Raw genomic sequence first — 70770 nt, forward strand, 5'->3', positions numbered from 1 at the left:
AGTGCACTTAAAAAAAAATGTCCTGCTTGAAACTGACTATGCCTTTGGTTCAGATTTCTTTCAAAGCACTTCATCTGTGACACTTCTTTCCCTAATTTGAGGTATTGCCTGAGATTCAGTTATAAATCATGTTTATATTTCCTCAGGTCTCATCCACTACTGTGGTGTTAAGTTAGAGAAATACTTAGGGAGTATTTAGTACACAGAGTGGGCGGGTACAGACAATTGTCTTCTGTTTTGACCTGGACCGTTCACTTGAAAGGAAGGCGAGGGTTGTGTCAGGACGACTTGGGGGCTGTCCTAAGGTAGTTGGTGAGCCCTGCCCCGTGAGGCCCAGTTGGTTGGGCGTCATCCTGTGAAGTGAGAGGTTGACAGTTTGATAGCCCATTGGGGCATGTGCCTGGGTGTTTCTGCCCCTGTTGTGTTGGGGGCACGTGGGAGGCAACCAATCGATCTTCCCTTTCCCTTCCCCTCTCTCTAGAAAGCTTAAAAAAAATAAGTAACTAGCTCACCATCTTTGGAGGATATCAGGCAGAAATACGATAGAATTCATGCATTAAATGGAAGTTTTGAATTAACTTAGACGTAAGATCTTCAGCTGCCTACAGGACGTTTTATTTGGAAATGCCCTCAATCAACATGAGAAATATATACAACCTCTTCACATCCCCGTCCAACCACTTTATCAGTCACAAGCCTGTCCAATTTTCCTTTATAAACACTGCCACTATATTAATCCAGGCTTTCATCACCTGATACCTATTAGTCTCCTAATTTGAGTCCTCTGTTCTCTCCCAGAGTGGATCCGTACTACTAGTCTCAAAATACAATCTATATCTTATTGCATCCGTACCCATAATTTTCAATAACTCCCAATTGTCTGAGTTGAATTGGTATTTCACAATCTGTAACCAGCCCACTCCCCCAACTATAGCTTCATTCATTCCTGGAATGGGAAATAACGGGGTGACTATTAGCAGGTTGGGCCCCTTCTTCCTTGCTGAGACATTACCTGTCTTGCAACTCCAAGGTATAACACCTGTCTCATGTCTCCGAGACCTTCCAGGAAGCCTCTGGACTACAGTACCGTGCCCTCCGCACATCTATAGCCCTTAGTTCAATCACTAGTTTAGGGCAGCAGTTGCTGGGGCTAGTGCGGCACAGCTATTTTGGCCTCAATTGCTTTTTTCAATTAGGGTTCTATTGAGAGCGCCTGGAGATAGGGTCGGCTCTTCTCCGCTTCAATAAGTAGATAATGAGTTAGTATATTCCCTTTTCAGAGGCTGGCTCTGGGCCCTAGCTCAAACTGAATAAACCAGAATTTACTGATGGTAGGATCTAACCCACAGCGGCAGAACTGCGCAATTATAGGACAGTTGAGGAAGGCCTATTAAAAGCTAGAGTCCTATTACACCCTCTCCGTGGGACGGCCCGGCCCGGCCCGGTTCTCTGCTCCCAGCTCGCGGCGCGTGTGGGCTGCGATGCCCTGCGGGCCAGGACTACTTTTGGCCCTCCACAGCCGCCGTCCGCAACGCCCAGCAGCTCCCCGAAGCCCCTTGAGAAGACCTGCTCGAGCGCGCCGCGCCTGACCCCTGACCTGAGCTCTCCCGGCAGGTTGGTTTTCCCTCGGGGCCTGCGGGCCCCTGAGAGCAGAGACTGAGCTGGGGACCCGCAGCGCCGCTCCTCCTCCGGGACAGCGCCGGGGGAGGAGGCCCTCTGCGGAGACCCGGGCCCGCGCCGGCCCCGGCCGGTGTGCCTCTCGCGGCCCCCACTGCACGCTCCCTCGCGCGATCCGGCTCCACCTGCCGCGCCCGGTCCCTCTTCAGCGCCGCCCTCGCGCCTTCCCGTCCGCCCTGGGCCCGGGGCCCGATTCGAGTCTGCATCCTCCCTGGGAGGGAAGGCCGGTCATTATTGATGGCCCGCGCGCCGCGCTTCGGGGAGGGCGGGAGAGAAGCTCTCCTGACCTCCCCGCATCACTGCAACAGTCTGTTCAGCTTTTGGTTAAAAGGTCATACATAGCTCTCCCACCTTCAGTGCCCCGTTCCTCCTCCCCCGGCCAGTCTGACCCCAGCGGAGGCCTTTTTTTGTGAGCAGATGTCTCTGGGCAAAGTAGATTAAAAGCCCATTTTCTCAGTTTTTAGACTGTCAGGATTTAAACACTTTATGGAGTTTAATTTAGTTTAGACTGGTATAATGATTAAAAGCACTGGGCTCCGGGGGCTCATAAAGGTTCACATCTTGACCTACCCAGTTGCTTTTTTTTGTTTTTGCTTTTGTAGAATGGGGATAACAAGAGTACGTACCGCATAAAACCATAGTGAGAATTTAATGAGTATTGCATGTCAAGTGCACAGTGCTAAGCAACTGCTACTTTTCTTAAGGGATCTTCCCCCAGAAACGTGAAAATGGTTTTGACCAGCAGGTGGCACTGGTAACTGTATGATGTGTAGGGAGCGTGTCTGAAGGTTCGTGATGTAGCCTCGAGGGCTCAGAGGTGTCCTGGAAATCTTGGCTACTTTGACAATCTTAAACTTTCTTTAAGTGGAAAGTACATTGGAGATTAAGTAAACCACGTACTTCCTGTTTTTGTACGTTAAAAGTCATGTGACTGTGGCTTGCTAAAGCAGGTTGCCATAGGTCCCAAGTTTCTTCCCACAAGTTGTGTTACTTTTCCCCCTCCTTCTGCTTTATGAGCTCATTGGGATGGTACCTTGAATGTGCATTAGAATTGGATTGTAAACCACAGAGTTGAAATGGATGTCTGCATTCATTCAGCAAATTTTCAAGCACTTACTTTGTGTCAGACGTTGTTCTGACACTAGTTATAATGCGATGAACACAGCAGACACAGTGCTGGCTCTCATGGAGTTTATTTAGTGGAGGAGACTACCAATGTAAATGTAAATAAATATATGATTATAAATTGCTAAGAAGAAAAAAATTGGGGGTTTTTTTTGATCGGGTGGCTCACCTCTCTCAGGAAATGAGAAGCTGAGCCCAGAAAGATGTGATAAGGAGCCAGTCATGCAGACAATGAAAGGAAGAACATTCAAAGTATAAAGAACAATTTGCAAAATCTCTAAGGTGGGAAAAAGCCAGGAAATGCACAAAAGCGAATGCAGTTGGAGCAGAATGAATAAGGGGGAAATTTTTATTCTGAGTGTGATAGAAGCCATTGAAAGATTTTAAGCATGGAATGCCAAAATCCTATTTTTGATTTTAAAAGTTCACTCCTGCTGCTATGTAGAGAAGGGAGTGAGTGATGGTTTGAGCAGCAGGGACATGACCAGTGGGAAGATTATTGACGTAACCTGGGTGAGAGGTGATGGTATCATCAAATAGAGTGGTGGTGGTGGAGAGGGAGAAAAGTAGATTAAGATACATTTTGGAGGTAAAATCAGGAGGACTTAATGATGGATTAGAAGGGAATAAGGGAAAGGGAGGGAATGAAGGGTGATTTTCAGGTTTCTGGGTTTAGCAATAGGGTAGCTAGTGGTACCATTTATGAGATGAAGAATACTAGAGAACAGATTTTGGGGGAGATGATGTGGAATAGAGAATTCCATTTTAGACAGACTGACTTTTAGGTATCAGCTATATCCAAGTGGAAACACTTGATTATCAGTTGTATATAAAAACTTGAGCTCGGAGGAGAGATTTGTATTGGTGATATAAACTTCAGAGTCATCGGCATGTGGATAATATTTGAAGCCAAGGGAATTGATAAGGTCACTGAGAGGTTATCTGGTTCGATGGTTATCATCGCCATGGGGCCTGTGGCAACCAGTGTCGTTGATTATCCTTTTGGATTTAAAGCATTATATTTCAGGAATTGGGTAATTGAACTGGCCTTACAGATATGCAAATGGTCAAGTGTTTGTCATCCTGTGTTGCCCTGAGATGCCCCATCCCGTGATGGAGAGAAAGTAACAAGATCTCGTGTCCACAGGTGCTCCCTGGATCTGGTCCTTAAGCATGCTGGTTTCTATTTTCAGTGAGCTGAGGGCCATGTCAGTTTTCTGCCACCTACAGGTCAGACCATGAAGCTGAAGGAACTTGAAAGGCCAGCTGTCCAAGTGTGGAGCCCGGCCAGCCAGTACCCTGTATATCTGGCTACAGGTATGGTGATACCGTGGACTAGGAGCCATGGGGAAACTTAGTATGCAGAATTCTTCATTGCGCATCAGAGAGTGCTTTAGAGTTGTGGGGTTGGCTCACAGCATAAGCAGAGGGACATTAGGTTTTTTTGGTACCTGAGGGCAGCCTTGGACTGTGGCTCAAGGCTAGGCACCTCATGCTTTCTTCGAAGTTACCATTTGAAAGAAGGTATACTCAGTCTTTTCCTCTCTCCTTCACTCCACTCCCTACCACTTATACTTCAAATCCATGCATATTTTGTTGCTCATTCACTGCCTTTTCCTAACTTTTCTTATGCCTAGGAACATCTGCCCAGCAGCTAGATGCCTCCTTTAGCACAAATGGCACATTGGAAATCTTTGAGGTTGATTTCAGGGACCCTTCTTTGGACTTGAAGCGCCAGGGAGTCCTTTCTGCCTCGAGCAGGTACAATATCTCATGGGTATGAAGTGCTCATGGGTATGCAGGGTAGACCCTGATGGGGAACCCCGGGGATTCTTCTGAGAAGTGTGTGCTTCTCAGGGCTCCTGAGGAGACAAGTGAGGGGGGAAGGACCTCCACCAAGTTAGAGAGAAGTTAACTCTGGGTTTATTTTGCAAAATGATTTTAAAAGCACCTACTCCTTCTGGTCAGCAGCAGCAGTGTTAGGCAGAATCATGTGATAGAGATGCCTGGACCCAAGAGTACCTGATCTCTCTCTGAATCCAGAGATGTCGATTCCTCCCTCCCTTGGCTCTTGTGAAGATAAAAGCCTTACACAGTATCCCCCTCTTCTGCCAAAGGGAGGAGGACGAATGACCCTCTCCTCACTGCTTTCAGGGGCTGATTGGGTACTAATGGATTTCATGGCTCTGGCAGGCTTGGAGGGCCGGCATTCACTTCCTTGCATTCACTGAGCACACGTATGCATGCCAGGCACTATGCTAAGGGCTCTGTGTGTCTTACTCGCTCCTCAAAAGGAGCTTAAGCCATAAATAACATTATTTTCATTTCACATAGGCAGGAACCAAAACTCTGAGAAGCTTGGAGTTAAGTCTCCACCTGTCTAACTCCAGAGCCTACCTTCTTTCCATTACTCAGCTGCTCTTTTATAGGTTTGGTAAAGATGAAGCTTACAGGCTAAGGCAATGGACTTGAAATTTGTGTACCATTGGAAGTATGTGAATATTCACTATACTCAAGTTCTATATTCAATGTAAATAATGTACATTTATGATTGTACTGTTAATAAAGTGCAACTTCCATCATTTTTTGGATTAAAAATGTCTTTGCCTTGTAGCCCAGAGAATTATCTTGCCGACCCCAGTTTCAAATGCACGTTCCATTCTCTTGGGAATTTGGGGGCGAATCTGAGAGATTAGTTAAGATTTTTAGAAAGAAGTACCCTCTTCTTTATTTTCATGGTTTAATCTAATAACGAAGGTTAATTATTGCTCTCTTTTTCTTGAGCCCCTGTGCCACTTTATGACAGAACCTGTATTTTGCAGTGTTTTACGTATCTTTGTATTTCTGGTACTTGCACCTTTTGAAGAGCAGGCACCAGAGGGTTTACCAATAGTAATGAGATCTTCGTAGCCTCTACGTAAGCATTTCAGAAAGAGCCTCTTACAGGGGTGAGCTGACTCAGTAGTGTTTATACTCTTTGAGGTAGGAAAAGGCACAGAGGGCAGGGGTCTTATTCTTGGCTAACCAAGCAGTTTTAGCACAGTAGTGGCTCCCTAGACCTAGAGCCCCTTAAAAGGAGGCTCTATAATTGCTTAGAAAACCATGAAATTGAATCCTAAGATCCACGTGGGCAGAGATTTTCTGGTTTTATTCTTTAGCACCTAGAACAATGCTTGGTATTAGGTGTTTAATAAATATTTGTTGAATGAATAATTGATATAAGAAACTTTTGGGTTACCAAATTGAGCATTCTGTCCACCACTTCAGTTAGTTATTGTAAGTCTTTAGTTAGTCTAAGAGCTTTTCAAGGGTGATGATCTGTTTGCTTTTCAGCCAACTGGGTTGCAGGGACCCTTTTTGAAATGTTGGTACTAAAGGTGGGAGTCATGAACTTCACCTCAAACCCTGCTCCACCCTGAAGGGATCTGTGGGCTGTAACCAAAATAAATAGTATAGGTAATAATATTGATGGTATTTCATCTTTACTTTTCCCCCCCACCTTTGTAATTGTTTGTAAAGATTGGGTCTCATTTCCAAAGACCTAAGGGATTACCTTTGAACCATCCTGTTGAGCCCTTTCGGAAGAAATCCTTTTGGAAGAAATCTGTTTGGACACCCTAGGGTCTAAGACACCTGCTTCTTTCTGTTCAACCTACGTTAATTCACTTCTTCAAAGTCAGTATCTCAAGCTATTGACCAAGATGATCAGCGTAGGTAGAGGGCTACACATCCTTTGCTCGATGCTTTCTTCCGTCTTTCCTTTTGTGCCATCCTCTGTGTGAGTTAGGTGGAAAGCAGAGCTGTGTCGGGTGGCGGCCTTGAGGAAAGCTCTGTGACTTTGGCCAAATTGAGTTCTGTCAGTGGCCTCAGGTTTCCTCACTTGTGTATGAAGAAGAGGCTTTACAAGATGACTTGTAAGAACATGCTGAGCTCGAAATTTAGGTCTTAGTTTCTTTTTCTTTCTTTTTCTAGGTTAGTCTCCTTTCTTTTACCCTTTATTTATTGTTTTAAAACTGCTCCTTGTGTCTCTTCATTATTAACTAAACATATACTTTTCAAAATCTTCCCCTTCCCTTTGCTTGCCTTTTCCACCAGACCCACACCCCAGACACATTTGAATCCTGGCAATCCCTCCTCCTCCATCCATGATGCATCAGAGAAATACCCATTTAGAAATACCTGCCTGGAGGGAGGTGTTCTGAAATGCCTGCATGGATGTGGGTAAGGGACAGCCGCAAGCTATAAACAGATGGAAGAGAGTGCGTGGATAATGTTACTGGATGCGGTCAGAATCCACATGGGTTAGCATGTGCACTGAAGCAAGCGGTGTTTGACTTGTTAGATGAATCTCACTCACGAAGACAGGTTTCTGGGAGCATAATACACAGCTGCTGTGGCCAAATGATGTCAGAGGCCACTGTGTGATCTACTCTCCCCCTTCATCTACACTGAGGTTCTAGATCTCTGAGTGGCGGCTGTGTGACCCATCCTATAGTAACGTGGGGAAAGTAGGTGATCTGTCCTCCAGTACCTTTATCTCAGTTCTGTCTTCTTTGGGAGCACTTTCATCTGTCTTGGTCCCTGTGTGAGCGACAACACCAAGCAGAAAAAGATCACTTTGTATATTTCTCTTGGTTTTCCTGTTTCTAAGACTTGCCTTCTCTCTAGAAGACACCAAGATCACCGAATCAAGAGAGCACGTGCTTTGCTATTGGACAGACCTGGGTTCAAATCCCAGTTTTTCCATCTACTGTCCTCTTAGGCATGTTATTTAACTTCTGTGGCCCTGTTTTCTTTGTAAATTCAGGATGTACAAAGTGGGAGATGCCCCATAAAAACTCCAGAATTATCTTTTGGAGGACAGGCCCTTGTAGTACAGGCTTCCCCCGCTGGGTGAGAGTTCTAAGAACCCATCTGTATCAGTGTCCCAGCTGGTGGTGGTGTGAGAGGCTGCATTTGGCTTCAATGAATTTTTTTTTAAGACTTTTTCAACAAGTTTGCTCATTTCATGATGGGTGATATACGAGCACACATGCCCACACCCCACTGAGTGTTAAGCAGTGTTTGACCAAAAATGGCATGACCCCCATGCCCCACCCTCCCTGTTCACCCAGTCTTGCCCCAGTGCCTTTTTTTGTTGTTTCCCTGTATGAAAAAATTCCTCAAAGGGAAACATTTTGCTGATGTGGAAGACGTGAAACAAAAAATGGCAGAAGCACTAAAAGGCATCAAAATCGATGAGTTCAAGAACTGTTTTGAGTGGTGGAAAAAAAGCCTTGATAGGTGCATCGCATCAAATGGAGAGTACTTTGAAGGTGACTGAAGTTTAAACATGTGAGAATAAATACACAATTTTTTATAAATAAATTCCAGGGTTTTTTGGATCCCCCTTGTGTAGTAGGCACACAGTAGCCTGGCACGTACTCTACATTCAGAAAAGCAGTTCTTCTCTCAACCAGCCATTGCTGCACCCCACTGTCTTCATTCGCTAGCTCGGAGCGCTGCCTTCACTGCTCCCTGTGACTTTTAAGGAAACTTGGAGTTCCTCAGCTATTATGGACTAGAGGTGGACAAACTCATTTTCACTTTAGTTCACTAACACAAGGCTGGGGTTTTTCAAAAGGAATCTTTCTAAGCAAATAAAAGTAAAATCCAAAACAAAGAAATCCATAAATTATGGAAGTATTTATACAGTGCATATTCCTAATTATAAGGTAACTAAAGCTTGGCCGCAGATGAGTTTAGCTGGTATGAAGTTCTGATCTCACAGGCTTTAATTTATTCTCTTCAGCCTTGTTTTTTTTTTAAATCATTTTTAAATTTTTCAGTTAGAGTTGACATATGTTATTATACAAGGTCTATCCAAAAATGTTCCAGTCATTGTTAATATGATGAAAATGGTTTGCGTGACATCTGTGTAACCTGGCAATCAAGGAGAGTGAACTGGAATGTGCATGCGTGAACGACGACAGCTTCCACTGGTCGAAACTACACTGTATGGTCAGTGGGGGCAATAGACACCATTGAGTGAGCGTGCGTACTGTGTGGCCGTCACATTCAAAGTGACTGAGTGAGCAGAGCAATGGATCTGCATCAAATTTTGTGTTAAGCTTGAACATCCCTCCAGAGAAACTATTTGGATGATTCACAAGGCTTTTGGAGACAATACAATGAGTGCAGCACAAATAAAAGTGTGGCACAAACCCTTCAAAGATGGTTGAGAATCTTTTGAAATTGATCCGTGTTCTGGAAGGCCTGCAACAAGCAGAGCACCTGAGAACGTTGAACATGTACGGGCTGCAATCAGCAAAGATTGGCAACTGACAGTGCGAGAACTAGAAGCTGGTCTGGGGATTCCAAAAGCTACCGTGTCTGACATTTTGAAGCAGGATCTTGGCATGAAACGTATAGTGGCAAAATTCTTTTTGTGACTTGCTGCCAGAGCAGAAGGAACATCGTACTGCAATTGCTGATGACTTGATTCAAACCACTACCAATGAACCGGATTTCCTCCAGGTCATAACTGGAGATGTATCGTGGGTCTACGGCTGTGATCTGGAGATGAAGGCCCAGTGGTCCCCATGGAAGTTGCCTGGTTCTCCATGCACGCAGAAGGCGCAGCAAAGTAGCAGCAAGATCAAGGTTATGTTAACTGTGTTTTTTGATTGGGAGGGTGTTGTCCATCACAAGCACACCCCTTCAGGCCAAACAATTAATAAGGAGTACTACCTCGATGTTTTCATTGGTTAAGAGAGATAATACAATGAAAATGGCCGTAGCTATGGGCAACTGGTGATTGGCAGCCTCATCATGACAACATGCCTGCTCATGCATCACGTCTTGTGCAGAGTTTTTTTGTGAAACACCAAACCATCCAGGTGGCTCAGGCCCCCTACAGCCTGGATTTGGCACCCTGCAACTTCTGTCTTTTCCCAAAACTAAAATCACCTTTGAAAGGGAAGAGATTTCACACTGTCAGTGAGATTCAGGAAACATGATAAGGAAGCTGATGGCAATTCTAACAAAGGATTTTGCAGAATATGTTGAACAGTAGAAGAGATGCTGGGAGAACTGTGTGAGGTCCCACGGTGCCCTACTTTGCAGGGAACCAAGGTGTCGTTGTCCTGTGTACAGTGTTTCTTGGATCTTGGATCTTCAATAAATGTTGCTGTTTTTCATATTGCATGGCTGGATACTTCCTGGACAGGCCTTGACTAGTTTCTAGTCTTGTCTTTTGCCTTTCACCAGAAGCCATGAGCTGGTTGTTAGGGCTCATTCTATTTTTATGAAGTTCAATGTCGGCCCCCATTGTTGCAGACTGGTATGCAGCCTGATGTATCCAGTACAGTGGTTCTCAACCCTGCCTGCTTATTAGAATCACCTGGAGGGTCATGCTAGAAATTTAGGTTCTGAGGTTCTGTGTCTGGAAATTTGCTTCACAAGAATCAAAGAACCTGTATTTAGGTGCTGCCCATCCCTCTGTGATGTCCTATGGTCTCCATTGTTGCCATCATTATCCTGAAAACCTCTTTAACAGAATTCCACCTGTATTCTTTTGTTTGAAAATTCCCAGCTTCTGTAGAAACTCTTCTTCTTATGCCTTCCCCTTCAGTCTCTTAGTTTGTTTGTTCAGGCCAAGGCCATCTTTTTTTTTTTTTTTTTTTTTTTTGAAACTTTTTAAAGTATTCAAACATAGACAAGTTGAAGACTGGTACAATGAACAATCATATACCTCACTTAGAGTCATCAGTTGTTAACATTTTGTCACATTTGCTCACGAGCTCTTGCGCGCTGTCTCCACACACATAACTATCTCTCGTCCGCTGTCTATTTGTGGAGCAGGGATGATTAACAGTCCTGAGCCCACTGCATGACCAAGTCCCTGCCTTGCTTGACTCATCCGAGGTCGTCCCACTCTCCCAGGTGTTTCCTATCACGTCCTATTCGGGCTCCCGCGTCACCTCACTAGTGAAGTGGCCAATCGTGAGACTACTCTGTCTACATGCTTACAGAAATAAAATCATTTTGTCACACTCCGCGTTCTGCATTCCAGCCACTCTAGAGTGACTGGGCGCTCTTCTCAAACTTGTCGGACAACTCCCCCCCTTGAGGTCTCAAGTACCTTTTACTCTGGCTTGTATGTTGTGACGTCACTGCCATTTCCATTCCCATGTGGGTTTTCCACTGGCCACACCCCCCTCTGGTTCTTGTGTGACCTGCTATGGACTTCTGTAGTTACTCTGTTTACTTGTCCTCTGCCAGCACCACCCTCTAGCCCCAAGATGCCCCGGCAGCCTCTTGAACCAGGGTGGACATTCCTCTGCCCTCTTAAGATCGGACAACCTTAGAAAACATGGCCTTTCTGACAGTAGCTTTAGCACCACCATTTGTGTTGGTTCTGCTGCTTTTTGCTTTGTTTTTAAAACACTATTGAGATGACATTCATTAATAATGTAAAAATTTCAAGTGTAATTGTATTGTGTGCTCACCGCCCAAAGTCTAGTCTCCTTCCGTTACCATATATTTGACCCGGTTACTCTCCTTATCCTGTCCTCTGGCAAACACAATATGTTGTCATAGCTCTGCTGTTTTGCTTCAGATGCTAACCTAGTCTGAACCGATGCTCAGCTCTTCTCTTCTGGCAGGTGGGCTCTGCTCTTGTGACTGGCCAAACAGATTCCTGCCTGGTCACCGCACTCAGTTTTCTTTTGTTGACTGCTCCTAGTGTGTGGGAACTTTTTATTTCAATTAGGGGCCTTAGGACATCATTTGATGTGAAATCTGACTTCTCTGAAGGACTGTGGAAATACTCTTGGCTAGCAGCTGAGAAATGGAGGACAGACCCCCTAGGGGGTTTTGGGGATTTCACATGCCTTCTTGAAGACCTTTGCAGAGGACCCGTATTTGTTTGCAGGGGGTCCAGGGTCCACGTTCTTCTTATGTGTAAGATAACTGGCAGCATCTTGTTAGAAGCATCCTCAGAAAGCCAGAAAGTGTTTCCCAAGAAGTGTATTCTTCAATGCTTCCTATCTCTAAGGCTGGCCCATTACAGCCACGTAACAGCTTCAGTGGCCTAGCCATGTGGGAAAGGCGTGGGGTGAGAAGGTCCTTGGGTCTTTTTTCCCAGTTTGAGAGGGAAGAGGGGACAACAATTCTTGGTCTAGGGAATGTGCTTCTAGTCAGGTACAGAAAAGTTTGGATCTTCCTTTAAACAGAAGACAGTAGGGATCTCAGGCATAAAATGAAATGGGTCTGACTTTGAACTTTGACTCTGCCACTTCCTAGCTGTAAAATGGAGATACAGTTACTAGCTGTATAGGCAAATTTTCATAACTTCTCTGTCCCTCAGTTTCCTCAGTTGAAAGTGGAATTAATAATAACACCTTAAGGGGTTGTTGAATATTAAATCAGTTAATACATGTAAAGCACTTGAGATAGTGCCTGGTACATAGGAAGTATTCAATAAATGTTAGTTGATGTGAGTTGTGAGGGTTAGGTGAAGTAATCTATTTGAAGTATTTATCATGAAGCCCATATAATATTAACCCTTAAAAAAATCTCCACACAACTCTGAGGCAATGGTTTCCCAGCTTCTAGTGTACCATAGAGGGAATCTTTTTTTCAGAGAGAGGGCAGGACCAGGCAGAGGAGACCTCCATTCCGTATCTGGGAAATGAGACAGGCAGGCCCCCGCCAGGAGTGGGGTTATGCCTGCATACGTAGAGGCTTACTGATGTGGACCTGAATTGGTGCTGATGCTAGTTCCTCCTCTTTGTAGGTTTCACAAGCTGATCTGGGGGAGCTTTGGCAGTGGGCTTCTGGAAGGCTCCGGGGTTATTGCAGGCGGCGGGGACAATGGCATGCTTACTCTATACAATGTGACCCACATCCTGTCTTCGGGGAAGGAGCCTGTGATTGCCCAGAGACAGAAGCACACAGGGGCTGTCAGAGCCCTTGACTTTAATCCTTTCCAGGTACTACATTTCATTTGGTCAGGCATGGCCAAGCACTGGAGCAAGAGCTCTGAACAGAAGCATTCACTTGTGACCTTCAGTCTCTAAGGCTGAGCCCTGCCCAGGCTGTTACGGGGGAGGCTTTGGAAGCCTCATTTATGGGTCTCTTGCCCCTTCTCCTGCTCTCATCTCTTCCTGGGATGGTGGTCTCCAAAAGCCTGTTCTTCATACAGGGCAACCTCCTGGCCTCAGGGGCCAATAATTCTGAAATCTTCATTTGGGATTTGAATAACCTGAGTGTGCCAATGACCCCAGGATCCAAGTCACAGGTGAGACTCCTGGGGCTGCTGCTTGAATTCTGGAGGTAAATAGAGCATAGGAGATGTTAAGCTTTACCACTGGAGGGCAATAAAGCTCCACAGACTATGTGCCACCAGCCGGATGGTTACGGGACAGAGGGGAGGGGAGGGTGCATGTGGGGGGGTGGGGATGGGTGGGGGGGTGGCTTGTGGTCATTAACTGTCTTTGGAGTTTCTGGAAGGAAAATGAAGGAGAGCAGGGGCAGTAAAAGACATTGAGAGAAGGGAGGAGGGTGCTATTTAAGGTGAAGCGGCGTGGCGCAGAGGGCACCAGCGTAGGACTCCCAGATGTAGCCTCGCCCTTTCTGTGGGGAGGGTCAGCCTTGTCTCTGTCTGGCTCTCCCATGCAGTCGGGGGTCTCGTGAATCCCTGTCTCTGAGTGTACCTGTCAGTCTATAACTGGGCCTCCTTTTGCTTCCTGGCTTTTCTCTGGCTTGTGCTTACAGTATCGTGAGGTAAGTTAAGAATGCATTTGATAGCACCCGTGCCCTAAAGGTAGCAATGGCTTTTCTTTCTGCCTCACTCTTTGGGGATTTCTTTTATGATTTTTTTATTGTCATTCTATTACAGTTGTCCCTCGATTCCCTCCCTTTCTCACCTTCCTCCTCCTCTCCCTGAGGGCTGTTTTCAAATCTTGACTTGCTCCTCTCAGGGGCACCTGGGGCAGCAGTAAAACCACGTGTGCCTGCCGCTGTCTCAGCTGCTATACCAGGACCCTAAAGGGTCCTTTCTGGGAAACTCAGCTTCCAGCTCCCGGAGACTGTCTTGGTTTGGGTAGCCCCATGTCTGCTCTTAGGCTTTCTGTGGGTGATTGGGAGCAGTGGAATGCGGATGTCTTTTGGTCTGGGGGGTGATGAGTTGTCCTCCACCCCCTACCCCCATCCTGCCTCAGCAGCCCCCAGAAGACATCAAGGCGCTCTCTTGGAACCGGCAAGTTCAACATATTTTGTCTTCTGCTCACCCCAGCGGCAAGGCAGTTGTGTGGGATCTCAGGAAGAATGAACCTATCATCAAAGTCAGTGATCACAGCAACAGGGTGAGTCATGGAGCAAACTACAGGCTTAGACTGTGGCTTTCCTCTCGTGCCTAGTTGTGGCAGCTGCTCCCCCCCAGGCCAGGGCTCTTTGCAGCTGTTACGCTTGTGGATTCAGCCCCTAGCGGATTTCCTATTGAGGGCGAAAGCCTAGGGGCTAAACAGAGTTGAGACCGGGGCTTCTAATGCTCCTTACTTATCCGTGGCTGTCACTTATTTTCTGATGGCTGTGGTGTTCCCAGTCACCACAAAGCCCGCCCTCAGAGTGGGCCCATTCCAACTGGGCACAAAAGGTTCATAACTAGGAGGAGAAGAGCACGTTACCCATGGTGTCTGCTTTGTTCACAGATGCACTGCTCAGGCCTGGCCTGGCACCCAGACATAGCCACTCAGTTGGTGCTGTGTTCAGAAGATGACCGCCTCCCCGTGATTCAGCTGTGGGACTTGCGCTTTGCCTCCTCGCCCCTGAAGGTGCTGGAGAGCCATAGCAGGTAGCATCTCAAACGTCATCTATATCCTTGGTGGAGGGCGGGGGCATAATGACCTGGGTAGGAGGCAGTAAATGCCTCACTTTAGTTACCAAACACCCTCCCTGTCTTCAGAGCCATCCCAATGAACGCACAGTCACCCAGCCCTAGCTCCAGCCCCAACCAACAGGAGTTCCGTTAGACCTGGAAGTCATGGTGAAGAGCCTGAGATTCCATCTAATTTCTAGGGATGGGAGTGGAGGTGGGGTCGAGAGAAATACTGGAGCCAGTGTTTAGCCCCCTAGAGAGTCTCTAGGCTCCCATCTGAGGATAATGCTCATTTGTGTAGGTGATGAGGTTGCCTTCTCCAAGACTTCTCCACATGAAGGAGCCTTGGCTCCTGTCTGTCCTGCACGCAGGCCTGCCTCTGAGCTGAGCTCGTGGGCTTGCAGCAGAGAAAGCAGCCCCACAGTCGGTTTTTCTGATGAAAAGGCCATGTTGCCTTTATACCTTCTTGGGGATTTTGAGAGTTAGGTCCTCACTTCCCTCCTGAGCTAAAAGCACCTGTAGCAATGGGTGCTTCTCTGGTCCATGCTGATTCATAGTCCCTACTCTACAACCAGGGTGAAAAAGCAGGCCATCCTGCAGTGACCCATGGGAGGCACAGTGACATGTACACAGTGTATAGGCTCTGGGAATGAACTTAGATCCTGGCTGCTTGACTGCTGAAAGTTCCTTAATTTGTCAAAGCCTCATTTTCCTCATTCGTAAAATAAAATCAGATTGCTCATTTTGTAGAGATGAGATTTATCGGAGATATATAAAGTACCCTACTCGTAGTAGGCATTCAGCAAATGCTAGTTCCTCCTTCCTTTTCAGGGGTATCTTGTCAGTGTCATGGAGCCAGGCTGATGCTGAGTTGCTGCTCAGTAGTGCCAAGGACAACCAGGTGTTGTGCTGGAACCTGGGGAGCAGCGAGGTAGGCTGGCGCTCGTGTGGGCATGCTGGATGGGAGATGAGGTGGGGGGGAAATCCAGTGACGCCTGTGTGTTCTGGGATGGTTTACCTACGTCAGGGCTTCCCTAACGGTGTGTTCCCCCGTATTAGGTGGTGTATAAGCTACCCACACAGAGCAGCTGGTGCTCTGATGTGCAGTGGTGCCCTCGGGACCCTCCAGTATTCTCTGCTGCCTCCTTTGATGGCTGGATCAGTTTGTACTCTGTGATGGGTAGGAGCTGGGAAGTCCAGCAGATGAGACAGGCTGACAAGGTTTGAAGGGCTGAGTGGCAAATGCTGGAGGGGAGGGGCTCTCTCTGTTTGCGGGGAGAGAGCAGAACATATGGCCTGGGAAGAAGTGGGGACTATTGAAGAGTGGGAGGGCAGGGCCCTAGGTTTGGGAGAGCGGTACTTTTGCTCCAGTGCCCATCTTCCTGGGAGGTTGTCAGTTCCTGCCACAGTGCAAAGGAGGCCTTCACCTTGACTTTTGCTCTCAGATGTTCCCTGTGGCATTTCAGGGACATTGGACCTCCATACTGGGGCCATGATTTTGGAAGTCTGAGCTATCCTACTTCCCTCTCTCCTATAGATCCATTTTACGTCACACACCTCCGTAGACCTTAGGAGCAGTAGGCTTTCCTAGAGCCTGCTTTGTGGGACTCCCACCATCGCTATCAGTCCCTTGGAATATGGGAGTCTGGACTTTGTAGACCAGATTGGGTATCTCAAAGATTCCTCCCAAAATGGAGTTTGTAGGTGGAGTTCCTGGCTAGGAACCATTTCAGGCTAGTGATGCAGGTCTCCTTTTGCCCCCAGATCTCTTCTTCCTTCAGCAGAGGCCAGCCTCTCCCGCCATTGCAGGTGCCCGAGCAGGTGGCCCAAGCATCACTGATACCTCCTCTGAAAAAAGCCCCCAAATGGATGAGAAGGCCAGCAGGCGTTTCATTTGCTGTAAGTGCAGTGTGTGTATGTGCGTGGTTGTACGTGTGAGTGCTTGTGAAGCCTACCATGTTCCCAGCATGGAGCTATGTTCTGTAGGAGCTATTTTTTCATCCACCCATATCTCAGATCAGATCCCACTTTACTGCTCAAGCAGCGTGTTACTACTATAGCTTCCCTCTCTCCCCCTTCACCTGCTTGGGGTGCCAGTCCCACATCAAAGGAACTGATTGCTTCAGACCTCCCAGTTATGCAGAACTGCCTGAGATTCCACCTGATTTTTCTGTAACCTTTACAGGTCTGGACTGGCAGTGAGTCCAGCTATGTAAGGGTTAGAATACAAAGCAGGAAAGATTTAAAAAAAATGTAGATTTCATCCTGTCACTCCTCTGCTCAAAACCTTTGACCCAAAATGTACAGAGAGCCCCATCTATGAGTACCTTTCCAGCTTTTATTCCTACCCTATTCTCACATGGTTTCTATGATCCAAATAAATCTGACTCCCTTCTGTTCCATGAATAACTCCCTGACTCTGCTGCCTCCATCCGTACCCCACCCTTCAGCTTTGCTCTCAAGCCACTGAACCCTGCTACAGCCTTTCAAGGTCCCTTGTGAGGCCTGTCTTTACCCCTAGTCAAACTCACCCTCACTTCTGTAATCTCAGAAGAATGTATCATTACAGGGGTGTGAATTACAGATTCACACCCCTGTAATGATACATTCTAACTGTATTAACATTACTTATATGCATGTCTCAACACCCTACTAAGTAATAGATTCCTTGAGGGTAGGGACCACATCTTGTTCATTTTATCTGAGAAAGCAGTGCTTCTCAAACTTTAATCTGAATGCAAATTATCTAGGGATCTTATTAAAATTCAAATTCTAGTTCATTTGTTTTGGGATAGGGCTCAAGGTCTGCTTTTCCAACAAGTTCCCAGGTGATGCCCTTGTTGCTGGTCTGAGGAGTAGCAGGGCCCTAACATATTAATACCTAGCCCAATACTTTAAATTTAGGTTTGAATTAAAAGCAGGTGCATAAAAGTTGAGGCTGTTGTTTTTAGAGCCAACAGTTTTATTGGGGAGGTAAGACCGACACAGTCAGGAGGCAGTGAGGTGAAGGATTCCGAGGTCAGGAGGCTTGAATTCTTAATATTGATCTGTCGCTTGTCAGCTGGGTAACCTTGGGCAAGTCACTTAACCCAGGACTTGAGTGGTCTTATCTGTAAAACGGAGTTAGTTGTATCTGCCCAGCTTACTGATGTAAACGTCGAATGAGAATATATGTAAACACCTTGTCAAACTATCCAGTACTACACCAATCCAAATTATGCTGGTTGTGTTTAGCACTAATTGAAGTGTAGACTTTGTGCTGTAGGACTCAATAGAAGAATTCTGCCTGGGAAAGTTCATTAAGGAGGGGACCTTAGGAAGGGAAATAGTGAATGGAGGGGGAATACAACAGGAGTTCAACCTTGGCTGCAGTTGGAATGACCTGAAGAATTTTAAAAATACTGATGCCTAGTCCCACCCCCAGAGATTCTGATTTTATTGTTTGGGGTACAGCCTGGCAACTCTGAACAGATCCCTAGGTGATTTTAATGTGGAGCCAAGGTAGAGAACTGCTGGAGTGAAGGATCTTTTCTAAGCTCCGTGTTTGTGCTGAGTGCTTTATGCGAAGTACCTAACTTGGCGAGAAGGGTGCTCACGTTGAGGTGTTGTGGTGGGGGAGGGCACGGGAGCAGGAATGAAGCGGGCCCTTGGGGGATGCAGAACGATCTCATAAATGAGCAGGGAGAGAGGTCCTGCAGAGGCAGGTCTGGCCATGAGTTTGGAGGATTTTGTGCACAAAAGGCAGAGGAACTTCAGCTCTCTCCCGTGGCCTTGTGGAATCATTTCAAGCTCCTGAGGAGCAACAAGCACGGGTGTCAGTGTAATGCTTGGATTGGAGGAGGAAAAAGCCTAGAGGCTAGCAACCTATTCCAGCAATCTAGGTGTGCTGACACTGGGAATGAGACAGAGGGGCCTGCATGAGAGACATTGAACGAGAAGAGGTGAGACTTTGTTGCTGCTTGGCTGTGGTGGCTATAGAGACTGATGGTGCCCAGGTGTTTGGTCCTGGTGACTGGGAGAAGCACCAGGACAGGTGAGGAGAAAATGAGTACCATGTGCTGAAATTTTAAGCTGATGGCGCTAAAAATGCAGAGGTGGTTTTGGTATGGGACACATTTGCTACTCATTTCCTGATCCTATCCCACCCCCAGTTGGTCTCTTATTCATTTCCTGTCCTCAGATTGACCAGTACGTAGCCTTCCCTGTGATCCTGGCTTGCTGTTCATTTTTAACTTGAAGGCGTGACCTGTGCCCTTCTTGTTTTTCCTCACCAGTTTGGGGGGAAGCTGGTTACCTTTGGCCTTCCCAGCACCTCTGCCCATCAGGTGCCACAGCCTTGCCTCCACCTCGTCTTCATCAGTCAAGTCACCACAGAATCTGAATTCCTGACGCGGTCAGCTGAGTTGCAGGAAGCCCTGGGATCAGGAAGTCTCCTCAATTATTGTCAGAACAAGATCCAGCGAGCGTCACAGCAAAGCGAAAAGATGCTTTGGCAGTTCCTGACGGTAGGAAGCCTGAAGGCTGGATGCTCAGAAGTGTTTCCCCAAAGCTGGGTACTCCAGCCTCTGTCAACTCCGGAAGATGCATAACCACACTCTGACCCAGATTTCAGAGGCCCCAACCCGTTAGGTTTTTTTCCTACACAACCCTCACCCACTGGGCACAAAATCTTCATCCTTTACCGGAAGTTCAAAGGCTATTTGCAGTTAGGAAAGCTGATGAGTACAAATGACATTTGCCTTTTTTGCTACTTTTGCTTATGTCCTGGATACTTTACCAGAGCCAAGGTGAAGGCTTCCACAGGCATGCCAAAGGGCAAATAAGGTGATGTGAAGGGAGAAGTAAAGAAGGGAAAGGAAGGGAAGAAGATTGGCTGAAAGAGTATATCATCATCAGAAGGCTTTGCGTTTGTTTCAAGCAACCCAAAGCAAGCCATTGTGGTGGGGCTCCAGGCTCAAGCTTCGCTCTGTTCTGGAGGCGTGGCTTCTGTTCCAGTGCTAATTTAATTTCACGTTGCTTATGACACCAGGAGGAGTGGTATAGCTGTCAAAGGAAATGGGCAGATGAGAGGAGAGTGATGCAGAAGAAAGAGAAATAACTGACCGGACAGGCAGTAAGAGGGTTATTCAAATCTTTGGGACTGTAGAGAAGAATGCAGAAAGAACACGGCCTTGTCCAGGAGTTGTGAGAAGGACTTGGGGTCTGTGCTTCAGACAGAGTAGAAGTTAATGAAGGTAGACACCAGGATTCCGGGCAGGAGAAAAGGATTTGAAAAAGATCAACTATAGAGTGAAGCTAGAAAAAGATATGGGAAAAAAAGAGAAAAGATGCTTTTGTTATAAGCAGGATACAGGTAATAGCTTCAGGAATGATGGGGTGGGAAAGAGAATAGAAGGAGTAATCATGAGAGAGGAAGTAATCAGGAATTCAGCCTTTTTACTCAGGCAAAGGGGAGTCTGGCTGAAAATGCTCCCCAAGAGCTGTCCATCAGGGTGGTCCTGAAGCTGAGTGTGGCCGAACATTTCCAAGGGAAGAGCATGGAAGGAGAGGCCCTCTGAGGCTATGGAGAAGATGGCAGTCGGAATTCATGGTTCAGTGTAGGTAAAAGAAGGGCCCAGACCAGCAAACCCATGTTAGGGTAGGGCTTCAGGAAGCCCTGGCCCTGTGTCTGGGACACTGAGTAGATGAGCTGACCTTGTTTACTGTATCCATGCACCTTCCAGCAGGAGTCTTCTCAACGGGACGTTTAGACTCAGAAGGCGCACTTGGTATCATCTCCTCAGAAAGACATGGGACAGGAACTGCAGCCTGCCGGCAGGGCAGCAGCAGGCGTGCCCTTCTGGGGCGGTCCCGCAGCAGCCCACGCAGCAGTGCGGCGTTCTCTTCTTCAGCTCCCAGAAGTCAGCTCTGGTTCAAGGAGTTAAGGTGTATGCGTACACCAGGCAGGTGTGAAAGTTGCCCTGGCTTAGAAGCCTCAGGCCCAGAAGAGCCAATATCTCCTGTACCAACTCCAAAAGTGTAGCTTCTAGAATCTCTGCAAGGGATCGCTCAGTTACAAGAATCCTTACAATCAGGGAAGCCCAGAGCTTGGTGTCCACGTCAGTTATTTATAGTTTATATAGGTCAAGCCCAAATACAATTTACCGGTCACAAGCAATGTTGCCTAGAAGGATAACTAACGTTTTACTCTTGTCAGGTTACCAGGGTAACAGATCTAGGAAGTCAACTGAAGGTTCAGTTCTCATGCAGAAGGGAGGAAGGGTTTTGTTAACACTAAGCCCACAGCCCAGCAGGATTCAAATCTGAGGAAAAAAAAGGGAGAGAGAGGTGGTATTGGCCTTAGTAAGGCACTTCTGGTAGTACAGAGAACTATATTTGAGGGTACACTGGCACAGATGTCCAGCTTTAGCACGAGAGACTTAATCAAATTCATTTAATGGAGCCCTCTATGTTTTGTGGTTCCTTAGGTGACCTTGGAGCGAGACTCCAGAATGAAATTCTTAAAGCTCTTAGGATACAGTAAAGATGAGCTTCAGAAGAAGGTAAGCTGCTTTGACATCAGAATCACGTACTTAATATACAGAGAAGAAGAGAATCCCGTCAGTGGAAACTGTCTCGGAATACCTCTTCCTGGGCTTCATTAATGCATATACAAACAATGGACCTCCTGGAGTTAGACTCTTTCCCAAGAAAACAGCTCAAGGACCTTGATAGTTGATAGGGTTTGGAGGTGGGAAGAAAGCATACTGCTTATTTGTTTGACCTTGTTCTGGAGGGAGGGGTACTCATAGGTCTCTCCCTGCAGGTGGCCACTTGGTTGAAGAGCAACTCCGGGCTGGGAGAGAGCCCTCAGCCCAAGCGGGATGACCTCAACAGTCACAGACAACAGGTCTTCTGCAGCCAGGTGTGGTAGGGGCCCAGCCAGCCAGACCTATGGTAGCGCAAGAGACCTGCTTTTAGGGCATTTTCCCTTTCCTGGCCCCTTGCTTTGCTCTCATGAAGTGCTCCGCTTCTGTGGAAGTCTTGAGACTCCGCCCTCTCGTAGAACCATGGTGAGACACAGAGTCCATAAACTTCTGGTCTGGAAGTGGAGCTGTGTTTTCACCATGAGCGATAGCCCTTCCCAACCTTACCTGTTTATTCTTCTAGCTTTACCCATTAAGGGCCAAATATAGTAGAGCTTCCAGAGAGCACTACTAAGCCAGTTCTCAGTCTTCACGGTTCATTGCCTAAGTAGCCACCTCTGTCCTTCCTGTACAGGCCTCCCAACACACCTCAGAGGAAGTCTCTGCCTCCTCAACCTTCTTTGATGAGCTGGTCCCTCAGAACGTGACTCCATGGGAGATCTCCATCACAGAAGGTACCCTGACCCTGAGGGAGAGAACCCTCTGCATGGGAGTAGGTGGGCTCCGAGTTCTCAGACTTCAGGACATTTCCTTCTCGTCCCCTGCCTCCTGCCTGCCTCCCACCATCACAAATACTGGGTGGTTCTGTCACTGGTTAGAGCACTGTTTGACTTCCATGGATATGTTGTTCCTGTGGAAGGCCATCTACTAAGATATTTTTCTTTCCTTTTGTGTTCTTGCTTTAAGGAACCCTTTTCTTACTGAGCAATCACACATCACACCTGTGATGCTGCCACATGAGTCTCTCCCTCACCTTGGGTTCTCTCCTTAGAGATTTACCATTGGACCTGGGCACCTCAGGACACCCCCCTACATTTGGTTGTTGAGGAGTAAAACTTGGGAATTTGTTTGGGGCAAGGGAAGCTGAGTGACACAGATCCAGGAGCTGTGCTGTGGGCTGGCTCTGCAGGGGACAGGCAGCTGCGGTCTGAGGGCAGGCAGGCTGATGTGGAGGGGATGCCTCTGCCTGCAGATGCAGATGGACTGCTGAGCCAGGCTCTCCTGCTCGGCGAACTGGGCCCTGCTGTGGAGCTGTGTCTGAAGGAAGAGCGCTTTGCTGATGCCATTATCTTGGCCCAGGCTGGGGGTGCAGATCTGCTGAAGAAAACACAGGAACGCTACTTGGCCAAGAAGAAAACCAGAATCTCCTTGGTAACTGCCCACCATGCAGGAGGAGAGGAGGGGCTTACTTGGACCTTGTCAGGTGGATGCCCACACCTTGGGACTTGTGTATTGAGGATCCGCCAAAGCCTTTCTCTTCCCACTTCAACCACCCTGACCTCACCCTGAGCCCCCAGTCAGTGGTCTAACAAGAAGGCAGCTCATGAGTGGCTTTTCTAGCCTGTTCCTGTGCATGACTCCTGCTGCCTGTGCTGGCGGGTGGTTGATGGCCTCCTTTCCTCTCTGCCCATTCCAGCTGCTGGCCTGTGTTATACGGAAGAATTGGAAGGATATGGTGTGCTCCTGTAGCCTGCAGAACTGGAGAGAGGCACTGGCCTTGCTTCTGACATACTCAGGGCCAGAGAAATTTCCTGAGCTCTGTGGTAGGTGGCCCTAGGCTTTAGGATGGAGTGGTGTGACTCCAGGGTGGAGTCAGTGGACATGCTGGTGAAGGCAGCAGAAGAGAAGCCCAAGCTCTGGGAGGTCAGGCCATGTTATCAGAGCTGAGCTCTGGTTCAGCTGGGGGGCAAGGACTATAGTGCATGCCCCTACTTTCATTTGTTGTCCTATTTTATTTTTTCTTGTCATGTCTTGAAGCAAGAGCTTTGTCCTTCACTGTAGAGAAGGGTGAGCCTCAGTATTGTCCAAAGCCACTGTGGCTACTTGTCCCATAGCTCATGATCCTCCACCCATTTCCAAACAGGAACAGGAGGAGGAGCAAGGGGAAGCTGTGACATTAAAGAAGTTTCCATCTCTCTGCAGACATGCTGGGTGCTCGCATGGAGCAGGAGGGCAGCAGGGCACTCACCTCCGAAGCCAGACTCTGTTACGTGTGCTCGGGTAACGTGGAGCGGCTGGTGGAGTGCTGGGCAAAACCCCGCCAGGCTTCATCCCCCATGGCCCTACAGGTACCCCTTCTCTGCCGGTCCTTAGGAGAGGCCAGTGGTGGGTATGTTCAGGGACATCAGAGTGAGTCTTCTGGGTACCCAGGCTGGGGTCAGGGTGTTAGGGAAGAGAGATGGGCCCTTAAGGTCTGAGGCCTTCTCCCAAGAATGAGCTACATCACCTCCTTCCTTCCTTCTCAGTCAGGGAGACTTAGCAGCAGCTACTTAGGTATTAAGCTTCATAATGCTTTCCTACTTCAGATTTGGTTATACAGGTTTATTCTATATTTGAGTAGTTGTGAGCCTGAGCCTTCTATTAGCTGCTATAAAAATTTCTCTGGATCTAAATTGTACCAGACATTCTGCAGGTGACTGGAGAAGATGAGGGTCACAGACTCATGGGGAGACAAGGTCACACATAAAATAATAGTATGACTGAGCCTGAAATTGCTGATGTACTACCAGTAGAAAGGGTAAAGAAAGCAAACAAACAAAAAAAAAAAGGTAGAGATGTACGAGAACTGAGACCCCAATGGCCCCAGTCGAGCCTGATGCTAACAGCTTGAGAGGTGAGGCCTTTCTTTACCTGTTGTGTCTCCAGTATATCATCACCTCTGTCTTTCCTGGCTGTGGCCATGTGCCCTCCTACTCACCCTGGGATGTCCCTGGGTGAGCTGCCTGGGCTTAGAGAGCAGGATGTCCTTTGAAGAAGGCTGACTCATCCCTGTTCCTCTAGGACTTGATGGAGAAGGTAATGGTCCTAAACAAGAGCTTGGAGCTACTGCAGGGTCCTGGTGGGGTGAGCCCAGGCCCTGCCACAACCTACCGGGTCACTCAGTATGCCAACCTCCTGGCAGCCCAGGGCAACCTGGCAACCGCCATGAGCTACTTACCCAGTGGCTGTGCTCAGGTGAGTGCGGCCATGTGGGAAGAGCAAACTGTTTCATTCAGTCATCTAACACTGGCTGAGCACCCCATGTTAAGTGCTGAAGTTCCCAGGATAAATAAGATCTAGTCCCTCAGGAAGCTCACAGGCTCTTAGGGGGAAATCAGATGTCGCCAACTCATAGTGCCATAACAGGAGCTTATACTAAGCACAGTGGGACTCCAGGGAAGGGGCTGGTTTTGCCCACAGAAGTCAAGGAAGGCTTCTGATGGTTAAAACTGTTGAGCTGGACATTCAAAGCGAAGTAGCTTACCAGCAGATGTAGAGTGATCCAGACAAAGAGAACAGCAAAGGGAGGCTTGGCGGGGATTAGGGATCTTTGAGTCATCTAAGGTGGCTAGAGTGTAGAGGGTCAGCTGAAGTTTGAATGCTCTATGAGGCCAGGCTTGTAAGAGAAGATGTTTGCTTGTTTTAATTTTACTTAGTTCTTCATTATTATGACTCTTATAGCCACAAATTCAGCAGCTGAGAGATCGGCTTTTTCATGCCCAGGGTGCTGATGTCTTGGGCCAACAGTCTCCTCCTTTCCCCTTTCCCCGAGTCATTGTGGGAGCTACCCCCCACTCTAAAGAGACATCATCTTGCAAATTGGGATTCCAGCCTTCTCACCAGGTAACACCTTGTTTGTTCACTCATTCAGAAATACTCATTAATATCTACCGAGTGTCAGGCATGGTTCTAGGCACTTGGAATATGTTAGTAAACAGAAGTGATGGAAACTCCTGACTTCATAAAGCACAGATTCAGTTATTTTTCTAATAACTTTATTGAACAACTGGTAGGCTCTTAGGCACACAAACCCTTCATGAGCTCAGTCTAGTGGAAAGATACGTAAAAAATCCAATAAAATTCATAAAGGCCGTAATTGCTGTATGACAAGGTGCTGTGGGGTCACACACAAGAAAGCAATTTTCTCTGGCAGGTAGGAAGTTTGGGGAATATTTCAGAGTGAGTGTGATGTGTGATCTCAGTCTTGAAGATTGAAAGTTAACTTAGGCAAAGGAAGGGGTAGGTGAAGGCTGTTTTGTGCAGAAGGAATAGCATGTGCCAAAGCATTGAAGGGACAGTAAGCGAAGCCCATTTGAGGAACTACTGACATTTGAATGGGGCTGCAAAACAGGCCTTGTGGCGGTGGAGTGTGCTTAGGTGAAGCTGCGGTAACAGGAGTTAGATCCGGAAGGACCTGACAGTCTCAGCTAAAGAGCTTAGACTTGACCCTGAAATTGAGAGCAGTCAGGAGCTGTGGAATAGTCTTATGCAGGGGAATGACTAGCTCTGTGTTAAGAAAGGGTAACACTGGAGGCAGTTAGGAGGCTGTGCAGTAAGACATGGTGAGAATGTGAAATAACCTGAAGCTGGAGAGTGAGGTTGCATTTGAGATACTCAGTAGGGAGAGTTGACAGAAATTGGCGATAGTTTAGGGGAGTGTGTGAAGTCGGGGGACTGGTCCCTAGGTTCCTGGCCCCTCGGTCTGTTCAGATGGATAGGGTGCTGTCAATTTACGATACCTGGAGCCTACTGGAGAGGCTGGGGAACAAAATCCAATGAGACTGTAAATAGAGATATCAGGCAGAATCTCTGATGATCGATTCATCCTGTCCCACCATCAATTCCAAGACCCTTTCTTCCCTCCCCCTTCTTCTCACTTCCTCCTCTCCCTTATTTTCTTCTTTCTCCATCAATTTTTTCTATTTTGAAATAATCATAGAGTCATAGGAAGTCTTAAACAAATGTACTGGTAAGTCTCATGCATCCCAGCTCAACCCCACCCCACGCCACCATCCCGCAGCAACCACAGTGCAATGACAAAACCAAGAAATTGACGTTAGTATAACCCCTAGATTCATGGTTTAGGTTCGGATTTCACCAGTTTTACATGTACTTGTGTGTGTGTGATTATGTAAGAATTTGTCTTTTCATCTGTTTATCAGGGTCCTTCACAAAGCAAAGATTTTTCATTTTATAGGGTTCAATTTATCGTTTTCCTTCTATGGGTCTTGTTTTTTGTGTCAAGTCCAAGAACTTTGCCTAGTCCAAGGTCCCCAAATTTTCTCCTATGTTCTTTTTAGAAATTTTATAGTTTTACATTTAAGTTCATGTTACTTTGAGTTAATTTCCATGTAAAGAATGAAGTTTAAGTTAAGCTTAATTTCTTGCCAATGGATTTCCATTCATGGAAAAAGTTGTTCCTCCTCCATTGAATTGACTTTGCGCCCTTGTAAAAAATTAATCGGGCAGATTCACGTGGATTTATTTCTCAGTTCTCTGTTCCGTTCCATTGATCTATGAGTTTGTCCCTCTGCCAGTCCCACTCTGTCTTGATTACTACCTCTGTATAGCACACTGTGACGTGAGGAAGGGTAATTCCTGTACTTTAGTTTCCTTTTGCAAAATTTCTTTGTGTATTCTAGCACCTTGCCCTTCCCACATATATTGTCCAGTAAGCTTGTCTATGTCTACAAAGAAACTTGCTAAAATTTTGACGGGAATTGTATCAAAACTATAAAATAATGTAAGGAGAATTGACATCCTCACCATGCTGAGTCTTCTCATCTCATCCGTGGACATGGTATGACTCTCCAGTGCTGTCTCCATCAGCATTTTGTAATCTTCATCTTATAGATCCTGACGTGTTTTATTCATTTCAAACCTAAGTACAGTCATACCTTAGTACTCATAGCTTCAGACCTTGTCACACCTGGTATGCATCATATTTTGATGAGAAAAAAATGTTTCAGCACTCGGTGCTTGCTTGGGACTTGTCACACTTGCTGGAACTTGTATGAGTCACTATGCGGCCCCGCAAGAGAAAGTTTCTTATGGGAAAAATTCGTTTGGTACTCATCAGTTTTGGCACTCGCCATGAGTTCTGGGACTAATTAATGACCAGTACTGAGGCGCCACTGCATTTAATTTTTTCTTGAGTAATTTAAAATCCCATGATACTGCACTTTTAATTTTGGTTTCTACTGTTCATTTTACAAATGCATTTGATGTGTGTGTGTGTGTGTGTTGTGTGTGTGTCTTGTATCCTGTGACTTTTTAATGTTCAGTAATGAGTTTCCTGAACTCACTTAATAATTCTAGTTTTTTGTGTGGATTCCTTGGGATTTTCTATGTAGACAGTCATGTTATCTGCAAATAGTTTTCTTTCTTTTTCTTATTCTCCCTAACCTGTATGCCTTCAATTTCTTTCTCTTGCCTTATTGTAGTACTAAAATAAGAATGGTAGGAGTGAACATCCTTGCCTTGTTTCCAACCTTGAAAGGAAAATATTCAGTCTTCCACCATGAAGTATGATGTTAGCTGTAGAGTTTTTGAACACATTCTTGTTTTCATTTGTGAATATATTTTATTTAACCAAATATATTGAATTGTTATCTTCTCAACAAGTAATCAAAAACGTATTTGTGAGATCTTTTGCATCTTTTTCTCTGCTAATCTTCCATGTCAATTGTAATTTTATACATATGCAGTCTTTATGAGGCTGAGGAGATTCCCATCTATTCCTGGTGTGCTGAGTCATGAATCGGCACTGAATTTTGTCAGGTGTTTTTTCTGCATCATTTTATATAATCAAATGATTGTTCTTCTTTAGCCTGTTATTAGGGTGAATTACACTGATTGATTTTTAAATACATTGAACTAGCCTTGCATGACTGGGAATAAATCCCACTTGATTGTAATATATATATATATATTTTTTTTTTAAAAAAGACTATTTATTTTTAGAGAGGGGAAGGGAGGGAGAAAGAGAGGGAGAGAAACATCATTGTGTGGTTTCCTCTTGCACACCCCCTACTGGGGACCTGGCCTGCAACCCAGGCATGTGCCCTGACTGGGGATTGAACCAGTGACCCTTCGGTTCTCAGGCCAGCGCTCAATTCACTCAGCCACATCAGCCAGGGCATGATATATTATTTTTTAATATACATTGTTGGACTTGATTTGCTTAAGTTTTGCTGAGGACTTTTGTGTCTGAGTTTATCAGAAATATTGGTCTGTAGTTTTATGCTATCTTGGGTGTTGGTATCACAGTAGTACTGACTCATAAAATGAGTTAGGAAATGTCTCTTACATTGTTTTCTGAAAGATATGGTATAAACTTTGTGTTAATTCTTTGATGGTTGGTAAAATTCTCCAGTGAAACTCTCTAGGCCTAGGGATCTATTTTTGGGAGAGCTTTTTAATTACAAATTTCATTTCTTTAATAGTTAGAGAACTATTTGTTATCTATTTAATTTTGACCGAGTTTTAGTAGTTTGTAGTTTTTAAGGAGTTGACCCTTTTTTTCCTAAATTGTCAAATTTATGAATGTAAAGTTGTTTTTGTAGTATTACTTTATTATCCTCTTAATGGCTGCAGGATCTGTTGTAATATTCTGTTTCATCCCTGATCTTTTTAAAACATTTTTAAATTAAGTTTATTGAGGTGACATTAGTTAATAAAATTGCATAGGTTTCAAATGCACATTTCTGTAATATATCATCTGTATACTGCATTGTGTGTTCACCACCCGAAGTCAAATCTCTTTTTGTCACCATATATTTGACCCCTTTGACCCTTTACCACCGCCCACCCCCCCTCACACATTCTCTTTTCCCTCTCCTAACCACCATACTATTTTCTGTGTCTATGAGTCTTTGTTTGTCTTTTAAAATTTTTTTAAATTGATTTTAGAGAGAAAGCAGGAGGGGGAGAGAGAGAGAGGCTGAGAGAAAGAGCGAGACATCATTTTGTCGATCCACTTATTTGTGCATTCATGGGTTTCGTCTTGTGTGTGCCCTGCCTGGGGATCAGACCCTCAACCTTGGCGTATTGGGGCGTGTTGGGATGATGCTCTAACCAACTGAGCTACACGCCAGCGTGTTTGTCTTGTTTGTTCATTTGTTGCTTTTGGTTTTACATCCCACACGTGAGTGAAATCGTATGGTTCTTTACTTTTTTTCACCTGCCTTGTTTTGCTAAGCATGGTATTCCCCAGATCCATTCTTTTTTTTTTTTAATTTTTTTAATTTTTATTGTTATTCAATTACAGTTGTATGCCTTTTCTCCCCATCCCTCCACCCCACCCCAGCTGAACCCACCTCCCTCCCCCACCTCACCCTCCCCTTTGGTTTTGTCCATGTGTCCTTTATAGTAGTTCCTGTAATCCCCTCTTCCCACTGTCCCCCCCCCCCCCCGGCTATTGTTAGATTGTTCTTAACTTCAATGTCTCTGGTTATATTTTGTTTGCTTTTTTCTTCTATTCCAGATCCATTCTTGTTGCAAATGGTAGCATTTCATCTTTTCTTATGACTCAGTAGTATTCCACTGTGCATATGTACCACGTCTTCTCCCTCCGATATCTGTCTAAGGAGACTTTGGTGGTTTTCACATCTTGGCCACTGTGAATGATGCTGCAGTGAAAATGGGGGTACATGTATCTTTACAAATAAACGTTGTTAAGTTTTGGGGGTTACTGGGTCATATGGTAACTCTATTCTTAATTTTTTGAGGAATCTCCATACTGTTTTCTGTAGTGGCTGTACCAGTTTATATTCCCACCAACAGTGAATGAGGGTTCCTTCTGTCCACAGCCTCTCCAACACTTGCCATTACCTGCCTTATTGATAACAGCCACTCTAACCGGTGGGAGGTGGTATCTCACTGTAGTTTTGATTTGCATTTCCGTAATAGCTAGTGAGGTTGAACATCTTTGCATATATCTCTTGACCATTTGTATGTCTTCTTGGGAAAAGTGCCTGCTCAGGTCCTCTGCTCATTTTTAAATTGGATTGATTGGGTTTTTGTTGTTGAGTTGTATGAATTCTTTATATATTTTGGATATTAACCCCTTATCAGAGGTATTGTTAGCAAATATCTTCTCGCATTCAGTTAGTTGCCTTTTTGTTTGTTGACAGTTTTCTTTTGCTCTATAGAAGCTTTTGAGTTTAATATAGTCTCATTCATTTATTTTTGCTTTTACTTCCCTTGCTTTTGAGGTCAAATTCATAAAATCCTGCATAAGACCAAGGTCCATACAGTCTATGTTTTCTTCTATGTAATTTATTGCTTCAGGTCTTATATTTAGGGTTTTGATCCATGGTGTATGGTTACAAATGGCAGTCTGGCTTCTTCTTTTGCATGTGACTTTCCGATTTTCCCAGCACCATTTATTGGAGAGGGTTTTTTCCCCTTCACTGTATATTTGTGGTTTTTTCATCAAAAATTATTTGCCTACATACATGTGGGTTTATTTCTTAGTTCTCAGTTCTGCCCCATTGGTCTCTGTGTCTGTGTCGTGGCCAGTACCACTCTGTTTTGATTATTGTTGCTTTATAGTATAATTTGAAGTCTGGGATCAGAGAGGACTGATCTTGATGACTTGTGTCTTCTCTCTTTGTCAGTTTTTATAGAGATTTATCAACTTTGTTTTTCTTTTTTGAAGAAATAGCTTTTTGTTTCATTTTTTTCTATAGTTTTTCAATTTTCAATCGCTTACCTTTTTTTCCCCTTTGCAAGTGCTAATCCCTTTTTCCCTTCACAGGTTCCCACTCCATCTACAAGGCCAAGGATTTTCACACCTCAGTCATCACCAGTGATGCCCTTGGCACTGTCTCATCCTGGCCCGTATCAAGGCTCCAGAATGCAGAATATCAGAGACTACAGGGCCCCTGAGCCCCAGGTAGCCCAGCCGTTAACCCTGGGCCCTGGGGTAAGGCCTGGTAAGTGAGTGAGTGATCCGTCTAGGCAGAACAGAGAGGAAGACGATTAGCATGGCCAGCATGGATTTGGGAGGAGGTGTGCATATTTAGTGGGAGGAGCTTGGAATTTGAAGTCAGAATTCCCAGTACTATCACTTGCTGGCTTTATACCTCTGGGCAATATACTGTTTCTTTTGAAAAGTAAGAGTAGAGTAGTTGTTATGTTGGTTATTTCAACCCCACAGCATTGTTTTGAGAGTCAAATAAGGGACATAGTTAAAAGTACTTTGTATGTGGTAGATCTCCATACACAGGTATTAATTCATTGTTTATTATTGTTATTGTTGTTATTATTGTTTTTACAAATTATTATTGCTGCCTACTCCCCCCTCATATGCTTTGAGTCTCTCCCAAATTGAAATTTGGTAACAAATGATTTGTTTCTGTTCCACTTCAGCTTTACCTCAGCCACAGCTGTTAAGAGGGCAAAGGGCACAAGCTCCTAACCCCGTGGGATTCCCTGGAACATGGCCTCTTCCTGGGCCCCCTCCACCCATGGCACCCTCCGGAATCATGCAGCCTGGCTCTGCCTCCCTGCCTGAGGCTGCTCAACTGCTCCCTTTCCTTCCTACGAGACCACCAGGCCTCGGCCCTGTGAGCTCCCAGCCACCAGCCCCTCCTGTCAGCTTCCCAGCAGCACACCTTCCGTGGGGGCCAGGTGCTCCGTGCTCTAGCACCATCCAAACCACTGGCACCTTGACCCCTCAGCCAGGTCAGTCTTCTTTCCATGGCTTTCCTTTTCTCGGTCATTGTCTGCCTCTCCTCCCCTCCCCAATACCACCTTGAGAGTCTCTTCCTCAAGCCAATGAACTGGGGCCCCTTCAGCTGGAGAATGTCAACTGAGAGTATGACTGGTCTTCAGAGGGAGGTGTGGTAGCCTCCAGCTAAAATAATTTTGATGGCCGTCAGACTAAGAATTTCCAATGTTCCTGACCATGCCCCTAAATACTTGTATCTTTGTATTATACAGGACCTCAAGATCCCTTGAAAAATGCTCCAGCTCCCAGGGCAAACCTCCAGAGGAGACAGGTCATTGCACCTCCCCACCCACCCCTGCGTACATTTACCGACCACCCACACTCTAGTTCCTTAGAGAATTCAGCCCCGTCCTTCCCATTCTCAGGCAAGCATTCTGCCCTCTCTTTTCACACTCACTCTTCACCCCTCCACCCTTCCTCTTTCCTTCTTACATATACAGGGTGGGGCAAAAATAGGTTTGCAGTTGTGGGTATGCAAAACACAATTCCTGTGTTATCATTTATTAATTATTGCATTATTTTCCTTACGAACAACTGTAAACCTACTTCTGCCCCACCTTGTATACACCAGTCTTCCAACTTCCTGGTTTCCTACTCACTATTCTGTCCCCTGCTCACTCATAATTTCTGCCATTCTCCCAAACCAGGGCCTGGGAAGTCTCTCAGCTTAATCACATGTGCCTCTCTTTGTCTGTCTTTAGCTTCCAGAGACATTTATGTCCCCAGCACCAATTACTGCTCCAGTTATGAGCCTCACTTCAGAGCCACAAGGGATCCTTTCTTCACAGCCCCCCGTCCCCGGTGTGGGTCATGCTCCCCCTGGAGCACCAGGAGAACTTGGCCCGCAGGTGACAATGTGTTCCCTTCCCCTTGGAAACCTTCCAGCCCTCCTTGGGTATCGAAGAGCAGGGGGCTTGGTAGATGGGCCTCATCCCTAAAGGTGGAGTCAGACTATGAGCTGGGGAATAGAGAGAGGCAGACACCAAACGTCCTTACTAGAGAGGGTGCCCCTCCCCAACTCTGTTATGCTCTAGCGAGAACAGTGTGATGCCGAGTCACCGAGCACTAGTCCTTAGGGGAGCTTTGAGAAGGACAGCGTGCCTATCTGTCCTGTCTCTCCACTTGTTCCTCAGCAACAGCCGCCAGAGAAGATGGACAGGAAGGACCTGCCCCCAGAGCATCAATCCTTGAAAACCAGCTTTGAGGCCCTTCTGCAGCGCTGCTCCCAGTCTGCCACTGACTTAGTAAGTCTGAACCTTCGCTGTGATGCCCGCCTCACACGCTTAGCTGGTTCCAGGACCCCTTAGCTCTGGGCCAGTTCTTTGTGTGACTGCTTTCTCACTGTCCCTTGACATGTTGTCTGCATCTTACGCTTATTTGATGTCTGTGCAGGGCAAGGGAGGGGGTGAACTTGTCTGGTCTGAAGTCCAGCTCCTTGGTAGCAGGACTCAGCAGCATGGAGGCTTAACACTTGGAAAGGCCGCAGGGAATGCTGGAAGGAGTATCAAGCCAGGAGCAGGGAGACTTGCTATTCACTCACTGGCCGTGGCAGCTTGAGCAAGACGCTTACCATCTTCGGGCCTCGAATTCCTCCTCCAAAATGAAAGAAGCAGCCTTAAGCCATTCTAGCTCCAATCTACTGTGATCCTTTATAATCCTGGGTAGTGTTAGGCTTAGGGCAGAATCAGAATCCATTTGCCTCCCTGCAGAAGACCAGACGGAAGCTGGATGAGGCAGCCCAACGTCTCGAGTGTCTGTATGAGAAGCTCTGCGAGGGGACAGTAAGTACGCTCAGTGGTTCTCCTCTGCCCCTTGCCCTTCCACCATCACCCATGGCCAAAGGGAACTCAAGTGTCCCCTCCCCTTGGGTCTCACCAACCTGGGTTCCCCACAAAATACATCCACCTTCCCTGGACGGGGCTCCAGACCTAAGTCCTCCCTTATCCTTTCCATGATGCTGGGGTAGGGGCTGGTTTGGGCTTACTAACCTAAGGGCCAATCCCTCCACAGCTCTCGCCTCATGTCTTGGCTGGGCTCCACGAGGTTGCCCGATGCGTGGACGCAGGAAGCTTTGAGCAGGGCCTTGCAGTGCACGCCCAGGTGGTGGGCTGCAGCCGCTTCAGCGAGGTCTCCAGCTTTATGCCTGTTCTGAAGGCCGTTCTCACCATTGCTCATAAGCTGCACGTCTAAGCCAGGCAGCCTCTTGTACCAGGAGGTCACTTCTATTGTTACTTAACTCTTCTCCCTGCAGAAAAGGGAATTTCAGAAAGGATTCTTTGTTTTTCCCAGCCCTCTTTCTTGCTGCTGGGTATATGATGCTGTAGGCTTGGCTCCGAACCAGCAGAGTGCCTGCTTTCTACCCCTGTGTGCCTGGCCTTCTAGGGCCTGCCCCAGGGTTGCTCAGCCCTGAGGCAGAGCACAGAGCCAAATCCGCACTTCCCCTAATGCTGACGCTGACAAGACCTGGGGCAGGGTATCTTCTCCCTCAGAGATATTCTGTTTAAGTGGCTTCTAAGAGGGTGAGCAGGAGCCAAGTCTACCTCTGCAATACCCATCTTTTAGGTCTTTCGTTTTTCTCCTTCTGTGGGTTATGGGCCTGATTCTACCTTCTACTCGCCTCTGACTTCATATTTCCAGCTCCGTATTTCTCTGAGCCCCACAGGCTAGAGTAGAGTTGGCTGTTCATCCTTTGAACAAGTCATGAACCTGAGGGATGGGTGCTAAGCATAACCAGGAGAGGGAACTTTGGCTCTTGTCAGGAGGAAGATCTTATCGGCCAGCATTATTAAGAGTGGGCGAGGTTAGGTGGAAGGTAGAAGGGGTGCACTGCCTTTTGCTGGGAGCTGTCTTAGCCTATGAGATAGGAGCAGAGGGACCACTGCCTATGGGGAACAGCCCCTGACCTGACCTGTCTGAGCCCTGTTCTAAGTCAGGAATCCAAGGCCCTAGGTCATTCATTCTGTGAGCATAAGCCCAGCTCTGGAATAGGTACCATATTAACAAAAGATTCTCTTTTAGCACTGCTGCTCAAAGGTTGGAGGCTCTTGTCTCCCTCAGCCCCTACATGTCTCAAGGCTGCCTCCTCTGGTTGCACCTTCAGGGTTGGATGCTGCATTTGAAGCACTGATGTACTTAATGTGCAATAAAGCTGTTGATTTGGTTTCCTCAGTCCTCTCCTGATAATTGTCTCCTGGGTCCTATTTTGCTCTTAACCTCTCTTCCTAATCTTTGTTCTTGTTTCCTGTACCCCAGTAAAGCAGGGGAGAGGCTTGGGGACAGATGAGGAGTGAAGGAAGTTGAAGAAAGGAGGGTGTCACTGCAATAGACTCTCCTTGCAGCATTCGTGGCCACTGCTGTGTGTGTCCATCCGTGCCTGACAGTCAGCTCCAGGGTTTTCCCCACACCACTTCAGGGCTGAGCTCAGCAGCACAAAGGGGCTGGGTGTGAAGCCAGGGGGTGCTATCTCTAATCCTGTTGTAGATCCCATCATGTCTGCGGGGCTGGATGTGTGTGTTTGAGAGAAAGGGATTGTCAGGCAGTATTTGTTTGTAAAGCCACTTGCTCTTCAGATAATACTTGCACTAACTTCTATTGATGAAGCAGTGTGAGCCCCAGCAAAGTCCTTTCCCAAAGTGTCTTTGAAGCCAAGAGCCCATTGAAGGGAAGAAAGGCCGGGAGAGGGGATTAGTTTGTTCAGCAGCTGTGAATTTCAGTGGGAGGTTGATGAACTCCGAAGTCTTTGTTTAAGTTAAAGGGGGGGAGAAAAAAGCCGCTGTTGGAGCGAGAGCCCCACTTGGGGCCCTGAACTAACACAAGGAGGAGTCTGAGCTGCAGGGAGCTGTGTACTGACTGCGAAGACTTTTCCCAAACACTTTCGGAAAAGGTGTTGTAAGGAGAGAAGGGGGCGGGGAGGGGGATTAGCATGTGAAATGAAGTTTTCATTGACTCCGGTGGGGGTAGAAGGCTATTTTAAAGGCATTTTGTTCTCTTATTTTCTCTTCTTGAGCTCTTTAGAGATATTGTTTTGCTAAGGCAGGCTTTCTTCCCCCTTCTTTCCAGTCTGTGGATTGCCTCTATGGGAGCCAACATAAATATTTCTCCTCCAGGAATGTGGGTTAATTAAAAGGAAATGAATGACTGGAAGCATCCAATCCAGACCCACAATAGGCGAGCGCCCTGCCCTGCCCTCCCCTCCCAGCAGCACCAGCACCACCGGCACCGAGCACGACCCTGCCTCTGTTTTTGCCCTGACCTGCCGTAGGGCCAGTTGAGGCTGGGATTCTTTTCAAGAAAAGAAAGCCCCACTTGTGTGCAGGCTTATAGGCCAGGGACAGGAAGGAGACAGTGTTTTGTACCCCCCACCCCCAGTGTCCTTGTCATTTCTCAGGACCTCCCTCTGCTTCTGTCCTCCTATGGAGCACACAAGAGGAGGGAACAGCCTGGGTTTCACTGTGCACCCCCTAGTAACTTACTAGTTGGTGGAATGAGCTGGACATCTTTCTCAGCATCAGTTTATAAAACAAAAGTTTTGAGTAGCTGACCTGAAGGTGTCTTCCCAAGCAGCCGTTCTGGAGTCGTCAATGTTTGTGAAGGGGAACACAGCCCCAGTGACTGAATCTGACAGAGAACCTAGACCCGTGAACGCAGGGAGGGCAGTGTGGTGTTCGCCACTCTGTTTCCTTCCACTCCAGTGTTTGCTGAATGGACAAATAGCGGGGGGAAAGGCAGTACAACCTAAGGTAGCTCAGTAATGTTTTCTTTATAGAACTCAGATGAATCTGGTGTCAGTCATATCCATTTGGGAAGGGAAAGCAACCTGTGAGGAGCTTCCTGGCAGTGTGACAGGTTTCGAGTACTGGCCTGGAGTTATCAGATATGAAACAGAAAAGTTCTCCTATGCTGAGAGACCCCCCCCCCCCCGAGAATGCAGCTTTTCTTTACAACATTGTACTTTTTTATATTTCTAAATGCCTTGCCAGGTTTTCTTACTGTACATTGTCAAATAATTCTGCTAAGTGGGACAGCCAGGTTGGTATATGCAGCTGCTTGAGGAGGGAGGAAGGGCAAGTTGGGAGACTCAAGAGGCCCAGATCAAAGCTGAAGGGAAAAGCAAGGCCTTTTGCTGATAGAGCTGGAAGCAAAGCACTAGGAGACCCTGAAGGGCAGTGTGTCCTCTGTAAGGAAGGAAGGGAAACCTCTCTCCTCAGTAAGTGTTAGGAGGACCAGGCCGCTGTCTCCATTTGGACCATGGGAACCCTTGCACTCTCACGAGGTGGGCCCTAGAGCCTTGGCCCTGGTTAATTTGAGCCACACCTCCTCTGTGCTTTCTCCTGCTCTGGGAGAAGTGGGATGAGGTTGTCTAGCATCTGACCAGTTCTGCTGCTGAAGAGCAGACCCAGGGCAGGCCTAGGGAAAGAGATGGCTGGGAAGCTCTTTGGGCTGCAGAGTGTATGTCAGGGATTGGCTCTTCCCTTCCCAGAGTCCTCTTTCATAAACAAGCCCCCACTCTACTGTTCTCTGAGATGAGAACCAGGAGACTCAGGCACCACAGCAGCAAACTCTTTACTACAGAGTGAACATGTTAGTGGAAGATTTATGTGGCTGATTTAGTAATCCTTGGCAGATTAGCCTCAGGCCAGAATAACTACTTAGGGACTAAGTCTTAGGCCATCAGGGAAGTGAGACTTAGGGAGAATGGTATTCTGGCAAGGTGGGAGAGAGGGGAGGGCCCACAGGTTGTATTTTCCGCCCGCTTTCCCTATGTCCCCAAGAAAAAGTTCAATACCGGTGTGTGTGGGGGGTGGGGGGAGTGTGAGGCACATATCACAGTGACTGCAATAAATTAAAAATTGAAGCTACTGAACTTCCTATTTAGCAACAGTTTCATTACAGGAAGTTTACTTATTGAAGGAAAGTATCCAAGGCCCTGAATCCTGACTGTTTGAGAACCAGGTTAGTGAAAAGGAAGGGTCCCAGCTCCTCCTGCCTTATGACCTGCCTTTAGAGGTGCAAACCAGGGTCCAAATGGGAAACCGCCTTTATTGAGCTCAGTCCTGGCTCAGAGGAACATGGACACTGTAGGGGAGAGGAGGTAAATATAGTTGCTAGGAGGAAATAGGTTAGGGACAGGGTAGGGTTACTTTAATGAGTAAGAAATGACTGGCAATCTGAGCTTACACAGTCTCTAGACATTGTGGGTATGTGTCTGATCACCTTGGGTGACTGTCTGGGAAGGTCGTTGGCTCACTGGTAAAGTCCATCAGAGACGGTGATGAGAAGCACCCTTGGTTTTCAGCAAGGCAGCACTCCAGGGTTCCCACTTTCCCCATCTTCAACCTCTGGGAGCCAGCCCCCAAAGGCATGCTTTTCCCTGGGTCAGTTTTCTCACAGTTTCTCTTTGGGGAAAGGGGGAAGGGAGAAGGGGAGAGAAGGCATTAGAGGTTCCTGGGAAGTCCGAGCCTACGGCGAGGAATCAGAAGCACAGGAGCGGCTCTGCAGAAGGAAGATGCATCCGTGAGAGACGTGGCAGCAGAAAATGGGGGCTGAGGAGGGGAGGGCGGTAAGAAAATGGGCAAAAGAGAAAAGCCACGGCTTTACCCAGGCGGGCCCTATATATTTGAGAAGGGGTCTTCCTGTTCCTAAGACTCCATCGGCTAGGTCCGGCGTTAGGTAACTAGGAAGGGGTGGAGGAACGCCTATTCTCATCCTCGTCCGAAGGGGATCAATAGCCCAAAAATCTCAGTTCTCACGTGCTGAGTGTGGCTGTGAGATGATTCAGACAGCTCCAGGAGAGTGCAGCAGAATTGGGGAAACAGGTTGGAAAGTGACAAGCTCCGAAGATTGCATCCTCTCAGGATCCCTGGGCTTGTGAGTGCGGGATCCGCGTTCCCTAGGTTCCTCTATTACTGGGGTCTCTAAAGGAAGCCAAGGACAAAGGGGAAAGGAGCGGGGAGAGGAGACCCTTAGGGTTTTCTCGAGGATTTGTGCGCCGCGCCCCCCCGTGGCCGCTCCGCGCGGCTACAGAAGTACTTGGTGACTCGCCGGCGGCACTGCTCGCAGCGGACAGCGCAGCACCAGTGGAACTTGCAGTTGCAGCTTGACACGGTCTCGGCGCGGCGCTCCTCCACCGCTAGCCCGCAATCCCCGCAGAGCCGGCGGCAGCTGCGACGCTCCCAGCGGCCCAGGGCCCGCCCGCGCCGCAGGCACTCTCGGCCTTCCGTGCCCAGCAGGCCTAGAGTTTTGTTCTCCAGGCAGTAATCTGGGGAGTCCTCCAAATGCACCAGCTCCCTCGTGGAGATGGAGCGAAAGGTGTCGGCGATGGCGCCGCGGCCGGCCGCGCTGTTGCCAGCACCTTGCAGCAGGTCCACCTTGAGAGCTGCGTGGTACTTCTCCTTCAGGTGCGCGCCCACCTCGCGGAACTCAGGCAGCTGCAGCCAGCAAGTCTGCGTGGTGCAGCTGCCAGACACGCCGTGGCACTTACAGGTGCGTTTCATGGTGCCCTTCACCGCCTAGGGAGAAAAGTGAGTGAACCAGGGGTTAAGCGCTTGGGGAGTCTCTTCTGCCTCTGGCGTCTAGGCGTCTCCAAGTCTACATCGCTTTAGTACATCGTTTTTCCAAACTTAAATGAAGAGTTGTCCTCACCCAGGGGTGGTAGTAGATGGAGCGAGCTGTCCAACCCCAAGGGGCTGTAGGACTCACCTTGCGGCCGGCCTCGTTATTGTGCAGGTTCATGGCTGCCCGGGCATCCTGTCCCGTCTCCAGGGCATCCACGAACTGTTTGGATATTGCCTCTCCAAAGCCCACGTTGTCACTACAGCCTCCCCACAGCCAGCCTTGACCCCCTGGAAAAGTGCAGGTGAAGGAAAGGTCGTTGAGCAGGCGGCGCAGAGCCTCCTAGACAGCTGTTTCTAATTGGGTTTGGGGGATCTGAGATGGGGAAAGATTAAAGTTAGGTGTGTGTCCTGTCTCCAGATTAGTTTCAGCCTAGATTTGTTTTTGCCACTTTTACGCGCCCACGTCCAGCCAATCCCTTGCTCAGGCCGTCATGACGTAACTAGTTGCCGAGTGGATTCTTTACAAGGTGCAGGTGCGCCCCTCTATACAAGGAGTTTCAGGCCTTTGGTCGGAGTGTGCTTGTCCCGCCAGCGACGGACTTCCGGAAGGGACAAAATGGCCCGCAAAAAAGGTGAGGGAAGCGTGAGCATTGAGAGGGAGAGAGAGGAGCAATTGAAATAATACGGAAAAACTAAGTTGGAAGTTGAGTCGGAGGGCACCTAGGATTAGGGAGGACAATGGAGGTGAAGAGTGGAAAGGAGACAGAGGTGGGCAACATGGAAGGACGCCCCCCATATGTTTGACAGAGCGACTGGATTGAATCCACAGGGAATGTTTTTCCTTTAAAGTAAGAAAAACAATAGGCGAAGGAGGACCCACACTACATTTAACCTGGTTTCACAAGGTAGGGTCAGCTCGAACCGGTTCGCCCTGATTTTCCTCAACTTTATAACAGTACAACTCTTCTTTGCCCCAACCCAGCTACCCACCAAGCTTTTCATTGTTTAAGTGAACTTTCCTGGCCTGCCCTATGCACCCCCAGTATCACCACTCACCCAGCTGCCCGTTGCGGGAGTCATCACAGCCACAGTTGTCAAAATCCCCAAGGCTGCAGTTTCTGGTCAGAGTGTACATGACGCCCGCAGAACTGATGGCATGTACAAATGCTGTCTCCCGATTAGCTGGCGGGAACCAAAAATCGGGCGAGTTAGAGGGGGGAGTTGCCACCCAAAGAAATAGTAGTCATGCTGCCTCTCTTTAATGCAACCATTATCCTCTCTGTCCTATATTTCCCCACCTTTATAATGGACCTTACTCTCTTCCAGGGTCTACTCCGGCCCTGGTCTCAGCCCTTCTTTTCTCTCCTGCCATCTTTTCAAGTCATACACTTTATGATTAGGTGGCTGGATTTTTGTTGATGTGCCTGGTTGTAAAGGATGTAGGTGGGAAAGAGCCTGAGGTAGAAATGGGGGAGGAGATGAATCTGAAGGCCAGATTATCGAGAACCCATCCCCTAAGAGGCGTGCGCCAACTAGTTCTGAAAAGACCCTCTGACTGCAGCTCTTTTATTTACTGGCATGGCCACTCTGTCTTCTCCATGGGAATCTGGTTTCCGAGCCTGTCCCCCCTTGCCTTGTACCTCGCTGCTGAGCCTGCTGAAGGAAGGGGCTAAGTGGAGTGAGGAATTATGACCCCTACCTACCTCCCGATGTTATTTATATTGTGAGGAAGCCTTTAGCCAGCTGGGAGGCCAAAGATGATATAGGACAAGGGGTGTGGCAGGGTCCATTTTGGGGGCAGTGGAGGTGTTGGGGGAGAAAGGAAAAAGCTCTCTAGGTAGGAAAGAGGAGCTGGAGATGGAACAGAGAAGATCCCCGTGAGGGAGATGACCTGAGAATAAAGACCATGTGAGGAATTAGGGTGCAGAGGAGCAAGGGGCCGTCCCTGGAGAGTGGGGCTCTAACCTGTGGCCAGGGGGTCCAGGGAGCTGTGGCCGAGGCTTTCCTTACCGCTGCGAAGGCCGCCGTGGCTGGACAGCTGCAGGGCTCTCTCAGGGCAGTTCCAGCGGTCCCAGGCGAACTGGTATTTGCATTCTTCAATACCGCTCTGAGCGCCAGCCGCCACGCTGCTGGAGTAGATCAGGTAGGCCTGCAAGGACCCAGGGGTCAGAACTCAGGCTCACAGCAGCTGGGCTGGGGAGACATTTGCCTTGAAGTGGCTAAGCCCCTCTCTTCCTGCCCCCCAAAATAATGACAGTGTAAGCACTTTAAACATGTTGTCTCATTTAACATCACAAATAATCTTGTGGAGTAGAAACTATTTTATAAATTAGGAACCTGAGGCTCAGAGAGGTGCAGTAAAGCAATCAGCCCAAGGTCTTCGCAGACAGAAAATAGTAGAAGTAGGAATGAAATTCGGTTTTGTCCGACACTAGACCTGTCTTTATTCACTCTACTATTCTGCCTCTCCAAAGTGATCCCAGATTACATAATGCATGAATTTGTCAGATGTTCTCATCCCATTACGATCTCAGAAAATAACATTTTGGAACTGGAAATGTCCTTAGAGATAATGCAGTATAATGCCAGCATTTCAAAAGTAGGAAACTGCATCCCATCACTGCGCCGAGAAGGTTTTGTGACCGCAGCCTGACGCTGAGAGGCCGTCGGCTTTTCCAGCTCTGGGAATTCTGGCTAGAAATTCACAATCAATACTCCGGAGTTCTTGTCTTGGCTCTGAGGCTAATTCGCTGTGTGGTTTGGGGTGTGTCACTAACTCCCTCTATGCACGGTTTTTCTGTCTGTAGTAGATACAATGAAAGATGTGGATGTAATGAAAAGAAATTGGCATGTAATCAAGATGCTAAGATTAGGGAAATCCAAACAAATTGGAGGAAGTTTTTTCTTACCTTCGGACCAGTCATCAGGAAATTGTTCACTGACCTGGAAGAGAGAAAAACCACAGAGCACAATGGAGATGCACCAACTCATTTCTGCTGCCAAGAATTGTAAGGATCACTTTGGAAGATAGAATTTATAGGAAGAAAGGAAAAATGTGTTTGCCAAGGAAAAATTGTGCAACTTACTTTGATAAAAAGAAAGAGTATGTACAAAAGGAATTAGTATTATGCTTCCTTTGGGTTTTTAAAATTTCAAATACCAAGAATGTTGGGAGTAGTGTTTGGTCGTTGTCTTACCATGGTTAGGAAGAAAGCCAGCACTAACTCACTACGGTGTACCAGACGCTGGGCTCTCTGTATTTTACATGTTGATCTTGTTAAATCCTTGGCTGTCTGTATTTTACGTATTGATCTTGTTAAATCCTTCCTATCATGGGCATCACTATCCCTATTTTTCAAATAGAGAATCTGAGGCTCAAAAAGTATGTAAGGTCACCCAGTTAATATGTGATTGAACAGGATTTGAATCCAGGTCACCCAGTTGATATGTGATTGAACAGGATTTGAATCCAGGTCTGACTCTCCTGGGCTTTGAGAAGGATACTTCTCTAATCAGAAAGAGCTCAACAGTAGACTCTCTTTCTAGGGGTTGAGTCAGAATTAAATTCCAAAAACAAATGATCTGACTCTGGAAAATAGTTTGGCTGCTCCTTTCAAAACTTAAAATGGACTTGTCCTATGACTTAGCCGTTCCACACTTGGGCGGTCACCCCTGAAAAATGAAGACTTATTTTTACTCAGGATCTTGTACTTAGATGCTCTTAGCAACTTTAGTCATAATAACACAAGATTTGAAACTGTCTAAATGTCCTTCAACGTGTGAGTGGTTAAAATAACAGTGGTGCAGCCACACCGCGGCGTACTACTCGGCAGTGAAAAGGAGTGAACCACTGATACACGTGACGACGTGAATGAACCTCAGAGAAGTTACACTGGGTGGTCAAAGCCAGTCTCAAAAGGACATATACTGCGTGATTGCACTTACGTAGCAATCGTGAAGTACATAATAATGGAGCTGGAGAATAGATTCGTGGTTTCCGGGGGTTAGGCCTGAGGGAGGGGTGTGGCTATAAAGGGATAACACCACAGTCTCGTGATGCTAGAGTTAAGTGTCTTAACTGTGGTGTGGTTACGTGAAGCTTTCCATGTGGCAAAACTGCACTGAGCTACACACACTCATACACACACCTGAGTGTATGTAAAACTGGTGATCTGAATAAACTATAAATATTATACTATCATTGGTTAACCCTGGGAGGGGGCTCCTGTGAGACTTCCCTGCATATGCCTTTGCAAGCTTCTGCCAGTCTATAATTATATAAAAATAAAAAAATCATTGCATACGTATGTAATCTGGAGTGCCAGAGATTTGGCAAATGGACTTCAGGATGGGCATTTGAAAATTAACCCAAATACTGATATATTACCAATTATTATCTTTCCTTTCCCACTATAATGGAAAAAAGTAACATGGGAATCGTTATGCATTGTTCCATGAAAGCTAGCATACCCTGTGGTCGTGAAGGCCAAGAAGATGCTGGCCATCGTCAGAAAGCAGGCTGGAGACTGAAGAGACTGAGAAAGGTCAGTTTCCTGTCAGAGCTCCAAAGAGCTTGGCTGACGCTCTTCGTACAAAACACCTAAAATGTGGTTAGTTTTTGAAAGACAGTATTATAAACTGGGAGGCTGCCATGTGAGAGAAGATGAAAAAGATTTGGAAGGAAATGTAATAGAATTTTAGAAAATCATAAAAGACTACATAGTGTAGCAAAACTAAAGCCCACTTTTTAAAGCTTGGCAGGGAAAATTAAGTTGACTGAAGAGTACTACTCTCTTGAGGGTGGTAGTACCAGCAAAGAACAATAATGCTTTCAAAACAATTTAAATGAATTCACAATTGCTAAAGCCATTATGGGTTTGCAGATAAATTTCTGATCCTGAAAGACTAGCACCAGAGGAGTCGGCCAGGCCCTTTGCTTCGGAGAAGGGTGCCTGACTTGCTCTGCCTCAGGAGGGCGTTCTGTATGTTAGTAATGACTTTCAAAGACCCTTGGGCGTTACCAGGCAAGACGGAGGCTAGTTCCCATTCCCCAGGGCAGGTGGTATCAGGAAAGAAAGCAAAACAAAAAAAACAGAAATCAAGTGGCAAAGGAGAAAACTTTGCCATGAGCCTGGGTGAAAAAACTTCCTGTGAGAGGGTACTCGGTTAGAATCACAGGGAGTGTTGGGCAGAATGCTAGAGGATTCTTCTTTCCTCAAAGGCCCTACAATATGTAAAGATTTGCATGACGTGCTGGTCTGGTTCAATTGATTAACCAGTCAGATTTAATTGAGCACCTGCCATAAGGTATGGCTGTTAGCCTTATTTGGACAACATTCTTGAAAACTGACTTCTGTTGGTAACACCTGAGTCACTTACAGACATATTTGAACCACTGTATAGTCAGTCTGCAGCTAAATTAACCTTCTTGAAAGCCTAATGCTGATATCATCCTCATGAAGAATCTTCGTTCTCCAACCCTGGCACTCAAAGCATTCCATAATCTGACCATACATACCTTTCCTGCCTCATTCCCCATGAAATATACCTACTTGTCCAATCCTCTAGTCAGACCGGACCAGTTGCTGTTCCGGACACCCATACATGTACGCCTCTATGCCTTTGATTGTGCTGCCCTCATATATTGCCTAGTCTTAGTATTTGGTGCTAGGACAAGGAGATATCCACATGCAAAACTGGACCCATACCTCACACCGTATATAAAAATTAAGTCAAAAATAGATAGTAGACCTAACTGTAGGAGCTAAAACAATACAACTCTTAGAAGAAAATATAGGTATTAAGTTTTCATGATCTGGGGTCAGGCAATGTTTTTTGTAAATATGATGCCCAAACCACAAGTAACCAAAGAAAACAATGATAAACTGGACTTCGTCAAAATTAAAAACTTTTGTGCTTCAAAAGGCACCAAAAGAGAAAGTAAAAAAGACAGCCCACGGAATGGGAGACAATATTTCAAGTCGTATATCTGGTTAGGCACTTACTTTCAGAATATATAACGAGCACTTACAGCTCAAATAAAAACGGCCAAAGGATATGAATAGGCGTTTCTTCAAAGAAGATAAACAAATGGCCAACAAGTTCATGCATGATATAATGTTAAAAATCATTAGTCCTCAGGGAAATCCAACAAGAATTCACACCCACTAAGCTAAAACAAAAAAGACAATAATAGTTCTTGGGGAAAAATCAGAACCTTCCTACATTGCTGGTGTGATTGTGAAAGGGTGCAGCTACTTTGAAGAATAGTCTGGCAGTTCCTCAAAGGGTTAAGCACGGAGTTACCACATGACCCAGTAATGCCACTCCAAGTATGTACTCAAGAGAATTAAAAACACATGTGCAACAAAAACTTGTACATGAATATTCATAGCAACATTATTCAAATAGCTCCAGATAAAAATGAGCAAAGTGTCTATCAACTGATGAAAAGATGAATAAAATATATCTATACAACCGAATATTATTTGGCCACAAAAAAGAATGAAGTACCAATACATGCTACAACATAGATGAACCTTGAAAACATCATTCTCTCCCTGGCTGGTGTGGCTCAGTGGATTGGGCGCTGGCTTGTGAACTGAAGAGCTGCCGGTTCGATTTCCCATCAGGGCATGTGCCTGGGTTGCAGGCCACGTCCCCAGTTGCGGGGGACACACGAGAGGCAACCACACATTGATATTTCTCTCCCTCTCTTTCTCCCTCCCTTTCTCTAATAAAATCTTTTTTAAAAAGAAAATATCATTCTCAATGAAAGAAACCAGACAAAAAAGTCATAAATTGTATGGTTCTATTTACTTAAAAAATGCCCAGAACAGGCAATTCTATACAAACTGAAAGTAGATCAGCAACACCAGGGACTGCAGGGAGGGGGATGAGAAGTGACTCCTCACGGACGAGGGGTTTCCCTTTAGGGTGATGGTGATGTTCTAAAATTGAGAGTGGTGAGAGTTGCACAAATTTGTGAATATATTAAACCACATTGATTTGTACACTTTAAAAGGGTGAATTTTATAGTGTGTTAATTATATCTCAGTAGAGCCACTATGTTAAAACCCTACATATTAAGTAAGTATCAAGCTCAAAAACCACAGTCAGCCTTTCCTGAAGCCTCACAGCAACTTTTCCTGCCTCATATTGTTTCCCTTTGTTCTGTCGTACTTGACTGTGAGTAGGGGCTGCCTTAATTGTCTTTGTGCCCCCTCCAGCTCCTACTATAGTACCTGGACATGGAACTTTCCTGTGCGTTTCTTTGTAACCTTATGCAAATTTATAACTATAAAAATTAAAAGTTACATACGTATATAATCTGGAGTGCTGGAGATTTGGCACATGGACATCAGTATAGGCATTTGAACATTAATCCAAAAGGATTATTTTATAGAGTGTGTGAGAATCCTCTGGGGACTTTATTCAACAAGAAGATTCCTAGCCCTCAGCTCCAGAGACTTACTGGTGGCCATCCTTTCCTTTCATACCTGACGGAGCACCTTCTGGTTTTGGTAGCTCTCAAAGCTCTCACTGGTCCCTGCTTGGAGAGGCTGGGTTTCTGGGCTGAGCACTAGCATCATGGATGTTTCCTGCCCTGCAGTTTTCCCTGGTAGTGTAGAATGTTCTGGCAATCACAGCTGCCAGTTTATGCCCATACCCCCCACACCAGGAATAAAATATTTTTGAGGGGCTGGCATATGCACCTATAAGGACTGTGAGTTTCTGTCTAGGGTCTATCCGTCTTCTAGGAAATATGCTAACTACCTCCACTCACAGAAGGCTTTAATGCCATCGCTATTATTTTACATTCTTAGACCATCTCCGCACTCTTGTCATTGGTCCTGAAGTCTTTAATTCATTCTTTGGTCTGTACTTTTTCCTACAAGCTTTTAATGCCATCTCATCATTCTCCCAAGTTAATTTACCAATAATAAGAATTTGCAAGAGCTACCAGATCTCTCTCTTTCATCTGAGCTCTCGCAATAACGTTTCACTGTGAGTAGCTTCCACTCTCACTCCCATCTGGGCGGGTAGACAAGTCCTTTCGTCCTTGTCTTCACTACTCTGCCACAGCTCCTCCCCTAATGCCAACAAGTTCTTTTCCTTTCATTGTGTGCCCAGATCCTTGCTAGTCTCTTCATTACTAAATATCTTTTCAACTAAACAACAGATACAGATGCATTAGTAGTTTGGAGGCAGAGCCCTGTGCACCTTCCGTCATTTTCCCTCTGTGTCTGCTCTAAAGATCTTCTAACCTTGCAACGTCAGAGCGTCTGTGAATAGCCATAATCGAACCGCTATGCGAAGTTTCTTGATCTAGGGCACTGTAGCCTCTCAAACACCCACAGCTTTCAACATTATGCGCTTCTCTCATAGACTATACCATCTCCTAAATTGCCTATTCTATAATCTGTCTGGTCACTGTTTTTTGCAGGGAGCTGGGGCAGGAGGGGAGGGGCTTTGCATCCACCCACATACAAATGCCACAGCTTCTCTTTTAGCTTTTAGAAAATCTTCAAAGTTTTTTTGTGTGTGTCTTTTTTGACCTAACATTTATTATCCATATATCCATTCACTCGGATTTTCAATGCTCCTCTTTATCTGATACCATTTGAAGACATTTCAAATCATTATTTATTACTATTTTACCACCTTCAGAAGTTCACAAAAAATTGCTAGTTCCCGTTCTAGCAATTGTAATTGTCAGTAATGTCTAATGGTGGATGAGAGGTTTAAACCACTATCCAATGTTTCAACCATTTCTCCCTGTGTGGGGGCGCTTCTCCGAAGAAGCACAGCCTGTGTGGTGGTCTGTAGCAATCACATTGTAGGGTCAACAGTTTAGCCGGCATGGCGAGAATATGCGCCTGATTCTGTATTGCCGGTGGTATGGATGGGCACTAGACCAGGAGTGCCATGCACCATGCTGTCTCCAGACTTCCTTCTCCCCTTGCATGCCAGGACCTTGTTCCTGGACCACATTTGTGTGCCAAACTCCCTCTGCCCTCGGTGTGGGAGTTTGTTCCCAGGACAGCGCTAAGTCTCATGCAGCAAGCTTCTTGCAGGCCAGCTGCCCTAGTTTGCCTAGTGTGCCTGGGTACATTTGAATCCCAGTGTTTGATGTGGCTGAAACTTCAGTTAGGATTCTCCTTTTTCCTCCCCGCCACATTTTTTAAAAAGCAAAGTTCTGCATATGAAAGTCCAGAATTTGGTGTTTTCCTCCCATGGCCCAGGACTTTCATGTCAAAGCCTTCTGACCCCTCCCTTTGTCCTCCCCCTCTCCACTTTCCTCACAAGTCCTTGAATAACAAACAGGTTTGGCTTCTCTGTAGCCTTTAATCTCATTGCTTTAGGCCCCTAAAACGTCTCTGGGTCAGGAAGCTCTAGCTGGCCTACTTCAGGAGAGACCATGTAATTATTACAATGTGGGGTGATGGCCCAGGGGAAGCAGAAGTGGCCAATGACTGTAGATGCACATATCCCTCTGGAGATCTGGCACAGAGAGAGTACAGGGGACGCAGGTAAAAGGTTAAGGAGAGGGACCACCAATACAGGAGCTGCCTGGAGCTGTAGCGAGAAGGTGTTCCAGTGAAGCAACTTTTTCTTAGAATGAATGTCTGGCAGCCAAGTTTTCACATCATGGAACTCACAAGATGCCTTGGGCCCAGGCAGTCCCAACACAGTTCTTTCCAAATCAGTTTCCTTGTGATTTTCTCTTACCTGCTACAACATATGACCCACAGAATACACACGCACCAATATTTACGCACACACAATTACAGAAAAGGCAGGCCTTACTGATCACTGTAAAATAATATCCCATGGGTCCAAAATGTTTACTACCCCCTCTGACAATACCCAAGTATATTTAAGCTAGGTACAATTCACTGTACAATTAGAGTTAAGCTTAAAAATGCAACTGTTTTTCAAGGGTGAATAGATCATTCTTATCTGTTGTAAAGCATAAATAATTGAAATTGAACTCTCCTATTTAGCTAGGGAGAGGATTAGGAAGTAGAAGTCACGAGATATCTGAAGTCTTATAGGGAAGAGAAATATTCAGAACTTGTAAGACAAATTTCTTCCTACTTAAAAATTTTTCAAGAGGGCCCTGACTGGTGTGGCTCACTGGACTGAGTGCCAGCCTGCAAACCAAAGGGTCCCCTATTCGATTCCAAGTCTAGGGCACATGCCTGGGTTGCTGGCCAAGTCCCCAGTGGGGGCCACGTGAGTGGCAACCACACATTGATGTTTCTCTCCCTCTCTTTCCCCCACTTCCCTCTCTCTAAAAATAAATAAATAAAGTCTTGTAAAAAATGTGTCAGGAGGGAACAAGGGTGATTATCACAGAGGAGATCTACTTCAGTAGATCAATGGAACAGAAACCAGATTACAGTGTGTGAACAGTTATGAAATGGAAGCAGCTAGTGTAGACTCAGTGAAGGAGAATGGATGGCATTGAAAAGAGACATGCAGTGAAGATTGGAGCCAAGTGAAAGTTTTTTCAAGAAGAATATAAAAGGAAAAATTAAGGAATGTACAGGTTCTGGTCATCTCCCCATAGCTATTTCACTGATTAAAACTCTACCTGTTTCTTCAAAGGGAATTCAGCCTTATAAATCTCATAATTTTTAATAAATGTAAATTTTCTACACTATAAGGCAATTCCCTAAAATACATTTTTAAGACTCTTATAAGCCATTTTGGTAGCAGTCTTTATATTAAAATTTATATTTCTGATCAAGATGGCCACATAAGGAAACAAGGCTTGCCTCTTCACACAACCATATCAAAATTACAACTAAAATATGGAACAGCCATCACCTAGAACTGTCAGAAATATAATTGAATGGAAGTCTGACAACTACAGAATTAAAGAAACCACATTCATCCAGACTGGTAGGAGGGGCACAGATGTGGAACAGGCTGGTCCCACATCCATGTATGGTGGATAAAATTCAGGAGAGATATCTCAGGAGTGAGGGGTCCCAACCCCACACCAGGCCTACCAGCTAAGGGTTCCAGCGCCAGGAAGATAAATCCCCAAAACTTCTGGCTGCAAAACCCAGTGAGGATTGAATCAGTGGAAGAAACTTTCAGAGTCCCAAGCAGTTCCCCTTAAAGAACCCACACAAAGACTTACTCATACACATTCCTTCTGAGCTCCAGCACTGAGGTACCAGCCTGAGAGGCACCAGTGGCATACAGGGAGGAACTGAAGTGTCTGGCATCAGGGTGGGAGCTGAGGGAGAGAGAGCTTTCTTCCAGACAGAAAAGTGGACAGAGGCCATTGTCCCTTTCCTGAGCCCTCCCCCAAAAGATCCACAGAACAGCAAGTGGGTACCATATCTGAGATTCCATCAACCTAGCTAGCACTCTTTGCTGCCCCCTGGAGATCTCCTGAGACTCTGTCCCACCCAACTTAAAGGCCCATCCAAATTGTTAACTATGTCTTTTCCATATGAATGACTGGTCTTGGCTCCTGCTTCACAACTTCCTAAATCCTATCAAACAAGCAACAGCTGGCCTCAGTGAGCCCCCTAGGCTAAGTGGCCCAATCCTGGCAGTAGCAGCAGCCAGGCTAGATTCACAGTTTGGCTTCGCCTGGGAATCTCCAAGCTCAGCACAAGTAGCAGCCATCTCAGATTGTTTTATAGCTCAAGCACAGTGGCCCCAGGTAGAACACAGGTGGGGCTGACCTTGGCCTGCACCATCCAGGAAACTCGAGAGCCTGCACACCCAGTGGACAGCTACAGGCCATGTCAAAGCACCACCACCCTGCCCCTGCACAGCTGATCCTCCACAGAGGACAGAGGTTGATGGTCAGTGGTCACAGCCAGTCCTTGCAGCTGACTGACCTGGGTAAATCCCTCCCATCAACCTGCCAACAGCAATCAAGTCTCAATTAAAGAGGAGGGTGTACTCAGCCCACACGAAGGGTGCAACTTTATCCAGCTTGGGTGATAGGGGAGTCTGTGCCACTGAACCCTACAGGACATGTGCTGAATTAGGCCATCTACCAAGACAGGAAGTCATAGCATCTCTACCTAATACACAGAAACAAACACAGGGAATCTGCCAAAATGAGGAAACAAAGAAACATGGCCCAAATAAAGGAATAGATCAAAACTCCAGAGAAAGAACTAACAAAATGGAGATAAGCAATCTATCAGATGCAGAGTTCAAAACACTGGTTATAAGGATGCTCAAGTAACTTAGTGAGGACCTCAACAGCATGAAAAAGATCCAGTCAGAAATGAAACACACACTACTTGAAATAAAGAACAATTTACAGGGAAACAACAGTGGAATGGATGAAGTCGAGAGTCAAATCAATGATTTGGAACCTGAGGAAGTAAACAACCAATCAGGACAGCAAGATGAAAAAAGAACCCCCCAAAATGAGGATAAGGTAAGCAGCCTCTGGGACAACTTCAAGCGTTCCAACATTCACATCATAGGGGTGCCAGAAAGAAAGAGGAAGAGCAATAAATTGGAAATTTGTTTGTAAAAATAATGAAAGAAAACTTCCCTAATTTTCTTAGGTAAAGGAAATAGACATATAAGTTCAGGAAGCACAGAGAGTCCCAAACAAGAATGATGCAAAGAGACCCACACCAAGACACATCGTAATTAAAATGCCAAAGGTTAAAGATAAAAAGAGAATCTTAAGAGCAGCTAGAGAAAAGCAGTTAATTACCTACAAAGGAGTTCCCATGAGACTGTCAGCTGATTTCTCAAAAGAAACTTTGCAGGCCAGAAGGGATTGGCAAGAAATATTCAAAGTCATGAAAAGCAGGGACCTACAGCCAAGATTGCTCTACCCAGCAAAGCCAGCATGTAGAATCATAGGGCAGATAAAGAGCTTCCCAGACAAGAAAAACCTAAAGGAGTTCATCATCACCCAAACAATTATATGAAATATTAAAGGAACTTATTTAAGATAAAGAAGAAGATCAAAACTATGAACAATAAAATGGCAATAAATAAATATATATCAACAATTGAATCTAAAAAACAAACTAAGGAAACATGAAGAACAGAGACAGAATCATGGATATGGAGGGCGTTTTGATGGTTGCCTGATAGGAGGGGTTTGTGGGGAAATGGGTGAGGAGGTGAGGGGATTAAGAAGTACAAAAAGGTGGTTACAGAATAGCCATGGGAATGTAAAGTACAGTATACAAATGGAGTAGCCACAGAACCTATACATGACCCATGGACATGAACAATGGTGTGGGGATTGCCTGAGGGAGTTGGGGTGCTGGGTGGAGGGGGGCAAAGGAAGAAAAATTGGTGCAACTGAAATAGCACAATCAACGAATAGCACAATCCTTCCGGACAACTGCGTATCACGGATATCTACAAAACAATCTCAGGCTGATTCTCTCCCAGGCAAATCACAAATTTTCAAGGGATAATCTTTTCCTCTGAGAGTGAAATGTTTTATAGAGAGATATTGTCTTTTCTTGTCCTCATTTCCTTCTTTCTTTATGTATTGTAGCAAACTGCTGAGAAACACTGAGCTACAAAAAAAGCACTTCAGCACTTAGCATTTAAATGAGGACTCTTAACCGGGAATGAGCTGGACTCATTCTCTGTTCTGTGGTCTCTAAGTAAAAGCTGCTAAGGAACAGCCCCAGCCACTGTTCCCAGAAAGCCTGAGGTTGCAGGAACCTCATCCAGGATTATTATGGAAGCAGAGCATTTTGTTTTGTTTTCCTATCTTGCTATCTTGGTCCCTGTAGTACAGAATTTAGAAAATATTCACATTCTTAACTGCGTTGATGGATGCAATGCCAGTATGTCAGGACCAAGAGGGTAGGCGTACATCATAACTGTCAGGACTGTCCTATAAAACAACTCGGCAAACAGTTCAAGGTAGGAAACTTGGCAGGCTTTGGTACTTTGGTACCTGCTTTCACTACTTAATGGAACAAAATCCAACGGAAGGTAAAAATGTCCTCTCCTCAATCTGATCCAACTATCAATTTCTGTCGCCTTTACTAACTAGCCACAGCTCAAACAGAAATAAACTCAAATATGTATTTGAATGAATTCTCTTTTTGCTAATTTGTGTTCTTGATTTTTCATCCCAAGGGGAGTCATAGCTGTATGATATCCCCCAAGACTCACTCTAATTACTGGTCCTAGGCCTCTCAGACACGGGATAGGACATTCCTTTTCCTATGTCTCTTCCTCCTATTTTGAACCATGGCAGTATTTGGAAGATTTAGATGGAGAGAATACATGTAGTTGGAAATGCTACAGAAAGTATACATGAAGCAAAATTAGCCAAGGGATAACTGTTGAGGCAGAGTTGTGGGGGTTTATTATATATGCTGTTCTCTTTATGTTTGTAAAAAAGAAAATAAATTTTCCATGACATAAAATTAAACAACAGGATACTCCTGAAGCAACAATCTATGCAATATGGGCTCCACTAGACACCGGGATTAAAATGAAGAAATACCAGACCGGATAATATGGCCAATATTTGGTTTGGTACTCATTATCCTGGATTTTGGTATGGAATGGAACCTTCAAAGTCTGATATAGTGAACTTGAAGAGCCTGAGTAAAGGAAAAGGACTGAACTCTATGGCAGCAAAAGAGAATTACAGGGGCTTTTTTGTTAAAAAATATTTATTAAAAATAAAATTATTGTCCATATCTAGTTGCATATATGGGAGAATTACAGCTTAGAATGAAGGGGAAATTCTTCCTTATGCAGGATGGTTTAAGCTTGTCCTGGAAAGCACAAGGATTTCATCTATGGAGCTGCATAGAAACACTGAACTATTAGCCTACTTATGGGGTCTACTGAGACTGCTGGAACGTAGCCTCAGTCTGCACTGGTACTGGAGCATGCTGACGTTGGCAAAACAACCTATTAAGGAAAGTGAATTTGGACTGATTGGATAATAGTGAATTTGAATGATTCCCTTATGGTGTGATTTCTCTTGTCCTGGAGAAAACTCTGACCTAAGAAGCACATAGAGAAATGACATGATTGGATAACAAGGGCCTAAGATCAAGACTAACAAAAACAGACCATAAAAACTTGGCTTATCATGAACCTAGAGAGTGTGTGCAGAGTGGGTGATAGTTTCTTTCAAGAGGCTCTCAGAGTGTAGGTATATTTCAAACATGACGCAAGCTCAGAGTTCCCCCCAACTGTTAACCCAGCCTGATCTTTTCCCTAGGAAGAAACACCTGCTTTCTGAAAAAGTGAGGGTTTATCCTAAATAAAACTGTATTGACCTCTCTTTCTAAGTCCTCTGAGTTCTCCTCTATCTCTAATGGAAATAGAAAGAGTAAATGGAGCCCAGAAAAAAAGGATTTTATTCACAATTCCAAGAGAGACTAGCATTTCCCAGTATGGAGCAGCACTAAACCAACTGTCCCAGCTAGGTAGAAGGAAAAAATAGTAAACTCCTTCCATGGAAGAGAGAGGGTTTGGGTTGAAACTCCTTTTCTTCTGGTCCTTTATTTTTAAATATCCCATTTACCTTTGTATAATATCACAAAAAGGAGACCCTTCTTTGTGTTGTGTTATCACACACACACACACACACACACACACGCTCTGCAGGGCATCCTCCTCATCACTTACACAAACTGATTTCCTAAGAAAAGCTGTAACAATGTGTCTCCTCTCATAGCCGGAGAAATAGGAGCTCTGAAAGGAAAAACTTAGGTCTCAGGTGGTTGAGGAAATCAATGACAAAACTGGGAACTGAGAGTGGGAACACGTCTCAAGCCCTTAGAACTTTCTACATGGCAGCTACTAAGCTAATTCTGCTCGGTTACTCCATGAATCCCAGCCTTTTTTTTTTTTAATGGACTAAGAACTTTTCTTTATTGATCAGGGAAACTATTAGGTATGTGAATCTTTTATTGGCATATTATTTTCCAGATTCCAAAGCAATTTCTCCCTCCTGAATTTGTTTCCCTAACTTCAGAGATTCTCTGGGTCTGTGAGGATGAGATTTCCCTTCCAGTGTGACAAAGCTTAGTGAATCCCCACTTGACTGCCCTTTTCTTTTTGTACCTGTTAGTGGGGAAAACTCAACAAAAATATAATAGGACCACAAATTACTATGAATTCAACGACTTTTAAGTTAGTGTGTATTTTACTGGTCATAATATACATTTGAAAAATTGTTGCACATATACGCAGAAAATAATTTGAACTATTGATGATGCTTGGTGAGAATATGGATTCAAAGTTGCCCCCCTCCCCCACCCCCACAAGCACTGAAGCCTTCGCTCCTCAGGGGGTTTGCATGTCATCATCAGATGAAATTTCAACGGCCATAGCAGGTTACTCTAAAAACATGAATGTAGAGAACCAAGGGATGATGTATTTCAAAAACTGCTTTAAAGGACAAAGATTTCAAGTAAATTCTTGCTCTACTGCAGAAAAGAAACTGGCCCTGTTGAACTAAACCCTCTGGAGAAGAGTAAGGGTAGCGACCCTGTTAAAGAACATGAGCAGAGCCTCGGCTAACATCTGTGTCCCAGTGCGTCTTTCTGACTTGGAGATTGAGTTGAGGTGAGAGAGAGAGAGAGAGAGAAAGAAGGGAAGAGAGAGTAATGGAGAGAAGTGGGCAAGACCCAGTATTATTATGAGACATATTTAGAGTCAAATGAAGGGAACAATGAAAGAAAAACATGTTCTAGGTCCATCCATTCCAGATGAGAAAGTATATGGGAGGTGGAAAGTCAAATCGCTCATCTCTGGTCGCCATTATAACCATTGCCGTTTGCTAGGCCGCATCATGCTTTCCCACACTCTTTTTTTGGGGGGGGGGTGGAAGGGGGGGCAGCCATTAAGAATTAAGAAAAACAAAAGATTTTTCTCAAGTTACTAAAGGATAATTCTTTCAAAAAGCTCCCAAACTGTGGAGAATGCTTTTCTCCCAATTATTTTGCGCTGAGATACCTAGTAAAGCTGTGTATTATAGGCGCATGTCATTTTCATCCTCTCCTTTTCAAGCCCAGGAATTTCTGTCGGTGGACTCTTTCAGACAGTAATTTCAGGCGTGCCTACAATTGAACAGCCAAGCAGAAATTGTCGTTCTCTATTTGTTAAATGCTTTTGAGGTCCTCACATAAAAGGCTGATAATGAAGCACTAAGAGACACATCTGAAAGGCTGCAGTTGGTCAAATTTCTCTGCGTGGCACAAAGGGAAAGGTGACCTTATGCAAAACCCTGATAGTTCCATTAGAAGAGTAATCCCAGTGTGATGTTAAATTCGAAAATCACATTTCAAATGCTACCAAAACCAGGTTCTTGGCAAAGTGTAAATATTTCATTGCAGTTGGGGTTTATAAGGGAAATGCAATTAAAATTTAATTGCATTATACAGATTTGTACATTTTCTCCTCAAAGTCAGGCAAAGCGAGAAGGGGTTCTTAAACCCTGCTTTTAAATTAGAACTTTCTTTCACATCTCTTTTTTTCTTCTTTCTTTTTGAATCCAGACACTTGAATTTGGACAGACAAGCAACCCAGCCACCTTTCAGCATGGCTGTGTCAGTATCGGAATGAAATGAACATGACCTCCTCCAGCAGGGAAGGGACACACAGTAAAGGTATTTTCTTACAGAACAATTCTTCACACTGCCCTGGTGGCTGGGGAAAGGAATCTCGTGTTTCCCTTTTGCTGATACTGAATCAGCTGGAGAAAACCATGAACGTCAGGGGAAATGCTCTGAAATAGTCTCTTCTCCCTTTTGTCTTTTTGTTCTCGTGAGGGGGAGAGAAGAGAGATTGTTTCGAACATGAAATATTTAATTAAAATACCAATTAAAAATTCACCAATTATTTGGTGGTTCAGTTTATAATTAGAAATGTTAATTATTGAATTAACTGGCAAATCATTGTATCAATTTGGCATACTTCTTGTCAACTCCCTAATAAAGATGGCTCTACTTATTTGTAATAAGAATATGCTCTCAATTAGCACAGGAAGCTGATTTCAGCAAAGAAATTCCTAGTCTTGCTTCATCAACAGTTTTTGTAGCGCTTGGATTCATATCCTGATTAAATAGATGGTCAAAATGGGAACTGATAAAGAGAGAGACCGAGCTTACATCTTAATTGAGGGAAAACTCCAAACACCCTAGCAACATGCATTTCCTACAACTTACATCTGTATATTATCGCATCCTTGCTTATTAACTTTTCCACGTATAGATACTTTATGTGGTTTCTAAGAGCTAAGGGTAAGTGATCCCGTCATCTATCATTTGTGCAGGGGCTTGTAGTTTGCAAAGCACTTTTACACGCATTATCTAATTTCCTGAGCAACTTAGAAATATTTGTAAATTAAGTAAATTAACCAAATTTGTAGAAAAGTTTAGATTTCTAAAATATCTTATTTCTAACATGTTTTTTAACCCAGCACCAACTCAGGAGCTCGAGGTAATTTTTAATCTCTAGGAAGTGATATGAGCTGTTACTTAGAATATTCTGAAACATTAAAGTCAGACAGTGCAAAATAAGATCCTGCTGAATTTTTGTCTCCACCTCAAAGATCCAATTCAACACGCGTAGAACTTTCTTTGAGCCACCTTCCTCTTCTCCGTGATGCTGAAATCAGTTTTGGTAAAAAGGGCTACTGTCTTTCCCCCAAAACCACTTAGAATATTTGTGATATAGCACACATATTCTTTTATTGGCAGGGGTCTACAGATTTACTGAAGTCAGTCATAGATTTGGAAGAGCCCTACTGCCTTAAACAATTTTTCCTAGGAGAGATCCCAAAGCGTCCTACATTCCTGGAAGTGAAAGTGAGCTCTCTCCTATATAATACATGCATATACCTAATTCTGAGTTCCAGGTTACTTACCAGGTATGGCTGCGTTGGAGGACACAGGTGAGAAGAAAAATGCACACAGAAAGCCTCATAAGCAACATAATCCTCTGGAGTAACAGAGAGAGAAAAATTCTAAAAACTTGGGAGACAGATGTAAGATGGTAGTGGGGTGGAATTCTCCTCAAACCCCAACTTCCTTGGTGTGTAAGCGATCCCAAACAGAGTTAAGGGGAGGTGAAATGGAGCTGCCAAACTTCCAAAGAAGAGATTATCTACTTAATTAAAGTTTTTTTCCCCTCTAAGTCCTTCAGCCAATCAGAACTCAAGTGCCAGAGAAAGATTGAGTCGATCAAAAGAACACTCCAGGATCCTCCCAGACAAATGCAGAAGAAGGGGACGAGGAAAAGGGGACAAAGAGAGGAACACGGAGAAAGAGGACAAAGGAAGAGGGGTGGGGGGAGGAAAAGAGACATAGCAAATCCCCTCCACATAATCACTGCGTGGAGCCTCTCTCCTCCCTCTTGCCCATGCCCTCCCACCCCACCACAGCCTCCCCCACCATGCACACTCACACACAGATGAGGACTCAGGGAGAAGAGCCTGGTCCCCAAGGGGATTTACAGGGACTGTGCTTTCCCCGTTGTGCTTTGTAGGGCTTTGAGACTTAATTTGCATTTAGGATAGCACTCTTCATAGAAAAGTATATCATGTACTATGGGAACCTCAGCTCTCTGATTTGAGAATGTGGGAATGCGACCCAACAGTCTCTGGTATTCTTCCTCTAAGTTAGAAAGAAGCTTAGGAAACTTGTGGGAGCCTGATGGTTCCTTCCTCTCAACTTTACCATTAGACGCTTACTTGTTGAACACTTATTACATCCTCAACCCTACCCTAGGCATTGTGGACATTTTTTAAACCCAAAACAGGATTTCTGCCCTAAAGACATTTACAACCTACTAAGGTGATAATATAAGATGCAATTTAATAAGGTATTAAATTGCTACAAACTGACTATAAATCACACAGGCTGACTTAGGCAAGGTTTTTTGAAGAAGACAGGGTATGAACTTCAAAGAAGGGATGAGATTTCAATAGACAGTCAAATTCCTACTCTCTTAACCTTGGATGGCAAAGCCAGTTGGGCACCCAAGCCTCCTGCTCACACACCTCAGTCCCTTCTGTTCCAGTTGAGAGAGGTAGGGTCAGCTCAGTCACAGTGCAGGGGTCCTCAGAGGGCCCCCAACTTACTTCCACATGGCCATATTATCTACTATAGCATCCACATTACCTTTTCTCAGGGCTCCCCAGAGACAACGATCTGTCTCTCTATTCTCCATTTTATGCTTATTTCTGTTGCTTCAGAACCCCCTTGGGCCAGATCGACTCTGGCAAACTGAACTGGAGAATACAAAATTATTAGATTAATTCATTATCTAGATTATTTAGGCCAGATGATTTAGGGGTCTTCACCTGAATGTTTTGACCAGGTAACTTTGTTACCCACTGGGAATATTCTAGACCAGGACTTTATTTGGGATTCTTTATTGCAAAGATGAGCTTGGGCAGTTTTGATTCCCACACAAACAACTTTAGGTCCTTCTCTCTCTTTTTCGCCCCCTAACTTAATCAATTACCAAGGTATAATTGACAAATAAAAATTGTATATATTTAAGGTGTATAATTTTGTTGTGAGAACAACCAAATGGGGTGTCCAATCTTTTGGTGTCTCTAGGCCACAGTGGAAGAAGAGTTGTCTTGGGCCACACATTAAATACATTGGGACATGTAATCACCAAAAAAAATCTCATAATGTTTTTTAAAAATTATTTTATTGTTCAATTACAGTTATCTGCAATTTACCCCCCCACTACTAACCCCCCGACCCCAGCCAAACCCACCTCCCTCCCTTGCTTCCACCCCCCCAATAATGTTTTAAGTAAATTCACGATTTTGTGTTGGGCTGCGCGCAGCCCGTGGGCCATGGGTTGGATGTCCCTCTCTTAGCAACTTTGATGTTTATATAGCCTTCTTAAGCTCCTCTCATCTTTTCCAAATCTTAGCTCTGGAGTTTCCTCTTGGTATCCTCAAATCAAGGGTTCCATGTAAAAATAAACTACATTTGCCTTATTCCTCAAAAAATGAATTATATTACATTATTCAATGACTTTTACCATTATATATTTGAAAATACGATATTCTTAGGTCTCCTGGAGTTTTATACCAGCAACCGACATATTGAAGCATTTACAACCAAATTCCTTAATCTTCTGTCTACCCTAGTTTATCTTCTGAAGATGTTTGCTTGATATTATTATTTTAGACCTAAAAAGTGTGGAAATTAAGGCACAGGGCAGAAAAGCAAATAACGAATACTCTAAGTGGTGTTACTCTTTATCATTAATGTCCTCTGCTATATTGTTTAATTCCCACTTAAAACTTTGATAGTGGCATATTGGCTTTGTTGTACTTTTTCCTGAGAAACATGGAAATGTTAATTGTCTGTATATTTAACTGGGAAAAACTTAATGGATTCTGATGTATCAAGCCCTGTGTAAGCCCCTGAATTACGGTGATAGAGGAGGCTGTCACCACATTTATAGTCTTTTGGAAGGCACAGACTAGCAAACACTCAACAGTGCTAAAAGAGAAATGCATGGATCACGTGAAAGCACAGGGGCCACATACCTAAAGGAACAGGAGAGAGAGAGGCCGACATGCTCCCTAGAAAATGCACAGGCATGGGTGAATCTGGAAAAATGAATAAGAGTAATCAGCGGTGACAGGAGGAAGGGGGTCCACATAGGAGGAGTAACAGAAGGTCTTCCAAGTCTATGAAGCAACAGGGCACGTTCAGAGAACTAGAATTAGTCTGTTATAGCTGGAACGTGGATGACTCACAGATAGAAGAAGACTGGAGAAATCAGGTAGATGCAGGGGCGAAGGGCCTTGTACTAGGGAGTTTGGATTTTATCAAAGGGGATGACGGAGATAGTGACATAAAATTTTTATATCAAAAGGATTATTATTTTTTTGGCAGTGAGGAAAGGTGGCTAGATGAAAAACAAGGTAGAGACAGTTTAGGGCAGTTGCAGAAATCCAGGTGAGAAGAGGCAAAGGCTGACCTGTGGGAGTGAGTGAGGGAAGATGGGATTAAGTAGCCATTTAGTATCACAGAGGCTGCTGTGATTGAGTATTCACTTGGCACTTCACATTCATTAAATATTCAAGATTCAGTTGTTAATATTTAATCTATTGTCCTCCAAAGTATTTTTTAAAATCTATTATTAAAGTTGATCTGAAGACAATTAATATTTAGGTAAAAGCATCCTTTTAGAGTTAACCAGGCACCTTCCCCAAACATCCACTCTACAAACAAAATTAAAATGTTAGTAGGAAAATTTTCAATATATATATTTTACAAAGTAAATTTCTTGAATATGTGAAGAGTTATTTTAAACCATTAGGATGAAAAAAACAGCCCTTTTTGAAAATGCCTAATTCATATGAAAAAGCTCTTCAAAAACGAAGAAATAAAAATATCCAAAAAAGCAGATGAAAATATTCAGCTTTTCTAATTATAAGATAAAAGACAGATTAGCCCTGGTTGGTGTGGCTCAGTGGATTGAGTGCTGGCCTGTGAACAAAAGCGTCACTGGTTTGATTCCCAGTCAGGGCACATGCCTGGGTTGTGGGCCAGGTCCCCAGCAGGGGGCTCGCAAGAGGCAACCAAGAGGCAACTGATCCTGTATCTCCCACACATTGATGTTTCTCTCCCTCTCTTTCTCCCCTCCCTTTCTAAAAGTAAATAAATAAAATCTCTAAAAATTTAAAATTAGAAAAAGAAAAAAGATGGATTGAAATAATGAGATACCACATTTATTCATCAAATTGGCAAAGGTATAAAAAAGATATCTCATATTGATAAATATTATGTTTCATCAAATTATCATTTTATATACTGCTGGTAGGAATGTGAACTAATTCAGTCTTTAGGGAGCAATCTGATAACATGAATTTAAAACTTTAATCATATTCACATGACTTGACCTAATAATTCCACCTTTAGGAATTAATCTTAAGGAATTAATCAGATAATGTTTATCAGGAGACCTGTCTGGAATAAGTCCAGCTATTGTTAATATAACCAGAATGGTTTGCGCGACATCGATGTAACCTGGCAGCCAAGGAGAGTGGACTGGAATACGCATGTGTGAACAATGATGACTTCACTTACTAGTCAGTGAGGGTGGTAGACACCATTGAGTGAGTATGTGTACTGTGTGGCTGTCACATTCAAAATGACGGTGAGTAGAGCAACAAATCTGCATCAAATTTTGCATTAAGCTCAAACATTCCTCCATGGAAACTATTCGGTTGATTTGGAAGGCTTTCAAGGACAAAGCAATGAATGCAGGGCAAATAAAAGTGTGGCACAAACCCTTCAGAAATGGTTGAGAATGTGTTGAAAGTGACTTATGTTCTGGAAGGCCTGCAACAAGCAGAACACCTGAGAATGTTGACTGCCTACGGGCTCCAATCAACAAAGACTGGCAACTGACAGTGTGAGAATTAGAAACCAATCTGGGGATTCCAAAACTACTGTGTCCGAGATTTGACTCAGGATCTTGGCATGAAACGTGTCATGGCAAAATTCATTCCACAGCTTCTGCTACCGGAGCAGAAGGAACATCGTGCTGCAGTTGCTATTGACTTGATTCAAACCTCTACCAATGAACCGGATTTCCTCAACAAGGCCATAACTTTGAAGGGGAAGAGGTGCCATTGTCCTATGTACACTGTTTCTTAAATTGTGTATCTTCTTCAATAAATGTCTCTATTTTTCATGGCACATGGCTGGATACTTTCTGGACGTACCTCATATACAAAGCTATTCATTAAATTATAAGTAATAGCTTTAAAGTATAAATAACAGCTTTAGTAGAACACTTCTGGAGTATCCTCCCAGCCCATAATGACTGCCTTTATTGGCTATCTTACTCAAATGGGGGCCCTCCAGAAGATTTTGTACCACGGGGCAGCATCCTATCCTATACCTAAAACAAATGGTTGCAAGTAAGTTGGTACTCACCCAGGGGAGCCGAGCAGGTTTCCATCCCTGGGAATTTGGCTGTGAAGGACAATGAGGGAGGAAATAGTATCTATCAAGTTAAGCTTATCAGTGTATGCTAAATATCCCTTTTTTTTTTTTTCAAAAGGAAGTAGCATTGGACAGCAAAATGCTTTCTAAATAGATGACTTAGAAAATCTAGAAGAGCTATAATAGTGGATAGAAAGGGCCAAAGTCTTTGTACAACATAAAAGACTACATCAACTTAAAAAAAGTGATACCTGGCTGTTTAATGTTGATTAACAACTTGTGGCTATGATCTTCTTTCAGAGTAAACAACCTCTACTCAGAATTCTCTCTCTTTGTAGAGAAAGTCTAGACAGGAAGTAATTAGTAACCCAGGGGTCCTGTTTAACCCATTCCTTTTTACTTTACTGTTACATTTCCATTAGTTTTTCAAGGATGCTTAAGAGTGGAAGAAATGTGCCAAGACCGAGAAAGAAAACTTGATGTAGAAAACTAACGCGTATTAGTTTCCTAAGGCTGCTATAACAAAGTACCATAAACTGAGAGGCTTAAAACAGAAGTGTATTCTCTCACAGTAGGAGGCAGAAGTCCAAAATTAAGGTATCAGCAGGATTGGTTCCTTCGTGGGGGCTCATAGGAAGAATCTGTTCCAAGCCTTTTTTTTTAGTTTCTTGGATCAGCAATTCCTGGCATTCCTTAGCTTTTAGACACATCACTCTAGTCTCTGCCCCTGTTCTTCCATGGTGCACTTTTTGTGTGTCTAATACGGACCTTGATCATATTGGATTAAGAGCCCACCCTACCCCAGTATGACTTCATCTTAACTAATTATATCTACAATAACTTTTATTTCCAAATAAGGTCATATTCTAAGGTACAGGGGGTTAGGATTTGAACATACCGATTTGCAACCACAATGGAACCCATAATTAATGGTATATATAGCTTTACACATGTAACTCCAACAAATCTTCTATTCTTGTTCAGATGTTGTATAATCTCAGATTTTAACCCTTTGGACCTTTTTACTTGGGTGGTCAAATTCCACACATCAGACGTTGAAAAAAAGTTCTATGATTCCCAAGCCTGCATTTTGCTTATTGAACCCTTTCTCACTGAGCCATTTGATTTACTTTAAGAATTCTTCATTTATCTCCTGGTGGGGTAGTTCCTTGGCTGATGGAGGGAGAGTGGAGTTGACAGGTTGACTATTCTGCATTCAGGCTTTAAATTAATAAGTATCTCATCTCATTTTTCTTCTCTGTTGTACCTGGTGTTTGCCAGTTAAAAGCTTCTCCAGGATTCCGTAAGACTGATCACCCTTCACAAGTACTTTTGGCAGTAGCTTCCGCTTCTTTATCCATTCTCCAGGTTCCATATGATGGTTGAAATCTTTCATTTGCTCATGGGCTACCTCACTATTTACCCCACTGTAAATTTTATTTATTTATACGTTATTTCATTGCCATTATTTTGATGAGGAGTGGTCTGTGCTTGTATTCAATTGGCCATTTAAAATTTGTGAATGTATGTACTTAATAGTTTGATAGATATCACCAAATTGTCTTTCCTTTCCAATATTTATACTTCTTAATTCTTTTTTTAAAATTTAATTGCATTGGCTAAACTTGAATATAATGTTGGTGATAGTAGTGGGCCTCCTTATCTTATTTCAGTGGAAATGCTTCCAACAGTTTGTCATTAAGCATAATTTTTGTTGTAGGTAAGTATCCTTTAGGAGACTGAGAAATTTTTCCTAATGTTTCTGCTGTTCCTTTTTGGAAGCAAGATGCTGTGCTGGGAGCATACTCAAGCAGCCCTATGGGAGGGCAAATGTGGCAAAGAGGCCTCCAGCCAGCAGCCAGCATCAGTCTGCCAGCACTGAGAGGGAGCCACCTTCCGAGAGGCTCCTCCAGCGGTGGCCGGGCCTTCGGCGGACTGCAGTGCTAGCCAACATTCTTGACTGCAGTCTTCTGAGAAACCCTCAGCTAGAACTACTCCGCTAAGCTGCTCCAAATTTCTGACCCACAGAAACCGTGTGAAAGCATAAATATTTTTATTAAACGTATTGACATAACATTGGTAAACAACATTATATAAATTTCAGGTGCATGACTTTGCAATACAATATCTGTGTACTCTATCATGTGCTTATACCTGAAATCTAGTCTCTTTTCATCACGACGTATTTGACCCCTTTTTATCCTCCCTCCACCCCTTGCCCTCTGGTAGTCACCATTCTGTTGTCTGTATCTATGAGAGTTTGGGGTTAGTTGTTTGTTTTATTTGTTTTAGAGCCTACATAGGAAATACAGTTCCTATGATTTTCCATCTGATTTATTTCATTTAGCATAATACTCAAAATCCACCCAGGTTGTTGAAAATGATGACATTTCATCTTTTTATGGCTGAGTAATATTCCACTGTAGACACACACCACGTCTTCTTTATCCATTCACGCATCGAAGGACACTTGGGTTGTTTGCATGTCTTGGCTGTAGTAAATAAGAACATAAATATTTATTGTTGTGTTAAGCCAGTAAGCTTCGGGGTGATATGTTGTGCAGTACGGATAACAAATATAGGGAGTATTTGTAGAGGCTCTATCAGATTAAGGAAGTTCCCAACTATTCCCAGTTTTATAAGGGATTTTTTAAAATTATGAATTGATGTTGAATTTTATCCCATGCATACATCTAGTGAGTGAACATCTTATCTTTCTTTAATATGTAAATATAATTAATTATATTGGTTGATTTTTAAATGTTAAATCAAATTTGCATTCCTAGAATAAACTCAATTTGGTTGTAATACATTAGATTTAGTTTTCCAGCACTTTACTGTATTAGGATTTCTGCATGTCTGTCACTGAATGAGTATGGCCTATAATTTTCCTTCCTTATAAGTCCTTGCCAAGTTTTGGTATCAGGATTTTTTTTGCTAGTTTCACAGAATAAGCTGGGGAATGATTTATCTTTTTCCATTCTCTGGATTGGGTTACGTAAGGTGGGATTGTGTGGTCCTTGAATATATATGAGAGCTCACTGGCAAACCATCTGGACCTGATTTCTTTGTGATAAGATTTTAAGCTATATTCAGGGTTTTTATTTATCCTTGAGTCAGTCTTAGTAAGTTATAAATTTTTTTCTAGACATTGGTTCATTTCATGCAAGTTTTCAAATTTGTTGATGTACATTTTTTCATACTATTCTCTCAATATCTTTTTAATCTCTGTTATATTTACAGTGTTCTCATTTTTATAACTGTTACCATATATATGGACTCCCCTCTCTGCTTCTTGATCAGTCTTGCCAGAGGTTTTCAAATTTTAATATTTTTTTCTAAAAATCAAATTTTGGTTTTGCTAATCCTCTCTGTTGTGTCATTTTCTCAAGTTAATAAGCACTAAGAATTTAAAACAGTACCCAGCACATAGAAAGTGCTATGTAAAGTATTCTCTGATTTTATATTTATTATATCCTCCCTTTTACTTATTTCCTTTGGATTTTTTATGTTTTCCTTTTTCCAACTTCTTAAGTTGTATGCCATTTTGTTCTCACTCAGGGATGCTCGCTCTGGGGTAAGCCCATTGCTGGTGGGGGTACACTCAAGCAGCCCTATTATGGCCGTCTTTTCAAAGTCATTTAAGTTAGAAATTTCCTCTCAGGTCCTACTTCAGCTGAATCACACATGTGATACATTTATGATTTATGTCACTCAGTTCCAAGTGTTTTTGTTTGCTTTACTTTTTTCTTGTTTTCCTTTTAGTTCTTTCTTGTTTTTCTTGGTTTTAGTATTTTTTAATTATAAAAATATATATATTTTTGTAATGTTGGATATCTTTTAGATATGTCCATTAGATAAAATTGTGAATTATGTTGTTGAGAGTTGTTACAGCTTCCTGATGAATTCGTCTTTATCTCAAGTAATGCTTTCTGCCTTAATGTTTATTATTTGATACAGCTAACCAAGTTGTTGTTAGTGTTTGCCTGGTGTGTCTTTTTCTGCCTTTTTACTTCAAAATATTTTGTGTCCTCTCTAATAAACCTCACAAAGATAGATTTACTTTATTTTTTATTTTTTAAAAATTTCAAATATATTTTATTGATTATGCTATTACAGTTGTCCCAATTTCCCTCCTTTGCCCCACCTAACTGGTACACCCCACTCCCTCCAGCAATCCCCACCTTGGTTCATATCCATGGGTCATGCATATAAGTTCTTTGGCTTCTCCATTTCCTATACTATTCTTAAAATCCTCCTGCCTATTCTGTACCTACCAACTATGCTTCTTAATCCCTACACCTTTCCCCCATTCTGCCTCTTCCCACTCCCTGCTGCTAACCTTCCAAATGATCTCCATATCTATGGTTCTGTTCCTGTTCTGGTTGTTTGCTTAGTTTGTGTTTTTAGATTCAGTTGTTGATAGTTGTGAATTTGTTGCCATTTTAATGTTTATAGTTTTGATGTTTTTCTTTTTCTTAGATAAGTCCCTTTAACATTTCATATAATAAGGGCCTGGTGATGATGAACTCATTTAGCTTTACCTTGTCTGGGAAGCACTTTATCTGCCCTTCCATTCTAAATGAGAGCTTTGCTGGATAGAGTAATCTAGGTTGTAGGTCCTTGTTTTTCATTACTTTGAATACTTCTTGCCAGTCCCTTCTTGCCTGCAAAGTTTCTTTGGGAAATCAGCTGAGAGTTTTATGGGAACTCCTTTGTAGGTAACTCTGTTTTTAAGATTCCCTCTTTAACTTTAACCTTTTGCATTTTAATTATGATGTGTCTTGGTGTGGTCCTCTTTGGGTTCAACTTGCTTGGGACTCTGTGCTTCATAGACTTGTATGTCTATTTCCATCACCAAATTAGGAAAGTTTTCTTTCATTATTTTTTCAAATAAGTTTTCAATTTCTTGCTCTTCCTCTTTTCCTTCTGGCATCCCTATGATTCGGATTTGAAGACACCCCAGAGGGTCCTTATACTATCCTCATTTTTTTTAATTCTGTTTTTTCTTCTTGCTGTTCTGGTTGAATGCTTATTTCTTCCTTATATTCCAAATCATTGATTTGAATCCTGGCTTCCTCACCTCCACTGTTGGTTCCCTGTAGATTTTTCCTTATTTCACTTAGTATAACCTTCATTTCTTCCTGAGTCTTTTTTATGTTGTTGCTGTACTCAATGATTTCTTTGAGCATCCTTATAACCAGTGTTTTGAACTCTGCATCTGCTGGGTTGGTTATCTCCCTTTTGTTTAGTTCTTTTTCTGGGGTTTTGTTCTGTTCTTTCAATGGGCCATATTTCTTTGTCTCCTCTATTTGGCAGCCTCCCTGTGTTAGCTTCTGTGTATTAGGCAGAGCTGCTTTGACTCCTTGTCTTAGTAGTGTGGCCTATTTTAGAAAAGGCACCTGTAAATTGTGTGGGGTGAAACCTTTGGTAATCACCAGGGCAGGGCAACATGCTTCACTGCTTTGTAGCTCTGTGTAGCGGGGAGAACTTGGAGAGGGGCAAGGCCTCTGCCTAGCTTCTGGAGGTTTGCCCAGACTCGCCCCATTTCCAGTCATTTCACCCACTCCCCAAAAGTGACTGGTGCCCTTCTAGCATCCCTCCTGACTTTTATCCACCACACGTGAATGTGGGACTGCACGTTCTGCCACCACCACCTCTCCGTACCACACCGCATCTCTGTGCCTCTCCGCCCATCTCCGTGTCTCAGTCCCTCCGACCCATCTGGATGAGTGTGGTTTCTTTAAATCCTTGGTTGTTGGACTTCTAGACAGCTTGATTTTCTGATGGTTCCGGGTGTTACTTGTTTTGAGATCTAGTTGTAATTCTTTATGTGATTGTGTGAGGTGTCCGAGCATGTCTACCTATGCCTCCATCTTGACTATAAGTCCAGATTTACTTTAAGTCAACCTATGCTCGTCTTAAATGGGACCATCGAATCCATTTACATATTTGAATTTCCTCCTGCTATACTTTTTGGATTTTCATTTGTTCCACCTCCCCCTCATGTGTCTTTTTCTATCTTTCCTTGCCTTCTTTTAAAGTAATTGAATATTTTTTATTCTTTATTTCCCTTTAGTAACTTGAAAGTTATATACTCTCTATTTTTTTTTAGTGTTTACCCTTGAAATTTTATTATCTATACTCAATTTTTCAAATGGAACAAAAAGGGGATATTAGGTAAAAAGTAAGGAAATATGAATGATGTATGGACTTTAGCTAATAATAAAATATCAGTGTTGATTGGTTGATTGTAACAAATGTAAACTACACTCATCTAGTGTAAGATCATCATAATAGAGAAAACTGAGTGGGGTGTTTGGTAACTCTCTAAACTGTCTTTATATTTTTTCTATAAATCAAAAACTGTTCTAAAATGTGAAATATATATTTAAAATAAATGATAAACCACAGAGAGAATAAAAATAATTGAAATTATACAATTGAGAAGCTTCCAGAACTTCCACTTCTATTAGTGTGGCAGACGAATACCCTGAGCAACTCTTGCACTGAAAACATCTAAATATGCTGGATAATTTTTTAAAGGTTTTTTTAAAAAGATTTTATTTATTTATTTTTAGAAAGAGGGGAAGGAATAGAGAGAGGGAGAGAAACACCAATGTGTGATTGATTGTCTCTGGCAGCCCCCAAGTGGGGACCTGGCCCACAACCCAGTCACGTGCCCTGACTGGAAATCAAAGCAGTGACCTTGCGGTTCACAGGCCAGTGCTCAGTCCACTGATCCACACCAGCCAGGGTTAAATATGCTGGATAAATTTTAAAATTTTTTGAATGAATTAGATGAGCTGACAACATAATAAGGTTTCCTTATATGTTTACTTAATACTTACATACTTATAATTATGTAAGTAAAAGCAGTAACCCAAAAGATTAGTTGAGCATGATGCTAGATTTTGCCCTGAAGGCATTTAATAAACTTAAACCTGAATTCTGAAGCTGTGAGTTAGAGTCTTAAAATTTTATGATGGTCACATCTTGATGGTTTGAACTTTTATTAATGTGAAATATTCCTTTCAGTCCCATTTAAATTTTTAGCCTTGAAATCTATTTTCATCTTATATTAATAGTAGTTAAGTTTGGGGGGAGTCAAAGTTATGTGCAGATTTTGACATGCCTTCTGGCCCACACCTGTCCCCAGGAGCTATGTAAGCACGGATGGCCACCGCCATCATCACACCTGCTTCCTCAGTATGTCCTG

General features: G+C 44.3%; 2 protein-coding genes across 12 annotated transcripts; one reads left to right on the forward strand and one right to left on the reverse strand.

Annotated features, from left to right (window-relative positions):
* The first annotated feature begins 1428 nt into the window (after nucleotides 1-1428).
* SEC31B (SEC31 homolog B, COPII coat complex component) lies at nucleotides 1429-35224 on the forward strand. 11 transcript variants are annotated; one of them, XM_053922851.1, is made up of 26 exons: nucleotides 1429-1614; nucleotides 3950-4119; nucleotides 4440-4563; nucleotides 12581-12776; nucleotides 12989-13084; nucleotides 14007-14150; nucleotides 14496-14638; nucleotides 15494-15593; nucleotides 15722-15883; nucleotides 16427-16561; nucleotides 18937-19167; nucleotides 21130-21204; nucleotides 21468-21566; nucleotides 21923-22022; nucleotides 22541-22719; nucleotides 22985-23111; nucleotides 23491-23636; nucleotides 24349-24522; nucleotides 25009-25170; nucleotides 31088-31265; nucleotides 31702-32016; nucleotides 32275-32333; nucleotides 32764-32910; nucleotides 33196-33306; nucleotides 33772-33843; nucleotides 34073-35224. In XM_053922851.1, the coding sequence occupies exons 2-26, from the start codon at nucleotides 4041-4043 to the stop codon at nucleotides 34250-34252; spliced, it is 3534 nt and encodes a 1177-aa protein (XP_053778826.1). In that variant the 5' UTR covers nucleotides 1429-1614; nucleotides 3950-4040; the 3' UTR covers nucleotides 34253-35224. The 11 variants fall into 11 exon arrangements, with proteins under 11 accessions (XP_053778826.1, XP_024411508.2, XP_053778827.1 ...); XM_024555740.3 differs by having other exon boundaries at nucleotides 4033-4119; XM_053922852.1 differs by having other exon boundaries at nucleotides 4033-4119; nucleotides 33202-33306.
* A 3212-nt stretch (nucleotides 35225-38436) lies between these two features.
* Nucleotides 38437-44120, reverse strand: WNT8B (Wnt family member 8B). Its single transcript, XM_053922711.1, has 6 exons — nucleotides 44086-44120; nucleotides 42525-42558; nucleotides 41626-41764; nucleotides 40672-40797; nucleotides 39761-39903; nucleotides 38437-39570 (listed from the first exon to the last, which is right to left on the reverse strand). Exons 1-6 carry the CDS (start codon nucleotides 44118-44120, stop codon nucleotides 39025-39027), a joined length of 1023 nt encoding a protein of 340 aa, XP_053778686.1. The 3' UTR covers nucleotides 38437-39024.
* Between the last annotated feature and the right edge of the window lie 26650 nt (nucleotides 44121-70770).

Source organism: Desmodus rotundus, chromosome 4 (assembly GCF_022682495.2).
Source record: "Desmodus rotundus isolate HL8 chromosome 4, HLdesRot8A.1, whole genome shotgun sequence".
Lineage (NCBI taxonomy): Eukaryota > Metazoa > Chordata > Mammalia > Chiroptera > Phyllostomidae > Desmodus > Desmodus rotundus.

Bases quoted from the DNA above. Each gene is read 5' to 3' on its own strand.
- SEC31B (XM_053922851.1), top strand. From the start codon at position 4,041: ATGAAGCTGAAGGAACTTGAAAGGCCAGCTGTCCAAGTGTGGAGCCCG. The intron at 4,120-4,439 runs GTATGGTGATAC...TCTTATGCCTAG, and splicing joins CCCTGTATATCTGGCTACAG to GAACATCTGCCCAGCAGCTA. The intron at 23,112-23,490 runs GTAGGTGGCCCT...ATCTCTCTGCAG, and splicing joins GAAATTTCCTGAGCTCTGTG to ACATGCTGGGTGCTCGCATG.
- WNT8B (XM_053922711.1), bottom strand. From the start codon at position 44,120: ATGGCCAGCATCTTCTTGGCCTTCACGACCACAGG. The intron at 41,765-42,524 runs GTAAGAAAAAAC...GGGTCCTTGCAG, and splicing joins TCCTGATGACTGGTCCGAAG to GCCTACCTGATCTACTCCAG. The intron at 40,798-41,625 runs GTAAGGAAAGCC...GGTTCCCGCCAG, and splicing joins CCACGGCGGCCTTCGCAGCG to CTAATCGGGAGACAGCATTT.